This window comes from Budorcas taxicolor, chromosome 11, assembly GCF_023091745.1.
Source record: "Budorcas taxicolor isolate Tak-1 chromosome 11, Takin1.1, whole genome shotgun sequence".
NCBI classification, from domain to species: domain Eukaryota; kingdom Metazoa; phylum Chordata; class Mammalia; order Artiodactyla; family Bovidae; genus Budorcas; species Budorcas taxicolor.
In genome coordinates, this window is record NC_068920.1 from 102,916,723 (window position 1) to 102,988,811 (window position 72,089).

Consider the following 72,089-nt stretch of genomic DNA (forward strand, 5'->3'; position numbering starts at 1 on the left):
TCTCAACATTACGAACAATGGAATAACCCCAGAGCTTCATTATGTGACTCCTAGTTATATCATTATGTGATACAGTGTTCAACCAGAATTTAACTAAGCCTTTAGATTCAACTTCCAATAACAGAAAATTATTGGGGTTATTTTTAAATGATAATAAGAAAAATCCAGAAATTAGGACATTCTAGGGAAGAAGCACAAGCTGGAATCAAGATTGCCAGGAGAAATATCAATCACCTCAGATAAGCAGACGACACCACCCTTATGGCAGAAAGTGAAGAGGAGCTAAAAAGCCTCTTGATAAAGAGGAGAGTGAAAAAGTTGACTTAAAGCTCAAAATTCAGAAAATGAAGATCATGGCATCTGGTCCCATCACTTCATGGGAAATAGATGGGAAAACAGTAGAAACAGTGTCAGACTTTATTTTGGTGGGCTCCAAAATCACTGCAGATGGTGACTGCAGCCATGAAATTAAAAGACGCTTACTCCTTGGAAGGAAAGTTATGACCAAACTAGATAGTATATTCAAAAGCAGAGACATTACTTTGCCGACTAAGGTCCATCTAGTCAAGGCTATGATTTTTCCAGTAGTCACGTATGGATGTGAGAGTTGGACTGTAAAGAAAGCTGAGCACCGAAGAATTGATGCTTTTGAACTGTGGTGTTGGAAAAGACTCTTGAGAGTCCCTTGGACTGCAAGGAGATCCAATCAGTCCATTCTAAAGGAGATCAGTCCTGAGTGTTCTTTGGAAGGACTGATGCTAAAGCTGAAACTCCAATACTTGGGCCACCTCATGTGAAGACTTGACTCATTGGAAAAGACTCTGATGCTGGCAGGGCTTGGGGGCAGGAGAAGGGGACGACAGAGGATGAGATGGCTGGATGGCATCCCCGACTCGATGGACGTGAGTTTGAGTGAACTGCAGGAGTTGGTGAGGGACAGGGAGGCCTGGTGTGCTGAGATTCACGGGGTCGCAAGAGTTGGACACGACTGAGTGACTGAACTGAACTGAGGGAACAACTGCGGAGAAGGCAAAGGCAACACACTCCAGCTGTCCATGGGGTCGCTAAGAGCCAGACACGACTGAATGACTTCACTTTCACTTTTCACTTTCATGCATTGGAGAAGGAAATGGCAATCAACTCCAGTATTCTTGCCTGGAGGATCTCAGGGACAGGGGAGCCTGGTGGGCTGCCGTCTATTGGGGTCACACAGAATCGGACACAACTGAAGTGACTTAGCAGCAGCGGCAGCAGGGAGCAACTGACCTGGTCTTTCCAAGTGGTGTCATAGGAAAATTAAAAGCTGGAGGGAAGACTTCCTAGTGGTCTAGCGGTTAAGAGTTCATGTGCTAATGCAGAGGAAGTGGGTTCAATCCCTGGACAGGGAACCAAGATCCCACATGCCTGACACGGTCAAATGAATATGTGTGTGTGTGTGTGTGTGTGTGTGTGTGTTTTAATTGGGGGTATGAGAAAGATAAAGAGGGACAGGAAAAGGAGTGTCTGTTTTAGATTAAAGTACACTTCAGAAGCCCAACAACCAAATGCAATCAGAGTTCCTGATTGGATTCTAATATGAACAAAGTTTCTGCAAAGACATTTTGGGGCCAAGTTTGGGAATCTTAGGTGTGTTGATATTAACTGTGGTTCTGTAGGGAAGAATTCTTATATAGATACACATATCGAAAAAAAAGATCTTCACGACCCAGATAATCATGATGATGTGATCACTAATCTAGAGCCAGACATCTTGGAATGTGAAGTCAAGTGGGCCTTAGAAAGCATCACTACGAACAAAGCTAGTGGAGGTGATGGAATTCCAGTGGAGCTATTTCAAATCCTGAAAGATGATGCTGTGAAAGTGCATCACTCAATATGCCAGCAAGTTTGGACAACTCAGCAGTGGCCACAGGACTGGAAAAGGTCAGTTTTCATTCCAACTCCAAAGAAAGGCAATGCAAAAGAATGCCCAAACTACCGCACAATTGCACTCATCTCACATGCTAGTAAAGTAATGCTCAAAATTCTCCAAGGCAGGCTTCAGCAATATGTGAACCGTGAACTCCCTGATGTTGAAGCTGGTTTTAGAAAAGGCAGAGGAACCAGAGATCAAATTGCCAACATCTGCTGGATCATCAAAAAAGCAAGAGAGTTCCAGAAAAACATCTATTTCTGCTTTATTGACTATGCCAAACCCTTTGACTGTGTGGATCACAATAAACTGTGGAAAATTCTTCAAAAGATGGGAATACCAGACCACCTGACCTGCCTCTTGAGAAATCTATATGCAGGTCAGGAAGCAACAGTTAGAACTGGACATGGAATAACAGACTGGTTCCAAATAGGAAAAGGAGTGCGTCAAGGCTGTATATTGTCACCCAGCTTATTTAACTTATATGCAGAGTACATCATGAGAAATGCTGGACTGGAGGAAACACAAGCTGGAATCAAGATTGCCGGGAGAAATATCAATCACCTCAGATATGCAGATGACATCACCCTTATGGCAGAAAGTGAATAGGAGCTAAAAAACCTCTTGATAAAAGTGTAAAAGGAGAGCGAAAAAGTTGGCTTAAAGCTCAACATTCAGAAAACGAAGATCATGGCATCTGGTCCCATCACTTCATGGGAAATAGATGGGGAAACAATGGAAACAGTGTCAGACTTTATTTTTGGGGGCTCCAGAATCACTGCAGATTGTGATTGCAGCCATGAAATTAAAAGACGCTTACTCCTTGGAAGAAAAATTATGACCAACCTAGATAGTATATTCAAAAGCAGAGACATTACTTTGCCGACTAAGGTCCATCTAGTCCAGGCTATGGTTTTTCCTGTGGTCATGTATGGATGTGAGAGTTGGACTGTGAAGAAGGCTGAGCGCCAAAGAATTGAACTGTGGTGTTGGAGAAGACTCTTGAGAGTCCCTTGGACTGCAAGGAGATCCAACCAGTCCATTCTGAAGGAGATCAACCCTGGGATTTCTTTGGCAGGAATGATGCTAAAGCTGAAGCTCCAGTACTTTGGCCGCCTCAAGCAAAGAGTTGACTCATTGGAAAAGACTCTTATGCTGGCAGGGATTGGGGGCAGGAGGAGAAGGGGATGACAGAGGATGAGATGGCTGGATGGCATCACCGACTCCATGGACGTGAGTCTGAGTGAACTCCAGGAGATGGTGATGAACAGGGAGGCCTGGCGTGCTGCGATTCATGGGGTCGCAAAGAGTCGGACACGACTGAGCAACTGAACTGAACTGATATCCAAACATTTAGGAATGAGGTGGGGATGGAGGAAAGGGAATTGGAGGAAGGCAGTCAAAAGTTACAAACTTCCAGATACAAGATAACAAAGTACTAGAGAAGTAATGTACAACATGATAACTACAATTAATACTGCTACATGTTATACATGAAAGTTGTTAAGAAAGTAAATCCTGAGTTCTCACCAAAAGAAAATTTATTTTCTATTTTTTAAAATTTGTTTAAATCTGAGATAATTGATGGTTAATAATATTCTAATAATCACTTCATAATGTATGTAAATCAAATCATGCTGTACATCTTAAACTTACAGTGCTATTTATCAATTGTATTTCAACAAAACTGGAAGAAAAAATAATAGGAGTGAGATATTTAGGAGTCTATATTTATTTTAAAAAACGTCTACTTAAAAAAAGTGAAACATGACAAATGTTAAAATAATTATTAAATCTAAGTGGTAAGTTTATGGCATCTGCTACTCTATTCTCTCTACTTTCCTGCACATTTATAATTTTCATAATAAGGATAAAAAGTATTTGCAATATCTAGCATTTGTGAGAGTTTAACGAAATAGACCATCCCATACACATTATTTGGAGAAGGCAATGACAACCCACCCCAGTGTTCTTGCCTGGAGAATCCCAGGGATGGGGGAGTCTGATGGGCTGCCATCTATGGGGCTGCACAGAGTCGGACACGGCTAAAGTGACTTAGCAGCAGCAGCAGCATACACATTATTGGTTAGAGTGTAAACTGGTATAACATTCTTAGGGGACAACTTGGAACACATAAATTTATTTATTTGTTACTGAAGTATAGATGTTTTCAGTTCAGTCGCTCAGTTCAGTTCAGTCGCTCAGTTCAGTTCAGTCGCTCAGTCGTGTCCAGCTCTTTGCGACCCCATGAATCGCAGCTTTCTCAAGAGGCAGGTCAGGTGATCTGTTATTCCCATCTCTTTCAGAATTTTCCACAGTTTATTGTGATCCACACAGTCAAAGGCTTTGGCATAGTCAGTAAAGCAGAAATAGATGTTTTTCTGGAACTCTCTTGCTTTTTCTATGATTCAGCAAATATTGGCAATTTGATCTCTGGTTCCTCTGCCTTTTCTAAAACCAGCTTGAACATCAGGGAGTTCACGGTTCATGCATTGCTGAAGCCTGGCTTGGAGAATTTTGAGCATTACTTTACTAGCATGTGAGATGAGTGCAACTGTGTGGTGTTTGAGCATTCTTTTGCATTGCCTTTCTTTGGGATTGGAATGAAAACTGACCTTTTCCAGTCCTGTGGCCACTGCTGAGTTGTCCAAACTTGCTGGCATATTGAGTGATGCACTTTCACAGCATCATCTTTCAGGATTTGAAATAGCTCCACTGGAATTCCATCACCTCCACTAGCTTTATTCATAGTGATGCTTTCTAAGGCCCACTTGACTTCACATTCCAAGATGTCTGGCTCTAGGTGAGTGATCACACCATCGTGATTATCTGGGTCGTGAAGATCTTTTTTGTTCAGTTTTTCTGTGTATTCTTGCCACCTCTTCTTAATATCTTTGGCTTCTGTTAGGTCCAGACCATTTCTGTCCTTTATTGAGCCCATTTTTGCGTGAAATGTTCCCTTGGTATCTCTAATTTTCTTGAAGAGATCTCTAGTCTTTCCCATTCTGTTCTTTTCCTCTATTGCTTTGCATTGATCACTGAGGAAGACTTTCTTCTCTCTCCTTGCTCTTCTTTGGAACTCTGCATTCAGATGCTTATATCTTTCCTTTTCTCCTTTGCTTTTTGCTTCTCTTCTTTCACAGCTATTTGTAAGGCCTCCTCAGACAGCCATTTTGCTTTTTTGCATTTCTTTTCCATGGGGATGGTCTTGATCCCTGTCTCCTGCACAATGTCAAGAACCTCCGTCCATAGTTCTTCAGGCACTCAGTCTATCAGATCTAGTCCCTTAAATCTATTTCTCACTTCCACTGTATAATCATAAAGGATTTGATTTAGGTCATACCTGAATGATCTATCGGTTTTCCCTACTGTATTCAATTTAAATCTGAATTTGGCAATAAGGAGTTCATGATCTGAGCCACAGTCAGCTCCTGGTCTTGTTTTTGTTGACTGTATAGAGCTTCTCCATCTTTGGCTGCAAAGAATATAATCAATCTGATTTTGGTGTTGACCATCTGGTGATGTCCATGTGTAGAGTCTTCTCTTGTGTTGTTGGAAGAGGGTGTTTGCTATGACCAGTGTGTTCTCTTGGCAAAACTCTATTAGCCTTTGCCCTGCTTCATTCCTTACTCCAAGGCCAAATTTGCCTGTTACTCCAGGTGTTTCTTGACTTCCTATATTTGCATTCCAGTCCCCTATAATGAAAAGGCCATCTTTTTGTGTGTTAGTTCTAACAGTGTTGTATTAATTTCATGTGTACAACAAAGTGATTCAGTTATACATATATGTATAGGTTAGATTATTTTTCTAGATTTTTTTCCATTATAGGTTATTAGAAGATATTGAGTATAGTTCCCTGTGTTATACAATAGGTTATTGTTGGCTATCTATTTCATCTATAGTAGTTTGTATCTGCTAATCCCAAACTCCTAATTTATCTCTTCCCCCTTTCCTCTTTGGTAACCATAAGTGTGTTTTCAATGTCTGTGAGTCTACTTCTGTTTTGTAAACAAGTTCATTTGTCTAATTTTTTTTAGATTCCACATATAAGTGATATCATATTTGTCTTTATCTGATAAATTTTACTTTTAAATATACATACCTTTTGACATAGTAATCCCATCTTTAAGAATTTATTAATAACTAGTGATACAAGTATAGAGGATATAGGTATAAGGATATTTATTATAAGCATTATTTATAATATAAACATATTTGTGATAACAGTGAAGTGGTTAAATATATTCTGACAAATATTACATACTATTTATGATAAAGAATGCCACATTACTGTTAAAAAGAACAAAGTAGGTGCATATTTACTATATTGGTTTGCTAGGGCTGCCTTAAATAAGTAACAGATTAGGTGGGAGGCTTAAAGAATAGAGGTTTATTTTCTTGCAGTTCTGGAGGCTAGAAACCTGAAACAGTGTGTCAACAAGGCCTCTCTCCTTGGCTTGTAAATGGCTGTCTTTTCATGTGCCTTCATGTGGTCTTTCCTCTGTATCATCTGTGTCCAAATTTTCTCTTCTTATAAGGACATCAGTCATATTGGAGTAGGGACCACACTAACAACTTTATTCGCACTTAGCTTTGTCTTTAAACTCTATTTCCTGGACTTTCCTGGTGGTACAGTGGATAAGAATTTGCCTGCCAATGCAAGAAACAAGGGTTCAATCCCTGGTCTAGGAAGATTCCACATGCTATGGGGCAACTAAGTCCCTGTGCCACAACTACTGAGCCTGCTCTTTAGGACCTGCGAGCTGCAGCTGCTGAGTCCATATGCTGCCCATGCAACTCGAGCCTGTGCCCCCACAGCCAAAAAAGCCATTGCAATGAGAAGCCCGTGCACCACAAGGAAGAGAAGCCCCCACTCGCCGCAACTAGAGAAAAGCCGTGCACAACAACAAAGACTCAGTGCAACCAAAAATAAAAACAAACAAACAAATAAAAACAGCCTATCTCCCAACACAGTCACATTCTTAGGTGCTGGAAACTAGAACTTCAACATATAAAATCTGGGAGACACAATTCAGTCCATAACATTAGTAAGATAGAAAGATGTTCATGATTTTTTAGGTTAAAAAAAAATTTGAGCAGAACAGCACATGCAGTACAATCCCCATTTTTTCAAACTTAAACACTAAAAACAAACCTCTGGTACATGCTAATATGCAGTTTGGGGTACATTGCAAACATTCTGGAAGGATGGATACCCAGCTGTTAAAAATGGTCCCTAGGGAATACAACTTGAGTTAGGAATGGGCAGGAGGGACAGATTTTCACTCTCTCTCTCTCTCTCTTTTTTTTTTTTTTTTTTACAAACATGGGTTACATTTGTAATTGGAAAATTTGAGTTTAAAAAATAGAGATACAGGGTAGACCCCTGATCAAAGGAAAACATATGTTTCCTTGAAAGAAAGTGTCCTTATTGAAATGAGGGTTGGGGACGGGCATTCGATCCAAGGTAGATTGACAAAGACAGGAAAATGGGAAGAAAAACAACTAAAACTGAGGTGAATTTAAAATAACAACATAAAAGAGAATTGAAAAGTATTTTTCTGATATTGACTTTGATAATTACATAAAGGTTTAAAGCTGTGTTTGAAACACTGTAGGATTTCATTGAACTAGTAGAATTAAAAGCAGAGTTTTCCTTTCTTCCGAAGTACTGCAGTAGATAAGAGCAAACAAAGCATTCTATAAGAGGAAAAAAAAAGGAAAGAAGGAAAATAAGTACTTGAAAATTAAATACATAAACAAAGAGGAAAATTAAGAGATAAGAGTTTTGGTAATCGATGTGAATAAGAGTTAAATTTATTGACTCCTATGCGCCTGGCTCTGAGCTAAGGACTTTGCCCTGTGAAGATGACAGAATCTGCCTGCAATTCTTTTCTGGCTTTTTTATTTGAAACAAAGCTGAGCCTTGAAGAGAATTCTATGCAGCCAGCAACAAATATCTTGGTTAGAAAACTTGAGGAAAGGAGATTTTCTGTATCCCAGCCTGGCAAGATTCCCTAAACTGTTGAGAAGATGTAGGAAGAGGTAGGAAGAATGAGCTCCGTGGTGCTTCTGGGATGAGACCACCAGCCCGTCCAATGAGCCTGAGATGAGAACTGGAGGTAGGAGAAACCCGTGAGGCGCAGGTGCCAAAAGGACAGGAAGGTGTATTTACCACAGCCCAGGGCCAGATGTATATAGTCTGCCATAACTCCCTGAATCCTTAAGTCTCAAGAAGTGGGAAGAGAGAGACTCAGGATGCCCAAGATTGACTTTACTTGCCAGCTCAGAGGAATGAGGGGCTCAGGGTCAGAAATTCTGTCTTAGAAAATAAAGTGACATTTCTTGCATATCTGAACTTTTGGACAGAGATTCATACTGGCTATACATGCTCTTCTCATTTAATTCTCTTACAATTCTATTAGCTTCATTTTACAGATGAGGAAAGGACTTTTTAAGGTTAATTTCTCTCTGGTCACAAAACTAGTAAGTAGCAAAACTAGAATTCAAATTTGGGTTTCCCTCACACTGAAACCAATGCTCGCTATTACTGTATGCTGCTTTGGATACGTTTTGCCTTCTCTCTCCCACCTGCACCCAATGCCTACTTCCAAATCTTGCTCATTTAATTAAGGGCATACTCTATTCCAAGAAGTCACTTTTGAGCATTCCTGCCCTCAAGTTTAGGCAGCCTGCTGTAGGCCTCCCTAAATCCCCTGACCCCATCTTATCACAGACCATACCACATTTGATCTTGTGTAAGTGTGTTCTCCTTCAGGAGACTGTGAACTCTCCAGAGAGGAATGAAATAGTTCCTGTGCCTGACACATAGTAGACTCTTTAGTTCTATAACACGAGAATATCACTTCTTCTTGATTGTTTCCTCACTAAACTTTGAAATTCATAAAATTAAAGAATACATCTGGTTTTATGCATGATTAAATCACTGGAGTCTGACACAGAGTTTGGCACAGAGTCAGTTCAGTTCAGTTCATCAGCTATGTCCAACTCTTTGCGACCCCATGGACTGCAGTATGCCAGGCTTCCCTGTTCATCACCAACTCCCAGAGCCTGCTCAAACTCATGTCTATTGAGTTGGTGATGCCATCCAACCATCTCATCCTCTGTGGTCCCCTTCACCTCCCACCTTCAATCTTTCCCAGCATCAGGGTCTTTTCAAATGTGTCAGTTCTTTGCATTAGGTGGCTGAAGTATTGGAGTTTCAGCATCAGTCATTCCAATGAATATTCAGGACTGATTTCCTTTACGATGGACAGGTTGGATCTCCTCACTGTCCAAGGGACTCTCAAGAGTCTTCTCCAACACCACAGTTCAAAAACATCGATTCTTCAGTGCTCAGCTTTCTTTATAGTCCAACTCTGACATCCATACATCACTACTGGAAAAACAATAGCTTTGACTAGACGGACCTTTGTTGACAAAGTAATGTCTCTGTTTTTTAATATACTGTCTGGGCTGGCCATAACTTTTCTTCCAAGGAGTAAGCATCTTTTAATCTCATGGCTGCAGTCACCATCTGCAGTGATTTTGGAGCCCCCCCAAATAACGTCTGTCACTGTTTCCATTGTTTCCCCATCTATTTCCCATGAAGTGATGAGACTAGATGCCATGATCTTAGTTTTCTGAATGTTGAGCTTTAAGCCAGCATTTTCACTCTCCTCTTTCATTTTCATCAAGACGCTCTTTAGTTCTTCTTCACGTTCTGCCATAAGGGTGGTGTCATCTGCATATCTGAGGTTATTGATATTTCCCCTGGCAATCTTGATTCTAGCTGTGCTTCATCCAGACCAGCATTTCCTTTTTTTAAAAGAGGGAAATAAAGTTTATTAGAGTGGAGATGCTGTTAGAACATTGGGCCAGCTCAAGGGAGAACCAACCTCGAATAGGGGTCCTTAGTTCACTTTTATACTCAGGGTACAAGGAGTGGGATAGGGGTCTTGTGGGTCATTTGCTGATTGGATGAGGCATGTATACCAGGTGGAGGGAAGAGTAAAGTACCTTCTCCCTATGAGGTAGGAGGGGAGACAGGTTATACTGCTCAGGAAGACCTGAAATCCGTTAATAGTTAGAACATGGGGGAGAGAAGGACAGTGAGAGTCTGGTTTATCTGTTCCTGCATTCCAAGACCCTCCTTGGTTTCATCTGCTCTTTTGTCCTTGGGTCACCACATTCTGTCCTCTCTTTATTTTTAGGGCCAACTCTTTGGCCCCTGTTGATACCCTGCTCATGTCTAACTATCTACCTATTTACCTTCTCAGACATTTGAGAACCCAGTCTCAAAGAAAAAGGGACGATGACCACTCTGTCAGTCCAGCATTTCTCATGATGTACTCTGCATATAAGTTAAATAAGAAGGATGACAATATACAGCCTTGACATACTCCTTTACCTCTTTGGAACCAGTCTGTTGTTCCATGTCCAGTTCTGTTGCTTCCTGACCTGCATACAGATTTCCCAGGAGGCAGGTCAGGTGGTCTGCTATTCCCATCTCTTGAAGAATTTTCAACAGTTTGTGGTGATCCACACAGTCAAAGGCTTGGCATAGTCAATAAATCAGATGTAGATGTTTTTCTCAAACTCTCTTGCTTTTTCGATGATCCAGCAAATGTTGGCAGTTTGATCTCTGGTTCCTCTGCCTTTTCTAAATCCAGCTTGAACATCTGGAGGTTCACATACTGTTGAAGCCTGGCTTGGAGAATTTTGAGCATTACTTTACTAGCGTGTGAGATGAGTGCAATTGTGCGGCAGTTTGAGCATTCTTTGGCATTACCTTTCTTTGGGATTGGGATGAAAACTGACCTTCTCTAGTCCTGTGGCCACTGCTGAGTTTTCCAAATTTGCTGGCATATTGAGTGAAACACTTTCACAGCATCATCTTTTAGGATTTGAAATAGCTCAACTGGAATTCCATCACCTCCACAGGCTTTGTTCACAGTGATGCTTCCTAAGGCCCACTTGACTCTGCATTCCAGGATGTCTAGCTCTAGGTAAGTGATCACACCATTGTGGTTATCTGGGTCATGAAAATTTTTTTGTATAGTTCTTCTGTGTATTCTTGCCACCTCTTCTTAATATCTTCTGCTTCTGTTAGGTCCATACCATTTCTGTCCTTTTTTGTGCCCATTTTTGCATGAAATGTTCCCTTGGTATCTCTAATTTTCTTGAAGAGATCTCTAGTCTTTCCCATTCTATTGTTTTCCTTTATTTCTTTGCATTGATCATGGAGGAAGGCTTTCTTCTCTCTCCTTGATATTCTTTGGAACTCTGCATTCAATGGGTATATCTTTCCTTTTCTCCTTTGCCTTTCACTTCTCTTCTTTTCACAGCTATTTGTAAGGCCTCCTCAGACAACCGTTTTGCCTTTTGCATTTCTTTCTCTTGGGGATGGTCTTGATCACTGCCTCCTGTACAATGTCACAAACCTCCGTCCATAGTTCTTCAGGCACTCTGTCTATCAGATCCTTTGAATCTATTTGTCACTTCCACTGTATAGTCATAAGGGATTTGATTTAGGTCATACCTGAATGGTCTAGTGGTTTTCCCTACTTTCCTCAATTTCAGTCTGAATTTGGCAATAAGGAGTTCATGATCTGAGCCACAGTCAGCTCCTGGACTTGTTTTTGCTGATTGTATAGAGCTTCTCCATCTTTGGGCGCAAAGAATATAATCAATCTGATTTCGGTGTTGACCATCTGGTGATGTCCATGTGTAGTGTCTTCTCTTGTGTTGTTGGAAGAGGATGTTTGCTATGACCAGTGCATTCTCTTGGTGAAACTCTATTAGCCTTTGCCCTGCTTCATTTTGTACTCCAAGGCCAAATGTGCCTGTTACTCCAGGTATTTCTTGACTCCTACTTTTGCATTCCAGTCCCTTATAATGAAAAGGACATCTTTTTGGGGTGTTAGTTCTAGAAGGTCTTATGGGTCTTCATAGAACCATTCAACTTCAGCTTCTCCAGCATTACTGGTTGGGTGACAGACTTGGATTACTCTGATATTGAATGGTTTGACTGAGATCATTCTGTCATTTTTGAGATTGCATCCAAGTAGTGCATTTTGGACTCTTTTGTTGACTATGAGGGCTACTCATTTCTTCTGAGGGATTCTTGCCCACAGTAGTAGAGATAATGGTCATGTGAGTTAAATTCACCCATTCCAGTCCATTTTAGTTCACTGATTCCTACAATGTTGATGTTCACTCTTGCCATCCCCTGTCTGATCACTTCCAATTTGGCTTGATTCATGGCCCTAACGTTCTAGCTTCCTATGTAATGTTCTTTACAGCATCGGACTTTACTTCTATCACCAGTCACATCCACAACTGGTGTTTTTGTTTTGGCTCTGTCTCTTCATTCTTTCTGGAGTGATTTCTCCACTGATCTCCAGTAGTATATTAGGCACCTACCAACCTGGGGAGTTCATCTTTCAGTGTCCTATCTTTTTGCCTTTTCATACTGTTCAAGGCAGGAATACTGAAGTGGTTTGCCATTCCCTTCTCCAGTGGACCACGTTTTGTCAGAACTCTCCACCATGACCTATCTAACTTGGGGTGGCACGGATTAGGTTTTCAATAAATATTTTTTAATAAATGAGTCTATCTTCTCTATGTATTGTTACATTACAAGAAAAAGCAGCTTCTTAACATTCTTTTCCTTGTAACCAATTTAGTGTTTTAAATTAACTTTTTAAAATTTGTCATCATTTTCCCATTTTCATCCTCATTCGCATGAAACATGATCTCCACTGTTTGAACACATGTGATTTTGATTCAGCCGTGTATTTATCCCCATATTGCAGGCTACCAGCCTACCAATTCCCCATACCTGACTGCTGTGCTGTGCTGTGTTTAGTCGCTCAGCCGTACCTCTTTGTGACCCCACGGACTGTAGCCCACCAGGCTCCTCTGTTCATGGGATTCTCCAGGCAAGAATACTGGAGCAGGTTGCCATGCCCTCCTCTACAGAATCTTCCCAACCCAAAGATTGAACCCAGGTCTCCCTCGTTGCAGAAGGATTCTTTACCATCTGAGCCACCAGGGAAGCCCTACCTGATTGCTAGAAGGTCATAAATCAGGGGGAGGTACTTCGAGGTGAACAGTTAGTCTCCAATTACAAGCTCGCTTCACTCCCAGGTAATTATAAAGTCACACTTTCCTAGGTGTGACCTTCTCACAGCATAATCGCCTCAAGGAATAGATTGATTACATATAAGTGATTAAAATAAAGGTGTGGTATAATGGAAGAGTTAAAATAATATTTGCTAGACAAGGTTGTGTAGTTTTTTAAAATATATGACATAGGCTTTCACAAGATAAACAAGGAATACATGTTCCAAGTTACCTTCCAAGCAGTTAGCCTGGATAGCAGTTAGCCTGGATAGACAGTCCCACGGACAATGAAGGGAACCAAGCACTATTCCAGACCGGCGTTTGCAGCCCAAGCCTGCGCCTCTGTGGGCGGGGCCACTGAGCCTGCTGCAGCTGCTAAGTCGCCTCAGTCGTGTCCGACTCTGTGCGACCCCATAGACGGCAGCCCAACAGGCTCCTCCGTCCCTGGGATTCTCCAGGCAAGAATACTGGAGTGGGTTGCCATTTCCTTCTCCAATGCATGAAAATGAAAAGTGAAAGTGAAGTCGCTCAGTCGTATCCGACTCTTAGCGACCCCATGGACTGCAGCCTACCAGGCTCCTCCGTCCACGGGATTCTCTAGGCTAGAGTACTGGAGTGGGATGCCATTGCCTCTTACCGGGACCTAAAGCAGGAGGGGGCGGGGTCGAGGGCGGGCCCAGGCCCCCCATGGGCGGGGCCGCAGCTGCCGAGGGGCAGGCTGGGAAGCGGCGCCATATTGGCGTCGGCCGCGCTGTATTGTCATAAATAGGGCCGGTTTTGTGGTGTTTTCACTACTCGGTTGGATGCCTCGGCTGTAGTAAGTGAGAGAGTGAGCGTGCAAGCGAGTTACAAGCAAGCGGAGGAAACTGGACAGGAGGAGAAGGGAAGAGCAAGAACAGGACTCCAGAGCGAAAGACAACTCGCCGGTGAGGGAGACGCAGGAAGCGATGAAAGAGATGTCTGCGTAAGTGGTGGGGGGCGGCGGTTGGGGGTGAGGCAGAACTGGGTGGGCTGCGGTGGCCTGCACGGACCCCGTTTCCGTTCCCTGCCTCTCGCGTCCTGCCTAGAGCTCTCGTGTAGTCTCCTTTCTCCCTCCCGACCGGTCGGCAAGGGCACCTCCCCTACACCCGGCGGCTCACCTGGCCAGACTCGGGGACTCTAGAAGTCCCCATCTGTTCCCTGGCTGCTCTGTCTCCGAGGACGCCCCCAGACTAGGTTGCGGCGTGAGAAAGGCCCGTGTGTCTGTGGGGAAAAATTGTCGGTCACTCTCCTGCCCCCAGCGCTGTCTGAGCCGGTCTCAGCTCCTGTCTGCATTGGCGCAAATACCATCCCCCTACCTCCCCCGCCTCCCTTCCTGACCGGCTGTCTCCAGGTCTTCTGGAGTGCATTCACCCCTATCCCAGCCCATGGGTTTCTCTTTTCAGTCAAGCTTTGGTTTTTTCACCCTTCCCTCATCTCCCCACCTATCCACAGTACATCTGCCAGTCTGTACCTCCTGGTCATACTTTGATAAGTCAGAAACAGTGTCGGTGCTTGGCAAGATTTTGTTGTAACTTCTTACATTTTGGTTTATTAGGAAATAATTTAAACATACAGAAAAATGCTGAAAATAACGTAACAGCATCATTTACGTAGCCATCACCCATCTCCCAAAGCATAACGTTCCGTGTGTGTGTGTGTGTGTGTGTACACATATCTTTAGTTAAAAGAAACCGAACATACTGAATACATCTGAAGGAATTCTGTATCTCCTCCTCTAGGCCCATTCACCTCCCTGCCTGGAGTTCCCCACAGTTCTGAATTTGATGCTTATGCGGCATATTTTTTTTTAATGCTATTACTGCATATGTATATGTCCATAATCTGCATTGTTTTACTTGTTTTTAAACTTTATATGACTAGTACCACACTTGTTATTCAACAACTTCTTTAGCACAACATGTCTTTTGAGATTTGTCCATGATAGTATTTTTCAGCTCTAATTAATTCACACTAATACTGTATTGTTTTCTTTTGTAGAGATACATTCTGATTTAGTCCATTTCCTGTTAGTGAGTGTTTTAGGTTTTTTTCTAAGTTTTCTTTTTTTTTTTAATGTCACAATGTGGTAGTGAACATTTTTGTACATGTCTCCTTGTGCACTTATCCTAGAATTTTTCCAGAGTGTTTACTTCTCCAGGGATTGTGTCACTTGCTTTTGTTTTCCTGTCTAGATGAGAGAGGTTCAGAACCGTGGATTTGGAATTTTAATGCTAGTAGGGACCTTGATAGCCAGCATTTTCAGCACAGAGATAAGAAAGTGGGACTCAAGATCATAGTTGGTATCATAGACTTCACTTAGTCAGTGAAGAGAACAATTAACTAGAGTCACAGAATGTTAGAACTATAAACTCTGATGGAAACAACGGATGTTAATAGGTTTCTCTGGGACACATCTAGTGATTTCTTTTTAAAAGCTAGAGTATTTCATAAGGACCTTCTAATGAAATAATTTGTTTTTTAATGAGGTTGGGGGCATTGTTTTTTTACGTAGAGCTTTCTTTCAAGTGGCTGACTGCTTTTCAAAGGTGGTACTTGACTTAAGTCTGCAGGGTGTAGTCAAGGTGGCCCTGGCCCAGCTCCCATTCAGGCTCTTTGCATTTGAGCTGAGTGGTGTTGGCACAGTTGTCCTGATGCCAACACAGGCTGCTTTTGACTTGAAAACGCATCCTAACCATGAAAGCTTGAAGTAGAATGAATCTCCATAAGCACAAAATATCCTTTTTTTCCTTAAAAAAGGGGTGGGGGGCAACCAGTAGTACTGAGTAAACTTTTAAAGTAGCTAAATTAATGAGTGGATTGAGAGATTTAATGTATCAGTAAATGAAACGTTAAATTTTTTCTGCTCTTTCATTTTTCTTGAACAGAAACACTGTGCTGGACAGCCAGCGTCAACAAAAGCATTATGGAATCACCTCTCCAATTAGCTTGGCATGTCCTAAAGAAATTGATCATATTTACACACAGAAATTAATTGATGCCATGAAACCATTTGGAGTGTTTGAAGATGAGGAAGAATTGAACCACAGGTATGTCATTTAAAAATGCAAAGTATTTTACAGTACATTCTTTAATCATTACTTCTATAAACATATATTCATGTACCAGTGATGTCCCTGTGTAGGGATATAAAAATGACAAAATGAAGAGAAAACTTGGCCTTCCTAGAGCTTAGAGGAGGAAACTTAACAATTAGCCAAGTAAGTAAAATAAACACAGTGTTATATATGACAGTTGCCGGCTGAGAAAAATGAAGCTGGGAGTGGAGGTTGTCAAGAAAGTCTTCATTGACATTTGAGGGAAATTTTGAAAGTGAGGAAAGAGCTATGTGGATTTGATGGAAGAGCAGTCTAGGCAGAGGCTTGCGTCAGGACTGTACCTGGTATATTTTAAAAAGATAGCAAGATAACCTAGGTATATGACACAGAGTGAATAAGAAGGGGAATGTGGGCTTAAAGAAAATGAGATAGGAAGGAGCTTGGAGGGAAAGGTCATTTAGGACCTGAAAACCATTATAAAGGTTTTGGCTTTTACTCTGAGATGGAAAGCTGTTAGGGTTTTGAGCAGCAGATTGACATGATTGATTCATGTTTAACACAGTCACTCTGGCTGCTTTACTGAGAATAGTCTGCAGAGGGGTCAAAGTCAGAAACAGGGAAACTAGTTAGGAGACTGTTCTAATAACCCAAGGAAGAAATGGTGACCGGAACTAGGGGGATGGCAGTGGAGGTGATAAGAGATAGTAGAATTCTGGATGTCTTGTTTAATAACTGGAATGGGGGTTGGTGGGGGGCATCAAGGATGATGCCAAGATTTTTGGTCTCAGCATCTGGAAGGATGGGGTTCCATTACTTGAGAAAGGCTGAGGGAGAAGCAAGTTTGGACAGATCGGGAATTCAGTTTCTCATGTGTTATCTTTGAGATGCCTAAACTTTTTTTTTTTAATTTGGATTTGGCTATTACGTTGGTTGCAAGTTTGTTTTAATATCAAATTGCTTTTATTAAGTTAAATTTTATAAAAAATTAGCCAATAAATAATTTGCCTGTTTTTATTATCCAAAAACTTGTAACTGTCAATGAGAGTGCTGACTTCTACTGTTACCACACTGAATTGATTTTATTCCATAGTAAGGCCAAGAAAGTTGACAGTTCAGTTGGCCTCTGCAGCCTTATTGAAGGTAATTTTGATTTTTTTTTTAACTAGGCTTTTTGAATTTTGAAAAAATAGCTCAAAAACCAAAATACTATCGTCACATTTATCGTCTCTTTGGAACTCTTAGGAACCTAAGAATGCCAAAGAGATGTGCCTTGTGTCAACAGATGTGATAGCATTAGCACGTGTATAATATGCTTTTACTCTAGCACCAACATAAAGGTACTGCCTATAAGTTTAATTACTTTTAAATATACTGTTTGTTTTTGGTGGGGGTTTTTTGTTTGTTTTCATCTAAAGCATTTTATGTTTTGTTATAGGCTGGTTGTTCTTGGTAAACTGAACAATCTAGTAAAAGAATGGATTTCTGAGGTCAGTGAGAGTAAGGTAAGACTCTAAATTGAATTCATAGTTTCATTGTGTCCTGGTAACAAAATGCAGAGTTGAGAATAATCAAAAATAGATTAAACGTTTTTAGTATACTTGGAGATGAATTGTTCTAGACAGTTGAAGTGCAGAGAAAGTCACTCAGTCATGTCCAGCTCTTTTTCACCCCGTGTACTATATAGTCCATGGAATTCTCCAGGCCAGAATACTGGAGTGGGTAGCCGTTACCTTCTCCAGGGGATCTTCCCAACCCAGAGATCGAACCCAGGTCTCCTGCATTGCACGTGGATTCTTTACTAGCTGAGCCATTGGGGAAGCCCTCTAGACAGTTGAGTCCTAAATAAATGAGGATTTACCCCAGAGGTAGCCAGTGTCTGACTACATTTCCACATAAATGTCTTCCTTGACTCACATGTAGTAAACCAAACTTTAAATACTGAAATTTTAAAAGCCAGATTTCAGAAATCTGGTGAAATAACAGGTGTGGCAGCACTGGGCCTTTCTTTGGGCAAGGCCAGAAGAGGCTTGAATGGAATTGGGCTACTCCCCTCTGGTGCCTCATGGTCCCCGTTACTCCCTGCTCTCTCAGACATAGCAACTGTCAATTATTAGTTTCTGTGTTTCTTATGTGTATACTTTCCTCATTTGCCTACCTGCCTGGCCTGTGAGACGTTGGAGTTTGCAAACCCTAATTTATAATTATACTGCTTTCTTCCCCTCTAGTAGCTTAACTTTTTTCCTTCTAAAATCAATTACATATCTCTTTGCTTTCTTAGAATCTTTTGAATTCATTTGTTTGGGAATCTTCATTGGCTGTAGTAAAATGAGATAGGGCATGTTCAGCTGGATAATACTGTTTGTTCCTTTACTAAGTGGCTCAAACTGTTGTATTTTAAATTTTTAGTTTTAGTTGTGTGTGTTTTTTTTAATAGTTTTCCCATCTCTTAACAGCTATCAGCTGAAAGTTAATGGCTCACAGCAGTAGTGTCTCTGTAAAATCCCTTTCTGCCCATTAATTTTCATCAGTTTAGAAATTACACACCTGTTAGAATTCTTTTACAACTTTTATTTCCTTTTGTAACCTTTGATATGTGTATAAAATTGGTTCTTTCAAGCAGTGGGCTCTGAATAAGGTTATGAGGGACTGTGCTAAGTCTACAGTCATTGAGTTTATATAAATGGTCTTTACACTATTGACTTTTTCTGCCAAATGACTATCTGGCTCATGTTTGAGCTCACAGCAAGGTTATCAATAGTTGAAGTTTTCTGTTAGGTTGAATTCTGAGCAGGTGAAATGCTAGTCATGAGTAATTAAAAAAAAAAATCATGCTTGTTTCTCTGCTACTAGCTGATCAACTTTAATAATCTTGTCTTATTCACTTGCACAACCTCAGGACAGAGCTCAGGCATTGAATGAATGTTGGGGAACCTGTTGTCTCTGTCTATAATCAGCCCATAATTGCTGTGGGTATGCAAACCAGATACACAACTTGCTAGAACTGATTTAAAATCAGAGTAACAAGCTTTTTGACTTCTTGTGTTGTCTTTATGTCATGTAATGTGGTTATACTGAGGTCTTTGCTCTCATACATATTCCAGGATACATCAAGGGAAGTCAAGTGTTAACTATTCACAAAAAAGGGCTAGATACTTTATTCAGAGGTGCACCTAACTAATTTTCTTACTGGGTGGATTTTTTGCACCTAAAAGAAAAATTAGTAGCATCTGTTTCAAGGTCAAAGGTTTTTTTAAATTTTTAAAAATTGCTTTCCCCTCATTTTATTTACATCAGTACTTTAATTTACAAATTTCACTAGCTGGTTTCCATTTAATTCCTAGGCATAAAACCGTTGTTAAAAATTTGAGGCATTACCACTATTTGATCTTTTTTTTTAAGCAAATAAAACAGTTTTTTTTTTAATTTAATTGGTTTTAGCATCTTCCTTTGCATAGACACAGTGATTAGTCATTTTCAATATCATAATTCTCTGTCATTTATACCTATTTTATATGGGAAATATCCAAAGGATTTGAGTTAGATCAAATATCATTTTAATATTCTGTGCACAGTTGCAATATTTACACAATCTAGAACTCCAGATCATTTTAGTTAAATACTGTGGTTTGTGGTGAAAATGTTTTGCTCTGTTTATCACTTTCTCATAAATCATGAAAGAATCATGCTTTTCAAAGTGGGAAGGTAAACTCAACAGGGCTTCTCTAACCTTTTGTTTCATGTTAGTCATTAATCATTTTATTAACTCCTTTCTAGCTATAAAATTTGTGGTACTCTTGAAACATACCTGTTAAACAGAGAAAGTAACAAACATAATATCCTGTTATACAGATATTTTTAATCAAACTAATTAGCGTATACTAACTACTCTTTGGAACTTGGACTAGGCATTTTGGGGAAATGCCTAGAAATAGTAGATATAGTTCTCACCTTCAAGGAATGTAAATATAGTTGAAGTGATGGAACTAACATACAGGGAAGAAGAAAAGTAAATGTAGTATGAAAGAGCACATGGGAAAAGAGCTTCTTATAAAGAGGTGGATAATCAAAGAATGCTTCATGAGGAACGTGGGACTTGAAGTGAACTTTGAAAAATAGGTGGAATTGAGATAGCAGAAAGGAGAGCAATCATTTGAGGCAAAAGTGAAAGTGTTAGTCACTCAATCATGTCTGACTCTTTGCAACCCCGTGGACTGTATGTAGCCCGCCAGGTTCCTCTGTCCATAGGATTTTCCAGGCAAGAATACTGGAGTGGGTTGCCATTCCCTTCTCCAGGGGATTATCCCAACCCAGGGATCAAACCTGGGTCTCCTGCATTACAGGCAAATTCTTTACCAGCTGAGCCACCAAACGGTTGGCCCATTTGAGGCAAGGAAAATGGCAAATGCAATGGGAAGGAGACTAGCTTATGTAACATGTTGGCAGTTGGAGCTTCAGAAGGGAAGATCAAGAAACAAGGCAAGAAAGATCCTACTTTTCTCTTCTCCGCCATCCTATGTGCAGTTGAGTTCTCTCCTCACCATGTCTTCTCACAAGACTTTCAGGATCAAGCAATTCCTGGCCAAGAAACAAAAGCAGAATTGTCCCATTCCTCAGTGGATTCGAATGAAAACTGGCAATAAAATCAGGTACAACTCCAAGAGAAGACATTGGAGAAGAACCAAGCTGGGTCTGTAAGAAGCAAGCTGGGTCTGTAAGAAGTGGTCTTAACGTGTGGCACACATGTTAAGACCACTTTTTTAAGCAGCCAAATCACAGTGAGAACATCACTACTGTAATGCTTGGCTCCTGATGTTTCTTATTTCCTCACTATCAGTCTGAGACTCAGTAATAAATATGAAATATTGGAAAAAAAATGAAAGATCCTTAAGAGCATACCATCGAAGTCCTTAGGATCCAAGGATCAGTATCCAGAAAAGAATGCATTGGCAAGTTTTGAGCAAAAGAGTTATGTGATAGAGTTAAAACTATCAGCCAATGAATTTTTTATAAAATGGGATTTAGAAATACAGACTAATGGCAAGAGAGTAACTTATGATACTGTTAAATAGCACAGAATGGAGGTGGGTGGGGAGGAAGTGACATGTAAGGGATATAATTTAAGACTTAGTAATCCAGGAAAAACAATAATGGCTTATAGGTATGGTCAGTAAGGAAAATGAGGAACAGCAAAAGTGAACTCAGAAGGAGGGATACCTGGTTTATGATAGGATGTTTTTTGTTAGGTATCAGTCATGGTTACTGAAGTGAATCAGAAAGTGTGAGTGAAAATATCTGATGGGCAGTTAGAATTGGCTCTACAGAGAGATGAGAAGTAGCATTGTAATTCTGACATACCCCAAAATATGTAAAGTTGTTAGATTACCTCTCATGAGGAGATCATTTTAAGAATGACCCCACTTTCTTGCAGAAATATTATGGAGCTAATCATATCTGTCACAAAAACTAAAGGGAAGATGGAATTAGTCAACTATGGTAACTAGAGAGCTGAAAGTGCATTAATTTAGTAGTTGAGGGTTCTACTGTTGAGAGTCACCAAGGAGTCAAAGACAGGCAGTTGAAGGGGACAAGTAAGGTCAAATGATAGAAAACATTTTTCTTAAGATACGGATATATACATCTGTGTGTGTGTGATATATGCATCTGTGTGTGTCCCCTCAGTTGTGTCTGACTCTGACTCCATGGACTGTAGCATGTCAGACTCTTCTGTACATGGGATTTACCCAGCAAGAATACTGCAATGGGTTACCACTTCCTCCTCCAGGGGATCTTCTTGACCCAGGGATCTTGTGTCTCCTGCATTGGCAGGCAGATTCTTTACCACTGTGCCACCAAAGAAGCCCATGTATGCGTGTATACTAGAGACAAATCTGTTTTGTCTGTCCTCTGAGCATACCTTCACTACTTCAAGCTACAATCAAAAAACTATAAATCTCAGCTCACTAAATTTGACAGATGTAGTTTGTATCAGTAGCATTTAGGCAGTTTTTAAAAAAAAATTGAGGTATAGTTTATTTACAATATATAAATGTTAGGTGTACAACATAGTGGTTTGCAATTTTTAAAGGTATACTCCACTTAAAATTGTTTTGCAACATGGCTGTGTTCCCTGTGCTGTACAGTATGTCCCTGTACTTTATTTTATACATAGTAGTTTGTACCTCTTAGTCCTCTACCCCTGTTGTGCCCCTCTCCCCACTGGTAACCACTCTTAGTTCTCTGTATCTACAAGTCTGTTTCTTGCTGTTATATTCACTTGTTTTTTACATTCACATGTAAGGAATAACATACAATATTTGTCTTTCTCTGTCTGACTTACATAAGCATAGTACCCTTGAAATCCATCCATGTTGTTGCAAATGGCAAAATTTTATTTTTTATGGCTGAGTAGTATTCCATTATACACACATTACATCTTTATCTATTCCTCTGTTGATGGACATTTAGGTTGCTTCCATGTCTTGGCTACTGTAAATAATGCTGCTCTGATCATGAGGGTAGTCAGTCTTGTTTGACTCTGCAACCCTATGGGCTGTAGCACGCCAGGCTTCCCTGTTCATCACCAGCTCCCACAGCTTGCTCAAACTCATGTCCATCAAGTCAGTTATGCCATCCAACCATCTCATCCTCTGCTGTCCCCTTCTCCTCCCCCCTTCAGTCTTTCCCAGCATCAGCGTCTTTTCAAATGAGTCAGTTCTTCGCATTAGGTGGCTGAAGTATTGGAGTTTCAGCATCAGTCTTTCCAATGACTATTCAGGACTGATTTCCTTTACTATGGACAGGTTGGATCTCCTTGCTGTCCAAGGGAGTCTGAAGAGTCTTCTCCATCACCACAGTTCAAAAGTATCAATTCTTTGGCGCTCAGCATTCTTTATAGTCCCACTCTCACATCCATACATGACCACTGGAAAAACCACAGCCTTGACTGTACAGACCTTTGTCAGCAAAGTGACGGCTCTACTTTTTAATATGCTGTCTAGGTTGGTCATAGCTTTTCTTCCAAGGAGCAAGCGTCTTTTGATTTCATGGCTGCAGTCACCATTTGCAGTGATTCTGGAGCCCAAGAAAATACGGTCTATCACTGTTTCCATTGTTTCCCCATCAACTTGCCATGAAGTGATGGGACCAGATGCCATGATCTTCATTTTTTGAATGTTGAGTTTTAGGCCAGCATTTTCACTCCCCTCTTTCACTTTCATCAAGAGGCTCTTAGTTCCGCTTCGCTTTCTGCCATTAGGGTGGTATCATCTGCATATCTGAGATTGTTGATATTTCTCACAGCAATCTTGATTCCAGCTTGTGATTCATCCAGCCCCACACTTATGATATATTCTGCAGAGGAGCTAAATAAGCAGGTGACAATATATAGCCTTGACATACTCTTTCCCAATTTATATATGTTACAATTTAGATATGTACCCAACATGAGGGTATATATCTTTTTGAATTAATGTTTTTATTTGCTTCCGATATATTCCCAGGAGTGTGATCCAGTAATTGCTGGATCATATGGTTGCTCTAATTTAGTTTTTTTAAGGAACCTTCCAATTATTTTCTACAGTGATTGCGCCAATATATTGATAGATTCCCATAAATAGTTTATAAGGATTACTTTTTCTTCACATCCTCACCAGTGTTTATTAGAGCACTTTTAATGCTAAATAATTTGAATGATTGAATGCCTTTTATATTTTTTATTTTATTTTAGAATCTTCCACCTTCTGTTGTGGCTACTGTTGGTGGAAAGATTTTTACTTTTGGCTCCTATAGACTTGGAGTACACACCAAAGGTAATTCCTTTTCTGTGTTTTACTGGTAAGAACTTTGAATAACAAACTTATTTATTGTTTATAATTAGAAAATACAGGGGGGGAAATTCCCATTATCTCATCACTCAGAGTTCATCAGTGTTAACATTTCCCTATACGCATCTTACATAGTTTCTTCTGTATGTTTTTGTTTATAAAAATGTAACACCTACTCAATATACTGTTTTTAATAATACTTTGATTTGCAGGAGCTGACATTGATGCACTTTGTGTAGCCCCAAGACATGTGGAGAGATCTGATTTTTTTCAGTCTTTTTTTGAAAAGTTGAAACATCAAGATGGCATTAGAAACTTAAGAGTAAGTATCCTCTGTTATTTAACATTTTGAATCTATTAACAACAGCAAAAGCTGGGGCTTGTGATGACTGATATATTTAAGAAATTGCTATATCTTAAAACATGGGCTTTTTTTTTTAAATTGGAGGATAATTGCTTAAAATGTTGTATTGATCTCTGTCATACAATGTGAATTGGCCATAAGTATAGATATGTATCCTCTCCCTCTTCAACCTCCCTCCCTCCCCATCCCCACCCCATTCCTCTGGGTTGCATAGAACGCCAGAGTGAAGTCCCTGTGTTACACAGCAGCTTCCTACTAGCTGTCTGTTTTGCTCGTGTAGTGTATATATGCCAGGGTTACTGTCTTGGTTTCTCCCCCACCTCTTCCCCACTCTCTGTCCACCACAAGTCCGTTCTCTGTGTCTGCCCTGCAGATAGGTTCACCAGTACCGTTTTTCTAGGTTCCATATTTGAGTTAACATAGGATATTTGTTTCTGTTTTTCTGACTGACTTCACTCTTCACTCACTTAACGGGCTCTAGGTTCATCCACCTTAGTTCAGCTGACTCAGATTTGTTCCTTTTTAAGATTAATATTCCATTATATATAAAAACATGAGCTTTTTAGTTCTATAGATCTTGATTGAGTCTAAAATCTGCTGCTGCTGCTGCTGAGTCGCTTCAGTCATGTCCGACTCTGTGCGAACCCATAGACGGAAGCCCACCAGGCTCCCCCGTCCCTGGGATTCTCCAGGCAAGAACACTGGAGTGGGTTGCCATTTCCTGCTCCAATACATGAACGTGAAAAGGGAAAGTGTAGTCGCTCAGTCGTCTCCAACTCTTCTCGACCACATGGACTGCAGCCTACCAGGCTCCTCCGTCCATGGGATTCTCCAGGCAAGAGCACTGGAGTGGGGTGCCATTGCCTTCTCCAGTCTAAAATCTACCACATATTAAATAGTGGAATTTGGTCAAGTTACCTATTCTCTCTGAGTCTGTTTCCTTAGCTATAAAATGACAATCTAGTGATAACTTTCTTATAAAGTTTTTTGGAGGATTGATGAGATAATTTACATAAATCAGTTACTGTAATATCTGGTAAATGGTTGCTGCCTATAAAATTGTGGCTCCTATTATGTGTAAGGTTCTATTAGTAACTCTTTAGTGTGTATATCTAGCTATTCATTCAGCAAATAAAATTTCAGCAGTGATTCATCCAATATGGCCTTAGTCCCACAAATACAAGAGTAAACAAGACATAGTTTATGGGATGGAGGGATTGGGGGAACTAAACATTTTATTTAGTTATTTATTTATTTTTTTTGCCGTGCTGGGTTTTCATTGCTGCTCATGGGCTTTCTCCGTTGTGGCGAGCTGAGGGGCTACTCCTTATTGCAGCCCTCGGCTTCTCACTGCAGTGGCTTGTCTTGTTGCAGAGCACAGGCTCTAGGCACCTGGGCCCAGTAGTTGTGGGGCACAGGCTTTGTTGCTCCAAAGCATGTGGAATCTTCTCCAGCCAGGGGTCGAATGTGTGTCCCTTGCATTGACAGGCAGATTCTTAACTACTGGACCACCAGGCAAGTCCAACAAACGGTTTTGCTGTAATTTCAAGTGCTTGGATAAGGTGAAGCTCAGAGGATCTTGTTATTTGGGTTTCTGGGAATGGAGGAGGAGGTTAAGAATTCATTAGGTGGAGAAATTAGAGAATTAGAGAAATTAGGCTTAGAGAAACATTCCTACTAAATCCAAACTGTATAGATTTTTTTGCTAAATTAGTGATGAGATCTGATACTTTAATTTTTTACACTAGTGCTCTTGGTAAATAATCAGTTTTCAATTTAAGTTCCAACAAATAGTAAATACCCAAATGATAGCATTTTTCCCTGCCAGATTCTGATGAGTATTTTTAGAAGGATAATAACTTAGATAACTACTCTGATGGAGATCTTGCCTTTCTTAGATAACACAGTCACAATGTAGAAGTGCTTGCTTACCTAGAATGAGAAACGAAGAAAATTTTCATATTTTCTACTGAGTTAGAAATTGGGAGAAAAAGTATTCACATTATTGGCATTTGGAAAGAACAGAGAAAAGATTACACCTTATTTGTTGTAATTGTTTTCTTCTTTTGCAGGCTGTAGAAGATGCCTTTGTTCCTGTTATAAAATTTGAATTTGATGGAATTGAAGTAAGTGTTATCTATTTTTCTGACTTTACAGTTGAACTATTTAACTTGTATGGAGTGTTTTTTTGGTACTCTTTTGTATTTTTTAAAAATCAGATTTACATAGGCCCATATTTTAAGGAATCAAATAGTCTAGTCATGGTGAATCCTTCCTCACCATGGAAGATGAACCAACTTCTATCCCTGCCCCCGTTATTTTTATACACATCCATCTCATTCCGATAATCTCCTAAAATAATTATATTATTATAGTTTTAGTTAGAGCAGTATTGATTGTTTTTGTTATTATCATCTTATAATACTGTTCAAAACTAAACACAAAATGTACTAGGTTACCATTCGTTGCTATGTGACTTGTTTTCTCAGCAGTTAATGTTCTGTGTTTTGTTTCCTTGATTTTTATACTTTTACTAATTCAAACTTAGTCTCTCCTGGTTGTCTAAATCTCCATTAAATAGGTTTGGATTTCTCAGGTGTTCTGTCATTAATATCTTGGGAAAATGTCTCACTGATTGTTCTCATCTATTCAGATGTACTCTGGTCTCCATTAGTGGTACACAGCTGTCACTCTGACTTCTCTCTTCACTGATCCTGGGATTTCCTTTTGCTTCTCTAGTTTTCTTTTCTCTTGACTTGCTCTCATTTTAGAGGCACTCTTCCACCAGCTTCCCTAAAAAGAGCACATATTTTTGAGATCTTGCATGTTTAAAAACGTCTTTGTTCTATTCTCACACCAAATTGATATGTTGGCTAAGTATAGAGTTCTAGGTGGGAAATAATTTTACTTAGGATTTTGAAGGCATTGTTTGCTTCCTTGTCATCTAGTTCCCATACTCTGTTGAGGAATGTGAAACCAATTTGATTCCTCATCCTTTTTATGTGACCTGTTCTGTCTTTTTGGCCACTGTGTGGTTTTCTTTTTGCCACCTGGTCTTCATCATTATAAAATTCATGGTAATACACTTTGTTTTGCCATGTGTCTTTACAAACAAATGTGCTAAGGCACTCAGTTCCTTTGATTTGGAAATACCTGTCCTTCAGCTCTTGGAAATTGTATTGAATTCTGTTGTGTTTCCTGCCTTTGTTTTCTTTCCTCCTGGAACTCCTAACATTTTTGCACCCCCAGGATTGCCTTTTTTTTAAAAAAACAAACAAACAAACAAACTTCTTCCTTCCTACTTATAACTGTGTCTTCATATTTTGTTCTCCTTTTTGGGCTTGTCTCATCTTTTAAACTTTTCTTTTGTTCATTTCTGCCATCATACTTTATTTTCTAAGAATGCTTTTTTATTCTTTCAGTGTTCCTTTTTATTTATGAGTTTTTTTACAGCTTCTTGTCCTTATTTCCTAGATACGTTTTTTGTGCTTTCTTAGATCTGCTCAGTCTGTTACATTTGTCCAACAACATTTGTTTTCCAGCTTTCATAGTTTTTGCTGTTGTCTCCTACTGTGTGCTTTGACCTAGTAGGTTATGCCTTTAAAAACGATAACACTAGAACACAACAAAACAAAATTTTGCCAGTATTTTAGTGGGCTTTCAAGAGGGAATGAAAGTAAATGTGTTGAATCTGCCATCTTTATCTAGAAATTTCACTCATATGGTTTTGATTTTTTGTTTTTTAAATGCTTGGCAAAATTAAAATGCTTTCCCTTCATTTGAAAACTGTTCTCCCAAAACGTTGCAGTGATTTTCCAATGTGGTGTTGCCTGCATAGGCCTTTGGAAATTTTGGTAGAACTTACCAAACTAGTAATTAGAACTTTTTACATTTTTGAGATGGGAAAGACAGGAAGAATGGACTAGGAGAAAAAGTAATATTTCTCTTTTTCATTTTTCCAAAGATTGATTTAGTCTTTGCAAGATTGGCAATACAGACCATATCAGAAAATTTAGATCTAAGAGATGACTCTCGACTGAGAAGCCTTGATATAAGGTGTATTCGCAGCCTAAATGGTAAGCTTCTAAAAAGAAATTTCAGAAACCTGCTTGAAAACAGTTGGACAAATAGAGATCTTTTTGCAAAACTATTACAAGAATTAGCCTTAGTTTAAAATGATGTACTTTTCTTTATACAAGTAATCTGATCACATTTAACCATCATAAAACACAGATTTGAAATGTTTATAGCAGTGGTTCTCAGGCTTATTCGTGTCAGGACCCCTTTACACTCTAAACATTTTTTGAGGACCTACCCCAAGATTTTCCATTTACGTGAATTATATTTATCAATATATCATGTTAGAAATAAAAAATGAGAAATTTTTAAGGTATTTACTTAGTCCATTTAAAAATAGCTGTAATAAATTTATAAGTGAATATAGATATATTTTTGTGACTAATATTTTCTCATGTCTGCTTTTACTGTCAGAATCATAAAATTTTACTTTGACTGAAGCATAGGGAGAAATTCTGACTTCTTAAAGATATGTAATTGGAAAAGGGAGTATTTTAATAGCCTTTCACATAATTGTGGATATTTAATACTACACCAAAACTTGACCAGTGACAGGTTTTTTTCTTTTTAACAGCTTTATTCACGTATAATTATATACTATAAAATCTATCTTTTTTAGGTGTATAATTTAGTAGTCTTAGTATATTCACAGTTGTACACTGCAGTAGAATTTTAGAACATTTCTTATCATTCTCAAATGATCCCTCTTACCTATTTGCAGTTATTCCCCTTTTCAACCTCCAGTTGCCGGCAACCACTTCTATCTCTGTAGATTTGCCTTTTCTGAATATTTCATATGAATGGGATCATATAATACGTGGTCTTTTGTGTCTGGCTTCTTTTACTTTGCGTAGTGTTTTTGAGGTTTATCCATGTCTGTAGCATACATCAGTAATTTGTTCCCTTTTCTGATGAATTAAAAGTGATCTTTTTTACGTGTTGATTAGAATATAGAACCTGAAACTGTTATCAGTTAACTTTTGTACACTGTTATAAAAGGTCTGCTTGTTACATTAAAATATATTGGTGTGTCTGATTCTTTGAATGGATCTTTTACCCATGCATGATTCTGTCTTATCATGCCTTAGGTATGTGGAAAATACTGGCTCACAAAGTTAATTTCTAAATATTCTAAATATTCTAAATATTTCTAAATATTCTAAATTCTTAATATTAACACACATTTTACTATAAAATAATTTTTTAAAAATCACATTGATCACTATCACCACCAATCTCATCAGAAAAGCCTAGGTCTTAGAAAGCTGTCACGCTAATAGTAGCAAATACTAGTTGTCCAAAATTCTGATTTTTACTTGAAAGCTCAAGTTTTATTTCAATAAATTTCATCATTTGTGAAGGGCTCATTTTTTTCATTTTTCTAAAAGTGAGGGGCGCATTTTGTTCATTTTTTTATGAAATGTCTGCTAAATGCCCAAAAATGAATAACCACAGTTGTCTGTCAATCATTCTTCCTACTAAAACTGATGTTCCCTGAATAAAAGAACATAGTTAGCTTACCTTGAACACGTTCAGACATCACCACACAAGTTCCTCTCCTGTTTTCTAACTGCAAACTTGTGGTGAAGATAATATTGTCTACTAGTACACTTTGTTGGCACAGCTTTGATTCACTGCTTAGATCCCAGAAGTTTTACCCAACACTGGTTTCACACCATGAGTGCAAATTTAACATGGTGAAACAGTCAAAGGACACATTAATATTACAAAAATAGATTTGACCTAATAGTCCCCAGAGTCCACTGACCACACCTTGAGAACTACTGGTTTATAGTATCTTCTTTAACTTAATCATTGTGTTTTGCTATATTTCCAGAGAGCAGCAATAGATTACAGTATTTGTGGACAAGGTTTGCATTAAAGCAATAATAGTTTTCTAACTTAGAGGCATTTGACTAACAGTAAAGCCAGATGTGGAAAAAAATAAAAATACATTTCAGATTCATCTCTTATTTTAATATTAGATTGCATTACCCATGTGCTGTGTGATTCTTTATAAGCAAAGTGATTTCTGTTATATAAGGGCTAAATTTACATGGAGAAATTAAACTTCATATTTTATTATCTTTGATATTTTTAGCATTTGAGAGTTGAAGTTAAAAGGCTGTTTGAATTAACTGGAATTTGTTGCATAATGAAAAATGAATGCTTTATGTTTTTCAGGATGTAGAGTTACTGATGAAATTTTGCATTTAGTGCCAAATAAAGAAACTTTCAGACTCACCCTAAGAGCAGTTAAACTATGGGCAAAACGTAAGTATCCAGAGTCTTTAATTTTACCTTGAGTTATAAAATTATAATTTTCAGTTGTTCATGGTAGACAGACATAGGAAACTACTCTGGGGGATTGAGGTACAGTAAGTTTTGGAGGGGCTGTTTCTTTTTCAGATGTGACTCTTCTTTTCTTTCATAGGTGAAAACTAAAAGCCCCTGACTCTACATCTTAGGTTTCAACTAGGGAGTTAGAATGAGTTAGAACTTGAAGAGTAAAATCCTTACTTATCTTCAAGTTCTCTGTAGGCAGAACCATCTTAATCATCTTTATCGCCATCGTCAGCAGTCTAGTATATAATAGGTGTGCAGTAAATTTTTTAAAGCAAGAACCTACAGTGATAGTTTTAACATTTTGTTTTTACCTTACAGCACTCTGTATTGGAGGGCAAAGTAGGAGATAAGATGAGTGACTTAGGGTTACTAACAAGAATGAGCCTGTCATGAAGGTCTGCTTGTTGATTTTAATGTTTCTATGATGGAAAAGAGTTCCAAGCAAATCTTAGGAGAGCAGTTAAACTTTAAACTGTTCCTTAGATGTGAATGTCATGGATAGTAGGTCCTAACAATAATTAACAACTATATTAATTTTCTAGGACGTGGTATTTATTCCAACATGCTCGGATTCCTTGGTGGTGTCTCCTGGGCAATGCTGGTTGCAAGAACTTGCCAATTATATCCAAATGCAGCAGCTTCTACTTTAGTTCATAAGTTCTTCTTAGTTTTTTCCAAATGGTAAGTAGTCATGTGCATATTTTCTCTGCTTACTAACTTCTGCCTATGTGTATACTCATTTGGAAATTAAGAGTTATGCATATACTTTTTCTGTTGTCTTACATTTCTTTTTAAAAGTTAAATTTTAAACATCAAATTTGAGGAAATGATGGGATACCAGATGGTGCTTTCTTCTTGGGGGTCTGTAAATGTGGGCCTGTAGCTAGTGAGAGTGGTCTTTGCTCTGCCAGTTACTAGCTCTATATAGGTTAAAATCTCCTCCTCTGTAAAATAGAGATGATAACCATAGCTGCTCCATGTATTTGTTAGGAGTATTCTCAATAAATGTTAGCTGTTGCTGTTACTAAATTCTCAGAGTTAAGTCCATGAAAGCAAATGAGAAGGAAAGAAAAAATTCAGGTTTAAATTAGTTAAAGTTAATGGGCAAAGCAGTGTTTGCCCTTTCAGAGATCACTGCTTTAAAATAAGCAGCTTTTAACATTTCATGTAGTTCCTGAAATGAGGTCTTACATGAGTTTATTTTCCTGTTTCATGTAGGGAATGGCCAAATCCTGTGCTGCTAAAGCAACCGGAAGAAAGCAATTTGAATTTGCCAGTTTGGGATCCTCGGGTATGTAACTTATTAAAGCTTTCTAGGAAAAGGACACTTCTGTAAAGTGAAATCTAGTTAAGGATAATTCCCCTTGTTCCTGTTCATCTTCCTTCTATGTGACTATAGTCCTTTCCCTCCCTCTGCTGTGTTTTTTGGTGCAGATAATTTGTGTCTCCAATGCTGATCCAAATGTTACAGCATTAAAAATCACCCGTATAAGTCTTGATGAGTGGTTGTATCAACCAGGATGTCATCATCTGTTGTTTAAAGCTGTCTTACAAGTAATTAGGTACTAATAATAAAATACTGACATATATAAAACATGTACTTTGCAGTACAGTTTAAAGCAGATTCATGGTCTCACAATAGCAGAACTCTACCCTTGCATTTTAATTTGCTTTTAGAGTACTCATTCCTGGGTAACCAAGGGGAAGGTGTGGAAAGAGGATAGAGGACCATTGGACCAGATAATCCTCTTTGCACTTACTATTATATTTCCTTGGTTCTAAAAGACCATTGTTTATAAAGTGTACCATCAATTTAAGTTTGACTATCATACACATCTGACTTCAGAAATTAATGTAGTTGGGGAGGGGAAATGTTTTTCTTAGAATTGAGGAAATGTAGTATTAAAATATATTTCATATTCTTCAGACTTGTGGGGAAATGAAGTGAGGACAACTGAAATAGGAGACTAGATCAGTTATTCTGCTTCTAATTTCACAGGTAAATCCATCAGATAGGTATCATCTCATGCCCATAATCACCCCTGCCTACCCACAACAGAATTCTACGTATAATGTGTCCACATCAACTCGAACAGTAATGGTAGAAGAATTTAAACAAGGTAAACCTGTTAGCCCTGTTGCCCTATACATATTTCCACAAGTTTTGGTTGACAACAATTTTATTCTATTGCAGTTATGCCTTTTATTTCTAAAAATTCTTTCAAATGTGTATTTTTTCAGTAATTGGTTTTGCAGAGTATGTGATAATATTAAAAGGCCAAAAATGGAGCCACTCCAGTCTGGTTGAAATTGACTTTTGTGTTCTAAGAAAGAATATAATAAATTTATACTTTTTTTTTTAACTTAGTGATTTGGTGGGGTTAGAGCTTTGAGGGAAGGGTAATACAGGATCTATGATGCTGAGTTTTCAGAATCTGTGTTTCTTTCTCTATTTAGGTCTTGCAGTCACAGATGAAATTCTTCAGGGGAAATCAGATTGGTCCAAACTACTTGAGCCACCAAATTTTTTCCAAAAGTATAGGTATTTGAAATTTTGCATTTTGTGTGTGTGTGTGTGTAAGAAAGAATATTAAACTTACAAAGTTAATGCATAATAGGTGACAGTTGTCACTTAAATAGTTCAAGTGAGTAGAGAATAGGTTAGCAGAAACTCTGGGTGATAAAGTCTATACTCCAGTAGTATCAACCCAGTATTTGTGGGGTTTTGGTTTTAGTGAATTGTTTTTAATTAGAGGGTCTAGAATTAATTTTGTGAAAATCAGAGCATGTTTTAATTTTCATAAATGTGTGCCTGTGTTAGCTTTTTTTGTTCATTGGGAGGGAGAAAGAAAAAGTAATGATGGAAAGGCAGACTCTAACAGTAATTTCTGGCTTTTCCCCCCCGATTGTCGCTGAAAATTCTTCACAGACATTATATAGTATTGACTGCCAGTGCATCAACAGAAGAAAATCATCTAGAGTGGTAAGGCGTTTCAAGTTCTCTGCCTACTATGTAATGATAACATATTTATATGATGCTTTATCATTTCTAAAACACTTTCTTACTTTTCAATTATTAAATATTATAGTGACTGTTGTACTTGACCATGGAGTATCAGTGTTTAAGAAATGCTATCAAATTAATGTTTCAGAATTGAAAATGACCTAAGGATATATGCACAGACTTCTGCTATTTGTCACTTCTCAGAGTCAGATTTAAGCAAAATTGTGAGGCATTTGAATGATTCTGATACCTAGCATATAACCATAATGTCTATACAGACACATATATATACACACATGCTCCAGTCATGACTATTTTATGGCCCTAAAAGGCAGTATTTTAGATCAAGAATGCATTAAATAGATCTGTCCTTCTTGAAAAAGAAAGGGGAGGAAACAGAATTCACAAAGTAACTTTTCATTTACTTGAATGGTATTCTCAACAGGGTCTCTTAATACATTGGACTGAATTTTTTTAATGAACGTGTAAAGCTAGATTTAGAAAATGCAGAGGAACCAGTGATCCAGTTGCCAAAAATCATTTGGATCATAGAAAAAGCAAGGGAATTCCACAAGAATATCTACTTCTGCTTCATTGACCATGCTAAAGCCTTTGACTGTTGTGTGGATCACAACAAACTGGAAAATTCTGAAAGAGATGGAAATACCAGACCACTTTACCTGCCTCCTGAGAAACCTGTATACAGGTCAAGAAGCAACAGTTAGTACTGGACATGGAACAACAGACTGGTTCAAAATTGGGAAAGAGAGTATTCAAGGCTGTATATTGTCACCCTGCTTATTTAATTTATATGCAGAATACACCATAAGTGCTTGCCTGGATGAATCACAAGCTGGAATCAAGATTGCTGTGAGAAATAGCAACAACCTCAGATATGCAGATGATACCACCCTAATGGCAGAAAGCAAAGAGAAACTAAAGAGCCTCTTGATGAAAGTGAAAAAGGAGAGTGAAAAAGCTGGTTGAAAACTCATCATTCAAAAAATGAAGATCATGGCATCCGGTCCCATCACTTCATGGCAAATAGATGGGGAAACAATGGAAACAGTGATAGACTGTGTTTTCTTGGGCTCCAGAATCACTGCAGATGATGACTGCAGCCATGAAATCAAAAGACGCTTGCTCCTTGGAAGAAAAGCTAGACAGCATATTAAAAAGTAGAAACGTCACTTTGCTGACAAAGGCCTGTATAGTCAAGGCTGTGGTTTTTCCAGTGGTCGTGTACGGATGTGAAGTTGGACCATAAAGAAGGCTGAGCACCAAATAATTGATGGTTTCAAACCGTGGTGCTGGAGATGACTCTTGAGAATCCCTTGGATAGCAGGGAGATCCAAGCAGTCAGTCCCAAAGGAAATCAGTCCTGAATATTTACTGGAAGGACTGAAGCTGAAACTCCAATACTTTGGCCACCTGATGCGAAGAGCCAACTCATTGGAAAAGACACAGATGATGGGGAAGATTGAAGGCAGGAGGAGAAGGGGACAGCAGAGGATAAGATGGTTAGATGGCATACTGACTCAATGGACATGAGTTTGCTCAAACTCTGGTAGATAGTAAAGGACAGGGAAGCCTAGTGTGCTGCAGTCCATGGAGTCACAGAGTCAGACACGACTTAGCAACTGAACAACAAAATCATCATAGCTAATATGCTATTTGGTTTACTTGGATATAGCTTCCACATTTAACATTGAAAATTCTTGTCTGTGTTTTTATTTTAGGGTTGGCTTAGTAGAATCTAAAATACGTGTACTTGTGGGAAATTTGGAACGGAATGAATTTATTACTCTTGCCCATGTAAATCCCCAGTCATTCCCAGGAAATAAGGAACATCATAAAGAGTAAGTTAATTATTTTTTAGTATTTTATTTCTTAAATAATGTTACCTGACATATGTATATTTAAGATCACCTATAAGATTCCCATGTTACATAGCAGTTATTGCTAGGTAACAGGCACTGATGGAGCATGATAAATTGTGTACTTGAGCATAAGTGATCATGCATTAAAACTAAGTACATGTTGGGAATTCCATGGTGGTTCAGTGGTTAGGACTCTGACTCTCACTGCCCAGGGCCCAGGTTCAATCCCTGGTCAGGGAACTAAAATCTCACAAGCCACATGATGAAGCCAAAAAAAACCCCAACCAAGTACATGCTATGTTGGTAGCCCACAGACTTCAACAAAATCTCCATCACAGTCAGTATTTGGAGCATCCTTAAATACATATTTAGTTAGTCATTTTCAAAGCATTTAATCTGCTTTATAATAACACAGGATAACTTAACATTTTTTTTAAAGAATTTGGCCAAACCATTGAAATTTGTATTTGTGCTTCCATAGAGACCAAGTTTTAATTATCAAAAAGCATCTGTAAAATTATTAAAAATTAATGGAAATTCTTAAATTTTATTTTATAGCAACAATTATGTATCAATGTGGTTCCTTGGAATAATTTTTCGGAGAGTAGAAAATGCAGAAAGTGTTAATATAGACTTGACATACGATATACAGTCATTTACTGATACAGGTAAGACTTTGTCATCATAGAGCTGTGGCACTCAACCTTGGCTGTAATACAGTATCCTCTGTCTCGGATCTGGCTAGCTATATTTTTATAAAGTTCCACAATTGGTTAAATGAACATGAAACATCTATATTATGAAACTATGCGCTGCCCTTAAAAAAGTAAAGCCATGATGAGACAATTTACCTGACCTCTTGTGGGAGGTGGGAGGTGCAGACTGGTAGGTACGGTATAGTATCATTTATATAAATCAGTAAAGAAATGCATGCATTTTTGCTTAAAAATCATAGACTATCTCTGGAAGGATATGTAGTTTTTAATAAAAGAAACTGGTAGAATTGCTTTTAGGTCAAGGAACTAACTGGGTGTGTCTAACAGAGGCAACTTCACTGTATACTCATGAACCCTTTGAGTTTTGTACCATGTGAATATATTAACTTTTAAAACAAAAAGACTAAAGAAACTCTATAGGTGATTTTTAGTGTGTACAGCCAGTATTTATAACCAAAGTCATAAAGATTACTTGTTTTTTGAGTTTTGTTTTACATGAAATAAGTATCAGTCAATACAGGCTTACTGAATATGTTTCAAAATCAGTGAAAAGAATCTTTCACATCTTCTAAGACTATCTCTGTGGAATATCTTAATATATTTGTTATAAATGTGAGGTTGTCTTAATAATGTGGAAACTACATTTATACTATTAATATTCTTGGTTAGCTCATCTGAGTTTTTCTTTTGAACTAGCACTCATATTTATCATGAAAATGCAGGTTTCTCTGCATCACCTTACAACTACTGAATCATAGGCTCTGGGAGTGGAGCCAGAAGTCTGCACATTGAACATGCACTCCTGAGGGTTTTATAAGCAATCTGGAATGAAAACATAGATATAAATTTTTCCATTCTAATTTGGACTCATTTTTTTCCAAAAGGAAGGGGCTGGGAATCTCTGTTTATTACAGATATATAAAATGTTCTCCAGATAGAGATATTGAGGCCCTAAGAGATTATATAATTTGCATTTCACAGTAGATACTGTGCAGAAGAAACCCCTATCTTCAGTTAGCTTATCATACGAGTATTCACAGTTAACATACACTAAATAATTTATATAATAGTTAATAAAACTGACTTTTTTACAAGGGGTGAGAAGCACTAGAGTGGGAATCTGGGGCTATGTGTATTTCAGTATTGGCAGGGCATTCAAGGCTGTTGAGTCTTGTTTACCTACCTGGATGATAAAGATGTACTTGTAGATGGTTTCCCATGTCTGACAGTCTGTGACTCGTACAGTAAAAGAAGCTTCATGGAGGAGGAGAGAGCTTAAATTGCATCTTGTGTATATGGCATTAGGATTAGCTCAGATTTGGGCAGGTAGTAATGAGAAGAGATTGCCCTTAGGAAAAATAGCAGAAAACAAGATTTAGGAAAACTTTTTTCCATACATTAATTTTGTTAGTGAGATTTGATTTGATTATGGGAAAGTCTTAGAAGTTGGACATGAGGAAACTAGTCAGTACTTGAAAAGGATTGTGATGTTGTGAAAATGTTTTGGAAGTATTTGTTCTGTAAGAAGAATGTGTTTTTGTGTAGTAATGTGGAGTTACTGAAGGTTTGTATTTTAGAAAAAGAAAATAGCACTTTTTCTTTAGAAAGGAGTTTCCCATTTTAACATACTGACTTTTGTTACAGTGTACAGACAGGCAAACAATATAAACATGCTAAAGGAGGGAATGAAAATTGAAGCAACTCATGTTAAAAAAAAACAACTTCATCACTACCTTCCTGCAGAAATTCTTCAGAAGAAGAAAAAGGTGAGTTTGTACTCACCTCTCCAGTCTGAACCCAGACACATGATCCTGGGCCCAAATCTGCATTTTTACAGCATCCAGCCCTATTGAGAAGGTTTGGGAAAGTACAGGCAATTCAATCTAGGGCTAAAATCTTAACCTTCATTAATCACAAAATATCTTGTGTTTTATATGTACTTCAGAATTGAAACTATTTTTTTTTTCATTTACATTTTGAAATCCTAAAAGCTTTTCCCCTGTTTCAGCAAAGTCTGTCTGATGTCACCCGAAGTTCAAGTGGACCTCAATCCAAAAGATCATCTCTGGATAGCAATTGTTTGGACAGCTCCAGAGACACTGATAATGAAACACCTTTTAATTCCCCAGTGTCTGCAAACAAGCCTTCCAAGCCTGATATTCCTCCTTCAGGGGAGACAGAGAGGTTTGCATTTCAAAATTTTCCTTTCAGTCTTCAGTTTATTTGAGGATAATGTAAACTTGTGTACTTTTGCTAAATATCTTTAACTGTAAAAAAAAAATTATTTTGTGAGTTACTAGTCAGTTTCTTATTTAGAATTACTTGACAGTTTGTGGTAATCCTGTGGGAAGTGGTCTAGGTTTATGAATATATGGGAATATTAATAGGTAAGTAAACAGAAATGTCCAGGTTTTCTCTTTAATTTTTGCTGTTAATTCTCACTGGGTCCTCTTCCTTTCCCCACTGTTTTTTCTTCCTTTGTGAAATGTGAAAGTAGGAGTACTTGAAAGAAGTAATTTAAACATTTAGTTAAGGTTTTAAATACATATTATTTAAATAATTTAATATTGATAATTTAACACTTTTTATAGGAATAATGCTGAGCCTGCTGCTGTAATCGTGGAAAAGCCACTGAGTGTCCCGCCAGCTCAAGGGCTATCTATTCCTGTCATTGGTGCAAGTAGGTATCTACACTTTCTTAGTTAACGATTCTATTACATCTGTATTTAATTACTAAAACCTTTCTTTTTTCCTTTTCAGAAGTAGACACCGCATTAAAAGCTGTATCACCCCCAGCTGTGTGTACCATTCCTACGGTAGTAGGACGAAATGTCATTCCTAGGGTCACACCTCACAACCCTGTCCAGGGGCAGCCACATCTAAATGGGATCTCAAATGTAACTAAGAATGTTACGCCTAAAAGACCCCACTCCCCATCCGTAGATGGGTCCTCTAAGAGGTTGAAAGACATAGAAAAGGTAGGATTACAGAGTCAGTGGTGATTCTGTGGTGAATTTTTTTTTTCGAAGTAAACTTAAAATAGTGCTAAAGAAGCTCACAGTTCTTCATAGTTACCTTAGTATTCCATTAGGATTTGACCGTTTAAAAAGAATATTTACCTAACCCTAATAGGATAATACTAATTGTTAATTCTGAATTCGAATTAATAATGTGTCTAAAAATTTGAATGATTAGTCTGAGTTTCTCCTTGGCTTACGTAAAAGTCATTATTGGTAACTAAATATTTATTGAGTTATAATGGTGATCTCCTCTGCCTCCAGTAGGTGGTGGTATAAGTATTTTATTATCATCTCGGTAGATCAAACTGTAGAAATTAAGAGTGTCAATTAAATTCAATCTGATTTAAATTATCTTTGCTCACCAAACCTGTTTGTAAAAGTTTTGACATTAGCCTGGTCACTAATTAGTTTCTCATTTTATATAGACTTATATGGTTTTATAGGTAATAAATACCACCTATAAATAAATAGTACCTATTTAATAGGTAATAATAGCACCTCATTTTAATGTTTATATTTTAGTTTATTCGACTTGAATCAACGTTTAAGGAATCACGTGCTGCTGAAGACAGAAAAAGAAAATCAGTGGTAAGTATATTAATACTGTGCTTAAAAATGCTTAAAGAGCCATGTATCAGGAAAAGTACTATATTCAAAAGTAGATCAGATTTATCTTTTAACTTTTAGTTATGGCTTATATCATGTAGAAATAAATATTTGCATATAGGAACATTTTCACTTGTATGTAATTCTGTTTTTAGGATGCCATTGGAGGAGAATGTATGCCTATTCCAACTATTGATACGTCACGCAAAAAGGTAACAGTCTAATTTGTAAGTAAAATACACAAGTACGAGTTCATAGGTAATCTACAGGTACAAAAAGCTCATTAAGAAGAGCCTAGCACTAGGTGAAGGAAAGCATTAGTAAGATTTTGTCTGTGTCCTCCACATCAGCAGTGTAGTTGGAAGTTGGGGATGGAAATAGCAGAGTATATGAGCCTAAATGTGTATGTATCTCAAAAGTCTAGAAAAGAGGGAGTTGTTCAACATTTCATGATTTATTCAAGGTATGTTCAACTTTTGTTTTTATTTTTAAAGAAGCAGTTTAGTGCTCAGCACAGTAATTCCTACCAACACTTGATAGTCTTTTGTTGAACTCCATTGCTTACTGATAAAAATCAGGCTTGATAGTTGGAGACCATACTTACTAATATTTTGGAGGAACCAAATATACTGGTGTATAGAGTGAGTATCTTTGAAACATGACCTAAAGAGCCCCTAAATCTTAATTTAAACATTTTAGCTAATAATGTAGGTTCTCGTGTTTCTCATTGTAGTCAGCTGTCACCCTGCCAGATTCTTCAGGATGTATTGACAATTCTAAAGCAAAACAGAAAATGTCCTCATACTTTCTATTAGTTGTAGAATTTGTACAGTTTAACATAAGAGCGAGTTACAAAAAATAGAGGTGTATAATTATATAATGTATGGTAATGGAAGAAAAAATTTGAGGTGGATATTAAAGTGTGAAATGAAATGTCTCTGAGTTTTACTTTAAAAGATTTCAAGCATAAAGGGCAAGGGGTATAACCCAAAGAACTATGGCAAAATTTTAATAATGTCTGAGTCTTCATTGTGGCATCTTCATCATCCTTTTTATTCTTTTATGCATGTCTGAAATTTTTTGTGTTTTTTTAATGGATGCCCGTATGATGTAATGGTTTAGCCGAGGTAACGTGAAAGGAGAATTACTTCTTACAGTCTTCTCGTAATGACTTGAAGCTAACATACTGTTTCCATCACACAACTATCTGTATTTTAGGTTTCTATCTTTGTTTCTCAGTTTCATAGACTTGCCTTCATTATGTAATCATCTTCAGTGTCTTCAAAAGCCTTCATAGAGATGTTGCTGAATTGTACCATCACTAAAGTTACCTACCCTGACTGCAAAGTCAGTTTTCCTAAAAACTTAATTACCTCACAAGTTGGGTTATTCTCCATGAATGTTGTACAAAAACTAATTGAGGGATATAACTCGATATCAAGTTTCCCTCTGTATCACACACTCATTTCTCACCTTGCGCCCTGAGAATTTCGTGTTTAGTGACTGTAGTCTTCCTGTTTCTCTTTACCATTGGCTCTGAGGAGGATTTTGTTCTTTGTGCATTTCTCAATGTAGAAGTGTCGATTGATTTTACACAGCCCTCTTTTTTATTCATACAGCCCTTTCCCTGTCCCTATTTTTAATTCCCCCAAACAAGAAGTACCTATGAACGTTGGGTAAAAGTATTCAACGCATACTTGAGTGTATAGGAACTTAGAGCTCTTGGCAAAAAACTCAGACTTTTGTTACTGTTCACTCAGTGGACCTTTATAACATGTATTTGTTTTTCCTTCTTTGTTTCTATTTCTTTCTAACAGAGACTGCCCAGCAAAGAACTACCAGATTCATCATCTCCAGTTCCAGCAAATAACATCCGTGTCATCAAAAATTCCATTCGGCTGACCCTAAATCGGTAAAAGCAGTGCCTCCTTACTAAAGTGAATATGCAGTCATTTAGTGGCATAGATGCAGCCACTCTTAAAAATAGAGTGAGCTGTCACACATAAGATAAGGTGAAAGTTACAGTCATCCGCCTAACGACCTTGAAGTGTTTTTTTGAACTCTCACACTTTGACCTGCAGATGCTGTAGCATTCTCTCATTGATTGCTACATACACTTCTCTGAGGATCACCTGCTATCAAATTGTCATCTGCAGTCTTATGGCTTTGCGTTGGAGGTTTTACTGCCTTAACTTTCGATGCTTGTTTCTCTGTTATGGGAACCAGTTCTTGGCTCTTTGGACACTCATAAAACAAGTCCTGAAATATCCACCGCCCCCCCCTTTTTTTAAGTCTTATGTTGTAATCATTGTATAGAACTGAAAAAATTGAAGAAAAAAAAAAGTCTTGTAATTTTCCAAATGTTAACACATTTACTTTAGCATTGAAGCCACTTTGTGAAACCTGAGATAAATGAATGTGAGGTATCTTTTCTGCTTTCCTCATTTGTGTAGATGTACTTTTTGTCTGTTCTGTTGATTTAAATTATTTTTTCTCAGATTGGCACATGAAATATTTAAATTTTATTTTTTTGTGCCTTTCTGTCCAAATGTTGCATAGTTACCAGGGAGGATTAGTCCAGTGATTACATAAGAGTTGGGCACCATAAATTCTCTATATTTTGCCTCCTGTGGAGGCCTTTGAAATGCATCTTTATTAAGAATCAAAATATAACCAGAATACTGAAAGTCAGTATATGAACGGTGAAATTGTTACATAACCTATCTCATGCCATTCTTGTTAGTTGACTGGTATTTTTTACTGAGGAGCAACTCAATCCGGCATCAACAATAAAGATACTTTAAGTATGGCAAATTTGTATTTTTGACGTGTACAGTTTAACTTGGCATGATAATTCCTAACCATTACGTACCCCCACAACTTCAGTTTCTTCACGGACTAGGCATGCAGAAATAAGCAGTGGATTTTATTGAGACCTAAAGGCATTTTTGATGACATTGTTACCAACCATTAATTGGCTCAGGACCTTTGTAATTTTTATTTAAATATGAGTTGTCTTTTTTTACACTGCTTTTTTCAGTCCTTTTCTTAATATTTTTTAAGTTTCATGAATGCATGCTCCATTTATTGAAATCCATAACCATGTAATTCTTGTAATATGTTGATTCAGTGTTTTGTAAATGAAGTCGTATGTATTTTCAGAGTATTTTTGTATGTACTGTAAGATACCATCTTTTCAAAGAGAAAACTTTAAAACCTTTACTGTCTCTCTTTAGTCTAATTTTTTAAATATGGATTATGCTTGAATTAAAATGAAAATGTATAGATTACACAGCCAGGAATGCTGGTATATATTACCTTCCTCAGCTTGCACTCACCATTTAGCAGGTCTAGTAGGAAAAACAAAATGGTACATTTGAATAGTGCAGGGAGAAGCCCTTAGTTGTATAGTTTACAGGACACACGGGATGCCATTTAGCCATTGGAGTCATAGTCCATTTTTTCTTGCAAGCCCTTTACCGTTGAGCTGAAATAACTTGAATTCTGATTGTCAGAAAGCAGTATCCTTCTCCCCTCCTGTTCCTGACCCCTGCCTACATCTCTGAAATGGAAATTCTAGTGTTTACTTCCAAGTTTTCCTTTGTGAAAGTTAAAGAATAGCAAGGAGAAAACAATGGTTGTTCCTTTATTTATTTTTTACGTAGGAAAAGACAAGAATGAAATCCCATGACCAAATAGTAGCTTCCTTGGCAAAACTTTTTTTAGCTGACCCTTTTCCTTTATTCAGGTATTTTGAGCTTTGTTTTATAAATATTCTGTTTGAGCAAAAGTACATGATTAGGAAAAGACTGAATAATTGTCATGTGACTCAAAACATTAAAAACTTCTTTAAGGGCTTTAAGAATTCTTCATACATACATCCAAGTTTCACCTACTATGTAACCAATTCTTTGGAGTAACTAGTGGAGTTTCTCTTTAATAAGAAAGCAACAGGCCTAACCTTTGTACTGTAGTATAGTCATATCTCTTGTTTTAAGTGTCCATTCGACATGGGGTTAAAGACATAGCCGAGTGTTTAACTCCTCAGAGACAGCATTCTTCAACCTGTTTGCTGACTGGTTCGGGGAATTGATGAGATGCTTTTGAGATGGTGGGTTTGGTCAGAAATGAAGTGTTTTCTATCCCAAACAGTGTGTAGAACAATCAGTACAGTTGACCCTTGAACAACACAGATTTGAACTACACAGGTCCTATATGTATGAACTACACAGGTCCTATATGCTACCTATACATATTTTTTTCAATAAATATAGTACTTGTATTTTTATCTTACAGATCTTTAAGTAGGTGGAGATCACAATATGTAGAATCAAATGAACTAGGGTTTGAGTCCTGATTCTATCCAAACTCTTTCATCTTCCTGCCCTTGGGTGAGTCATGTATCAGTTCCTATGTTTTTGAGACGGAGTTAGCAGTACAGGTGTTTTCAACTGGGATGAGGGGTTCAGCACCCCTACCTCCTGCATTGTGCAAGGGTCAGCTGTACATTTTGTTATCATGGTAGGAGATGGGGTCCCAAGTAAGTTAAGAGGTGGGGAAGGAATGGTCTGTGATTATGTGCTGTGTTCAGAGGCACTAGGTGAATGTGTTTGATTCTAAGATGTGTTTTATTTCAAGTATAACTAGAAATATATTTTATGAAGTCAAATAACCTGTTCTGTATGTGGACAACACATTCATTTTCATGACGGTATTAAATTTTAATCTTACTTTTCAGTGACTGGCTCTAAAGAATAATATATATCAAAGAAACGATTATCTGCTAGTTTAAACCTTAGGGATTTAACTAATTTGAGAGACAGGATACATGGCTTAAAACCTTGTAAAATTAGGGGAAGAGGATTTTACAAGACTGTGTTTACAATAAGAGTTTTTGTCTTAAGACAGCAATTTGGTAACATTAAAATGCTTACTGTCCTATATAGGCACAGAGAAGTGAAGACGAACAGTGTCAAAATGGGCTAAACTTATTTTCCACGGTGTCCACCACTTCAAAATAGGAACTCCCAACTGGCAAGATCATGGACTGTAGGGAATCCCTTGCAAATATATAGAAGAAGTTTTTGTTCATATGCATATTTTTGAGGGGAAGTTCATACTTTCATCAGTTCTCAAAATGGTTCATGACACCAAGAAAAAAAAAGTTAGGGACCACAGCTTTACAGGATTGAATAATCCCAAACTTTGGAATTTTCTTAAGATTTTCTGTGGTATATTTCTGAAAATGTACTGTGGCTCTTAACTAGTAAAGTGGGCTAATGAAAGACTCTGAAATACTGAATTTCTCTTTTCAAGTTTTCTTTATATATCTCAGATGAAACTTTATCAGTATTTAGAAAAAGCCTTATGATTGGATGTATAAATGTCTTCACGTTAACTTCAATTCATTAACAGGGTCAAACCAACAAATTTCAATGTAGGAATGATCAGAGTAGAATAGCTTAGAATAATCATTAGAAATGGTAAAAAGCAGAATTAATAATTAAAGATCCTAAAATAATAATTAAAGATGCTAATCCTTTGATTTGGTAGCCTTAAATTTCTTATTCCTCCATTGGTTCAGACTGAACAGACCAAGAAATAGAACTTTAGTGTAAAAAATTTTTTTAATAAATTATATGAATGCATAAATAAGTACCTATTAAACCTTCCAAAGCTTGGAATTTAAGTCATGATAATAGTGATGAATATAGTGCAAGCAATAGAAAAAAGCCAGTCTCAAAAATGGTAACTATTTCCTTAGGATTTTTTTAAAAGAATTGTACAAGGTCAGAGCCTTCCCAGATTTCCTATTTTTTTCTGGAGTTTTATATTTGAAGTTAGTTGAACATAAGATTATCATCAGGCTTGCTCTAATTTTTTAATGTATTGCTGCATTTTTTAGCAAGGACCCAAGTAATTACCTTAAAAAGTACTTAGGATATATTTGAGGTAAATGGTGCTACATCACTTCACAGTATTAATGTAAAATGAATGCAGCTGCTGCTCCTTTCTAGTTAGCTGTTGTGTAATTCATATTAATTTTCCTGCCTTTTATTTGGATTGTCTTAATTTCTTAGTTGTACACACAAGCCTCATTATCTGTCTGGAATAAGTAATATAATAAACTTGCTTTGATAAATAGGTATTGGTGATTGACTGATATTATTTGGAAGTAAGTTAAAAGTACCAGACGTCTTTACTTATATTTCAGACTGACAGCCAGTTACTTGGTCATTTACCTCTCAGACTCTTTGCAGATAATGGGATCCACTACTTGCTTAATACAAAAACAAAGCTCATACTCAGTTTGCCTTACACGGAATATCTGATTAAACATTAGCAAGCAGTAGCGTCTGCCTCAAACGTTGGGGGCAAAATTCTATCACCCTTCTGGTCAGCATCAGGCAAGCAGACTTCTCTGCTAATAGCTGAACAGCAGTGCATTTAGCAGTCAGATCTTGGGTACTGTCCACAGAAGTACAAGCTACAGATCTTGTCACCTTCTTGTTAATGAACTGTGACTTGTTTGTAGTCAGCACACCTATCTTGAATCTAGTACTGAACAAATAAGAATCTGTGTCTGCATCAAGATATTAGCAAGCCACGGCACCAGTGGAAACACACTTGACATTTATTAAGCTAATTAGCAAAGCCTTTTGTATGGATTGAGCCATGGATAACAGAAGGACTTCTAATAGTCGCTTGTAAAGTACACTGATTGGAGTGCCACCTAACCATACCCAGAGTGGGAGTTGCTGATGAGGGCAGCTCATTGCTCCTAGGATCTAACACAGTTATCATACTATGCTTCATGTGTTACATTAACATTATAACAGGTTCTTTGTGGATCTGACTGCATGCATTAAGCTATTATGGGCAAGATAGAATCTGATGCTTTTAAAAGCACATGTCCTAAAAACTATCTTTCAAACCATATGAGCCAGCCAAACTATTACTTATTAGTCCTTAAAAACCCTTCCTTTCCAATCTCTGATTACTAACATTTTGAGCCTAATGGCCACATAAAACCTTCCATGATAACCTGACCACAGTCTATCATCCTACCTCTGTATCGTGTTACTTTTCAACATTTCAGTTATTTAACTTACATAATTTTTCTGTTTACCTACTTGCTTTCCCCTGAGAGGTTGCAAGTTGGGAGTAGGGGCCTCTATCCAAGAATCTTTGTGTAGTGAGTGCCCAGAAAATTCCTGAAGAAGAAACTGAGTGAGTCCTGTTCAGTTGGTTGGTTTTTGATAATTTTCTTCTTAAATTGAAGAGGCTTATCTAGAATAGAGAGGCCTGATGAAGAAACTAAGAAACAAAACTTTGTGAAAATCATTAAAGTATGTTTCTCAACTTTTTTTTACTGTGAAGATCGTTAAGATACATTTTTCAAGCTCTTTCAACTGTAATGCTTGGTTTTAAACATTTTATATTGTAAGCCAGCACATGTATACATATATGAATATGTGTAATTTATATATGTATATACACATACATAATTGAAGCAAGTTTCACAAAATGCTTTCCTTACTGTGACAAGATGCAGGTGGCTATTTTAAGCACTAGCTATGATTTGACTAAGGTGCTTTCACTACCTCTCCTGAGTTGTGACCTGTTAATACAATTTGGAATACACTACATTGGAAGTTTTCTTCCCCAAAGTTCATGTCAAATTTGGATCATCTTCATACAGTCTGTTCTAGAATGCAGACTATTAAAGGAAATAGTACCAGAAAGACCAATAGTATAAACTGTGAAAGAGAAGTAGGTGAAATATAGCTATGCCTTTCTCGTAAGGAAAAAGGTTAACCAAAAACATATTTGCATCAACTGATAGCAAAAGGGGGGAAAAATATGAAAGGCGAAAAATCAGCAAAGGGCAAAAATTGGAACATTCAAATGATCTTTATTTTAGTATTGGTCAGTTGACTTTAGCTGGCCAAGGGGTGTCATCAACCCCTGGATGGTGGACTAGGGGATAAACTAAGGAATGACAGGTATATCTTGTTAACCAAAAGTCACTCTGGTGAGATGTATCAATTACTCATTGAGAAAATTCTGTTGTACACACAGAGCTTTCATACAACATCCCAACATAGTTGGCTTCCAACAGTGAAAGTGTCAACATTCCCATCTCCTGTGAAATTCTAGAACATAATTTTAGATGTTTAACATTTCCTAAGCACTTGGGATGTGCCTTGTAAAACATTATGGCGCTTAATCTTTACAGTGATCTTAATGAGGCAGCTCTGTTGTCCTTATTTTAGAAATGAGGAAATTGAGGCTTAGAGGGTTTATGTGATCAGCTCCTAATTGCGTAACTGTTACCCGGCAGACTAGCACTCAATTGTATCTCCCATTTATGAGAGAACTTAGATGAAGGTGTGGATCAAATTCCTGCCACACAGCATTCTCCTGTGGAGTCTGGAACTTTTGAGGGATGCCTGGTCAACAGCAGTGATTTGTGCCAGGCTGCAGGGGACACTGTGGCCTCCTCCAGGGAGCCTGGGGCTAAGACTCAGGAAAACCCATCTCTGCCCAGGCTCAGCCATTTATATCTGTGTACCTTCCACAGACACTCGACCCCCTTGTGCTTTGTTTTCTCCCACTTGAAACACTTGCCTTTCAAACCTCATTGGGAAACTGTGATATGAAACTATTCCCAAAGATTGGCAGGTTCTACAAATAGGATGGACACACAGACCATTAATCTCCCAGAATAAGAGTTCTAGGATTCCTTAGCCATCAGTCTAAGAGCAGGAAGAAAACGGATCCAGGAGGAATTTAGCAAAGAAAAGTGAAAATGAAGTTTTGCTTGATACGTTTTATCATAGAGGATATTAACACTTCTCTCAGGGTTTGAGAACAAATAATGTTTTTAATGACATAATTTCAGAGCAATCAAACAGGAAATGTATCTACAATCTATCACATGGATGAGCTATAAATATTGACAGTCGTAATAAGTAGAGAACATTGAACAAGCCACAAGTTGTAACTATATGAGAAGGGGTGGAGGAGGGAGGGGGGAGGATAAGGGTGTAAGAGAATGAAATCTTCAGTGGTAGTAAGTAGAAAATATCTAAAACCATAAAGTCCAGAATAGGGTAAGCATGTTACTTAGAAATAACAGAAACATAAATAGTAACTAGGAATAAATAGTAGGAGAAAAGTCTTCAAAGACAAATGGCTCTAGGGAGCAGAAATCAAGCCTGAAGAATAGGAAAGGAAGTGATGTTTTGTTGTTTTTTAAGACTTGTAGAATGTGTTGCCTTTTAAACTAGTGTATCCACTACCTGAAGAGTACGCAGTCAGAAAATGTGCTAGACTTTGGGACAGAGAGCTGTGCGTTCCACCTCTACTACCTGTGGGACCTTGGGTTCCAGGTCCTAATGTGTAAAGTGAGACTGTCAATACCTGTGTCACCAGAGCAGCATCAAAAAATGACTTAGAGCAGCAATCCCCAACCTCATGCATCAGGGACCAGTTTCGTGGAAGACCATTTTTCCACAGCACAGGCGAGGGGTGGTGGTCCAGGTGGTAATGCGAGTGATGGGGAACGATGGGGAGCCTCAGGTGAAGCTTCACTCACCCACCACTCACCTCTTGCTGTGCGGCCCAGGTCCTAACAGGCAGCAGACCCAGGGGTTGGGACCACTGGTTTAGGGACTCTGCAGTCGGACTACCTAGACTCAGACTGCAGCTCCACTTAACCAGTAGAAGTTGTGGAAATTATTTCCCTGTGCCTCAGTTTTCTCTTCTGAAAATGATGGTTATGATAACAGAACCTACCTCAAGGAGCTGCTCAGAGGATTAAAAGATTCAGAAGCTCCTGGGACATAGCGAGGTTCAAGAAGTAACGGAGGTGTGAAAAGGTTACACACGAGAGCGCATCATGCACTGTGCATGGTGCTTCCCCCTGAATGGGCATCGGCTTCTCCTAAACCACATCCGAAGAATCAGGGAAGAAGCCACCTCTGTCTCCCCAGCAAGACCGAAGGAGTAGGCTGCTACCTCCCCTGCAGTGATGAAAAGATAAGTGGTCCTTGCCCTGCCACCAAGCCCCTCGAAACATACTTTCTGGGATAGGTATTTGGAGAAGGTAACTGTTTGGGGCTTCCCTGGTGGCTCAGACAGTATAAAGAATCTGCCTGCAACGTGAAAGACCCAGTTTGGATCCCTGGGTCGGGAGGATCCCCTGGAGAAGGGAATGGCAGCCCACTCCAGTATTCTTGCCTGAAGAATCCCCATGAACGGAGGAGCCTGGCAGGCTAGAGTTCATGGGGCTGCAGAGTTGGACACAACTGAGTGACTAACACTTTCATAGAAGACTAATTCTTAAAGCATTTCACTGGCTTGTTCTTCGGTCTGCTTAAAGGTTGCAAAAGGTTAGGCTAAGAGGAGAATGTCTATTGATCCCTATTGGGATCCTCCCGACCCAGGGATCCAACCTGGGTCTTTCACGTTGCAGGCAGATTCTTTATACTGTCTGAGCCACCAGGGAAGCCCCAAACAGTTACCTTCTCCAAATACCTCTCCCAGAAAGTATGTTTCGAGGGGCTTGGTGGCAGGGCAAGGACCACTTATCTCTCCATCACTGCAGGGGAGGTAGCAACCTACTCCTTCGGTCTTGCTGGGGAAACAGAGGTCTCTGCCCTCCAGGACTCATGGAGCACCTAGCAGGGCAGCTACACCACCAATGTGCAGTAGACATGCTCCAGCTTAAACAAGCATCCTCTGATTTCAGGTAAGACTACAGCTGGGAAACCTGCCACGCATGGAGAGGTGGCCACAGGAACGATCCAAGGCCACAGCCACCCCCAGACATACCGCTTTACACCTGCCTCTCCCAGGACTGAGACAAGACTTTCTAACCCAGATCCCAAGTCACTTCCTGCCTAGGCTTCAGGGCAATTCAAAGAACTGCTAAGTGCAGGTTCTTTCCAAATAGATTGGTTTCTTGAAACTCAACAAGAAGTCAAACACCAGAAAGGAGGGGATTTCTGAAAGCCACCCACTAGGATGGCAACTGGTGTTCTGTAGTTTCAAATATTAAGAAAAGAAAACATCGGCGTTGATTAGGCAGTATCTAATCTCCCTGAGCACAGGAAGTGAAGGCGATTGAGCCTGATCCGCAGGAGGCCCTGAGGATGTACAAAGCAGCCACTCCTCTAGCAGGGCCCACTCACCGCCTGCAGGCACGCCTGCTTTTCCTGCCTCCAGCTGAGAACCCCAGAGGGAAAGCACCATTAAATTCCCTGTGTGCTGGAGCCCATTAGCTGCACCAGGGTCACCAGGTGAAGGGGTAGGGAAGGAGGGAAGAAAGGATGGGGTCAGCTTGTCAGGCTAAGTTGATGGTCTCAGTGGGAGACAAGAGCCACAAGACATTCATTCCACGAAAGTTTATGGAGCCCCCAACATTCCCCCCAGCACTAACTTAGGCACCCAGGTCACAAACAAAGATGAAACGTGTCTGCACAGAAGGACCCCCTCAGACTGGCAGGAGGTTGTCTGATATCTTGGTTCCACTGCCGTGTGGGAACACAACAGAGGGACCCCTTCCTTCTGCATTGGTCAGGGATGGTGCTGGGAAGAATAACCTTAGGGTTAAAGTTGTAGGACAAGTTGAAGCTTTTCAGGCAGACAGACAGCTGGGGGAGTTGGGAGGGTGAAAAGCAAGGCAGAGGAAGAAACCGTATGTGTGAAGGATGGAGGCTCTGGACATTAGATGGTGGAGTAGGGCTGTGGGGAAGGAGTGCTAGAGGAATTTGGGGAAAGGTGTGAGAAGAGGTCAGAAAGGTTGGCAGTCCTACTACCTGTGGATGAGAGTGGGGTGGCGGGGTGGGCAGGCAGATGGCGAGGTTCTTGCTGTTGGTCTAGCTAAGAAATGGGGAGAGCAGGAACCCACAGCCACAGAGAGGGGACAGGTTTCAAGAGGGTTTTGGGGTAGAATGGATGGACTCTGCTGACAAACCAGATCAGGGACAGAGTAGAGGATAGTTTCTACTTCCCCTTGGGTTGGAAGATACTGTTCTGTCATTAATCAATTCTGAGAATGGTGAGAGGGTCATGAATTCAGACCTGGCAGTGTCGAATCCGCGCTGCCTCAAGCCCGTCCCCATGGAGATGTGCAGTAGACAGTGGGAAATACAGACATAGCTCATTTTATCATACTTTGCAGATATTATTTTTAAAAAACGAAACAAATTGAAGGTTTGTGACAACACTGCTTTGAGCAAGTTGATCAGCACCGTTTTTCCAACAGCATTTGCTCACATCCTGTCTCTGTTATATTTTGGTCATTTTCACAATATTTCAAACCCTCCACCGGCATAAAAATTACAACTCATTGAAGGTACAGATGATGGTCAGCAGTTTTTAGCAGTAAAGTATTTTTTAATCGAAGTATGTCCTTTTTTAAAGACATAATACTATTGCACATTTAACAGGCTAGAGTATAAACGTGCCTTTTATATGCATGGGGAAATTTTAAAAAAAAAAAAAAAAAAACTTGTTTGGACTTACTTTATTGCAGTGGTCTGGAACAGAAACCCCCAAATCTCCCAGGTGTTCCCATCCTGGTCTGGAGCCCAGGAGAGAGGCCTTGCCTGCAGGTTCAGACAGCACAGCTGGTAGGGTTAACTCTACAGACATTTTGTTAGTGGGGAATTCTAGTAGGGACACGGGGAGAGGACAACTTCTCTGATTGGTCAGTTGGGAAAGGAACAAAGCCAGTGCAGCCCTCGGGGCTCCACACTCTAGATCTACCCCATGCGTACTGATTGGTTCTCTGGGGACTGTAGTGGGGTGGTTTGTAGAGCAGGCCACTTGGGGCAGACCCAGAGCAATGGTCTCCATCACCGTTATCAGTAATAAGTGAATGTCTTTGATCTCCATCTCTCTCCTACAAACTCATGAGGGAAAGGGTATTATTTTTTGAAACCACTTCCGAACTTTCAACACGACTAGTGCATGTTCTGTTTGTTGTACTTTTCTCTCCTCTGCATTTCAAGCAGGTGGTCAGACCTGTTAGGGTTTCCTTTCCTGAGATGTTTTTGCAGGGTGAGAGAGCAATCATTGGTAACCTGTGCATACCAATGCACAGAAGGACCCCTCAGACTGCAGCCTGGACTTGAAGAGCTATAGGGAAGAGAGGAGATTGGACACTGGACTGGCACCATTGACTTGATGCACATGAGTTTGAGCAAGCTCTTGGAGTTGGCGATGGACAGGGAAGCCTGGCGTGCTGCAGTCCATGGGGTCACAAAGAGTCGGACATGACTGAGCAACTGAACTGACTGACTGGGAAGAGAGGGAAATGTCAGCAGGTCCACAGGACTGGGGTCTGGATGCTGCTCTGAGTCAACTTGCCAGAGAGGTGACAAGTCCTCAGTGAAGGCAGTTAATCAGTGTAGTTGAAAAGGCTGGACCCCAGGCCCAGCAGCACTCCCTTGCTCCAAGCAGCCAGGTCACTGGCTTTGAGGAACCACAGGCCCAGACCAGGGAACATCTCAACAATTATCAGCCAGAACCAAAGACCAATGAATGGCTTTGCCTAGAGGGGCCCCTCCAGGAGGAGCCAACACTGACATACTCCTGGATGGAAGGGGGGACATTTACGGAGACTTAATTTCCTGTCAACACAGTAGAATGGGGACTCTCTGTGAGACTGAAGTTGATTTAAACAAAGTCAAGAAGTGTGTTAATTACTTCACCTCAGAGTTGGAAGACTAAGATTCACAGGTCTGACCACAGTTATCAGAACACAGAGGTGCTGGGAGTACTGAACATGGGATTCAGAGGGAGTAAAACCAAGGAGTGTGGGCAAAAGCCTGGACAATCTCAGAGCTTGGAGTAAGGGAAGAAAGAAGGGCTTCCCAGGTGGCATGGTGGTAAAGAATCCGCTTGCCAAGGGAGGAGAGACAAGAGATGTGGGTTCAATCCCTGGGTCGGGAAGACCCCCTGGAGAATGAAATGGCAACCCGTTCCAGTATTCCTGTCTGGAAAATCACATGGACAGAGGAGCCTGGAGGGCTACAGTCCAGGGGGTCGCGAAGTCATGACTGAGCACCCACAACAAAAGAGGGAGCTGAAAAAGTGCAATCAGCAAGGCAAGATACGCTACAGTGCGGAGCTAATAGCATTAAATCCTGCACAAGTCCACCAAGACGGGGATCGAAATGTAGCCACATGATCTGGCATTTAGGATGACCTTAGTAGACAGTGCTGTGGAGGTGGACCTGAATGCAAGGAATAAATGTCACATTCTCAAGAATAGCAACAGAGGAAGGAGGGAGAAATCCGGGGTCATACATAGATGGAAGTGGAGGGAAGGTTTCTTTTTAATTTAAGAGACTTCTGGAACTTCCCTGGTGGTCCAGAGGTGAGGAATCCACCTGTCAATTCAGGAGACATGGGTTCAATGGTCCAAGAAGATCCCACATGCCTCGGAACAACCAAGCACATGCACCACGCTACTGAACCAGTGAGCCTACAGTCTATGCTCTGCAACAGGAGAAGCCGCTGTGACGAGAAGCCCTCGCCCCGCAACAAAGAGTAGCCCCCACTCACTGCAACTGGAGGAAGCCCACATGCGGCCAAAAATAAATATGAATTAAAAGAAGAGGGATTCCTGAAAGTGCCTCAAGTTAGAGGAGACGGAGGCAATGGGACAACTGTGGAAACTTGATACAGCTGGATCCAGAGGTCAGGAACATCGGCACATGTTGAGGAACTAGCCCAGGTAGGGAGCAGGAATATGGAAAGGGGGGCAGAAGGGAATAGATGGTGCCTGGGGATCTCTGCCTCCTGGTACTCACGCCCTTGTGTAATCCCCTCCCTTTAAGTGCGGCCCAGACTTACTGGCTCAGTTCTGACAGAATGCAGTAGAAGTGATGGTAAGCCACTTAGGGTGTTCAGTTTTATAAACAGACTGTGGCTTCTATCTTGGGCACTCTTAAACTGCTGTCTCTTGGATTGTTCCCCCTTAGTGGGTATCAGCTGCCATGTGTAGGCAGCCCTATGTAAAGGCCCACATTAGGGACCCCAGAAGAGGGTCCTTCAGCACCAGCTAATAGTGTGATTGCCCTCTTATGAGAGACCTTGAAGGAGAGGCACCCAACTAAACCACAGCCAGAGTGCACAAACTGTATGATAATAAATGTTTGTTATTATTTAAGCCACCAAGTTTTGAATGCGGCAGTGAATATCAAGAAGTAGATATGTTTGCATGCAGTGAAGGCAAACGTTTGAAGGAGCACGTGCCTGAAACCCTCCCATCTTCTGTGCTGAGAGCAAGTTGAAAAAAAGAACGAAATTTTGGGGTGGGTACAGTGGAAGATGGGAAATTTAGCTGCCTAAGCACGCATTAAAGAGTGGACCCCTATTTTTAAGAGCCCAGCGGAGATGAGTGATTAAAAAAAAAAAAAAAAAGTTAAAGCTACTGCAAAATGCAGTTAAGGAATTATTGTCCAGAATAATAGGATTTACATTTGACCTGTAATAGGACATACATTTACTATGTCCCTGACACCCTGAAATAGAAGAGAAAGAGGTTATTGAAATGACCAGGATTGGGAGTTTATAGGAGAAGGCAATGGCAATCCACTCCAGTACACTTGCCTAGAAAATCCCATGGATGGAGGAGCCTGGTAAGCTGCAGTCCATGGGGTCGCAAGGAGTCAGACGCAACTGAGTGACTTCACTTTCAATTTTCACTTTCGTGCACCGGAGAAGGAAATGGCAACCCACTCCAGTGTTCTTGCCTGGAGAATCCCAGGGACGGGGGAGCCTGGTGGGCTGCCGTCTATGGGGTCGCACAGAGTCGGACACGACTGAAGCAACTTAGCAGCAGCAGCAGCAGCAGGGAGTTTATAAGATGATGGAGTAGAAAGCCAAAGAACCCAATCAGTTGAAGATGCCAGCAAGAGATGGGCTACAGTGACGGAGCAGAGGAGGAAAACAGGTGGTGGTCAGAAGGTCACAACTGGCTGAGTAGAAAATGGAAGGTAGCCTCAATGAAGCTGATGAGCTGGTTAATGGGTTTAAGATTGAGCAGAGTCCAACGCCCTAGGTCTATGCTCAGAGGTGAGCAGTTCTGGGCAACCAAATGATTCAAGGTGTGCCCTTGGGTGCAGGTTTATTAAATGAGTGCCTTCTGCCAACACCTCCAGTTTGGCTCAAGCCAGAGTGAGCTTCCTCCATCCTATCACCATGAACACAGTGCTTCGGCCACAAAAGACTCCTGTGGGGACTTCCCTGGTGGTCCAGTGGTTGAGAATCTGCCTTGCAATGCAGAGGACGTGGGTTCCATCCCTGGTCTGGGAACTAAGATCCCACATGCCGTGGAACAACTAAGTGCATGCACAGCAACTACTGAGACTGCACGCTGAACCCATAGGCCACAACTAGAGAGCCCATGCACCGCAAAGAAAGAGTCTGCACGGCACACAAAGATCCGGTGTGCCACAATTAGGACTGATGCAGCCGAACAAACACATCGTTTTGCTTTGTTTTGTTTAAAAAGACCCCTGTGGTTCAACCTGGGTTGCCCTCCCTTCTACCCCCATCTCTCTCCCATAGATTCCTTTTTAACTTTTAAGCTCCAGCTCATGTTCTGCATCCTTAGTGAGACCCTCACAAATGTCTCCCATCTGAATTAATGCCTCCCACCTCCAGCCTAAAGGAAAACAGTCCTGAATATTCATTGGAAAGACTGATAATGAAGCTGAAACCTCAATACTTTGGCCACCTGATGGGAAGAACTGACTGATGGGAAAAGACCCTCAAACTGGGAAAGATTGAAGGCAGGAGGAGAAGGGGATAACAGAGGATGAGATGGTTGGATGGCATCACCAACTCGATGGACATGAGTTTGACCAAACTCTGGGAGTTGGTGATGGACAGGGAGGCCATCCAACCACCGCAGGGAAGCTGCAGTCCAAGGGGTCGCAAAGTCGGACATGACTGAATGACTGAACTGAAGCTCCAGTCTGGCGGTGCATCTGTTACCGCCCGCCTTGAGTTTGCCATACATAATCATGTTGATGGGGTTTTCTGTTTTCTCCACTGGAAGGTACATCCTTGGAGGGTAGGCAGTGCAAGGATCTTTAGGCAGCTGGTGTTCCCAGCAGGGAGGCTGAGTCAGTGCTCAGGACTGAACTGGATAAAGTAATAAAATAAGGCTGAAGACACTAAGCAGACGGAAGTGTATCTGAGGAACTCTGAGATCAAAGAGGTTGCGGGAGAGAGCACTGTACTCATTGTGCTCCTGCCAACACTCACAACAGCTGTGCCAGGGAGATTGTCCAAGTTTGGAAAACTAAAGCTCAAAGGTTCAGTCTTGGCCATCACTTGTGTTTTTACTCCTCCCTAAGGTCTCAACCAGCATCAAGACTAAAATCCATCGGTATGCTGGTAACTCCCAGAATCCCTCTCCAGCCCAGAGGCACCCATGCTGGACTCTAGACACGACTCACACCACCTCTAGCATCTCTCACGGGTCTCTGAAACTCACATAGTCACAGACTCGTGATTCCACCCAAAATGTATTTTTCCCACAGCCGCCTTCATCCTAGTAAATGGCCACTCGACTCTACCAGTTAGGACTAAAAAAAGTGACTCTGCTCTTTCACAACCTTCTCCCAGCAGTTCTATGGACACCATCCATAGGTGTCTAAATTCGACCACCCACTCCCCTGCCATGCCACTTCTAGTACCTGCCACCTGGATTATTGCCTTTCCTAGCCACCTCTCAGCTTCCCTCCCTGCCCCCTTCAGCCTGTTCTCAGTGCAGCAGCAGAGCAGAGAGGTTCTCTTCAAGTGTAAATCCTATTATTCTGCCCTCCCGCTTAAAGCCTTCCAGGGGCGCCCCATCTCAGACCCTCAGATGGCACGTCAGGTCATACCTGATCCGCTGCTTCTATTTTTAAAATAGCTCTTTCAGATATAATTCACATACCATACAGTTTGCCTATTTACAGTGCACAACAGTGTGGCTTTTAGCACATTCTCAGAGTTGTGCAGTTACCATCTCAATGGATATTAGACCATTTCCATCCTTTCATACAGAAACTGCATGCCCCTGGGCATCACTCCCCAATCTTCCCCCCTCTTCCAGCCCCAGGCAACCTGCTTTCTGTCTCTACATTTCCCTTTTGTGGATATTGCCTAGAAACCTTTCTGAGTTTCTCTCCTCCTGAAACCCCTCCCTTCCCCTCTTCCATTTTCCTCCTCCTACTCCACCCAACACCTTGGCCTCCTGGTGCTCCCTGATCACTCCCTTCAAAGGGCCTTTGCACAGCTGTTCCTTTCACCTGAACTCTGTACAGCCACACCTCCTGTCTCAGCTCAAATGTCACCTCCTCAGGGAAGGAAGCCTTCCTGACCTCTGCACAAACCAAGCCTCCCACATTCCCTCACCCCCACACCCTTCTCACATTCTCCATGTCACTGATCATTATATATAATGCATAGAGTTTATACAATGTATATCAAATATATATTTGATATTAAGTGTACATGTGTGTATGTGTATTCCTTTTTTAAATTGCCTGTGTCTCCCTGCCACACATGGAATATAAGCTCCAGAGAGAAGGGGTTACTACTTTTGTACCCATAGTGCATTGAACAGCACCTGAAATATACACTATAAATATTGCCAAATGAATAGTAGAAACAGGACTTGAACTTGAGTCCCCTGAAGTCTATACCTTCAGTCATTGTACTCTGTAGCTCTTAGAAAATGAGAAGGATTTGGACAGCGGCAAGAGGTAGGCTTCCCTGGTGGTTCAGATGGTAAAGAATCTGCCTGCAATGGGTAAGGAAGATCACCTGGAGAAAGAAATGTCAACCCACTCTGGTTTTCTGGCCTGGAGAATTCCATGGACTGCATAGAATTCCATGGGATCGCAAAGAGCTGGACACAATTGAGCGACTAACTTACACACAAGAGGTAGAAAGGTCTACCACCCATGCTTAGTGTGCTGGACACTGAGGTGCATTGCCCAGGTCTCACCCCGGGTTGAGGGGTTCTTTAACCCAGCTTCAGGAAGTGTTGGTAGGATCCTTAGAGCTGGCCCTGGTCTACAGCGAGCCGCCTACCCCAAGGCCTCTCTACACCTTCCTAGAGAAGCCTGTATCCAGCGGTCAGTGGGGGTATAAAGCCTGCCCTGGGTTCCAACTGTAAAGGGCCATCCTAGCTCCAGAGCTCCTCATGACATCAGCTGAAGCCTCTGTTGGGACAGCATCAAAGTTCAGCTTTTCCTTCCATCCATCCTACTCCTTCGCCTCCCGCTACAGGTGTTGGTTCACTCCCCAGGAAACTTTGTGCAGGCAAACCTCTGTTGCAGAGCCTACTTCCTGGAGACCTCAGCCTGTGATACACAGAACAAATCATTGAACAACCTTCCAGAAAAGTCAGAGGATCTTTTGGAAACTGGACACAGAACAAAGAAGCTGGGCCTCTGAAAGCTATGCCAACAACCAGATGAACCCATCCAACCTGCATTTATACCAGCCAGGCTCATCATTCCATGTGATGAGCGTGGAAAGGAAGAGGACGTGGTGCACAGGGCCCACAACCACCACCTCGGCAGGGAGCAGCCCTCACGTGAAAGCAGCTCTACTTCTTAGACCAGCAGACCTCGGCTTGAGTCCCTGTCTGTGCCATGACCTCAACCCAGTGGGCCAAATCCACAGCAAGTCATGAGTCATCAGGCTCCATCATAATTTCCTCTTAGCTACGTACCCCGCCCCCACCCCAAGGACAGTGGTTATCCCCACCTCCTCTTCTGGAGCCTGGCTGTTGAGTGGGAGAAAAGAGGGGAGGGAAAAAGGAGTCGATCAAGAAATGACAGCCCCAAGGGGGCAGCAATACCCCTGCCTGAAGTCTAGAGAGGAGTTGGGAAAATTATTAAAATAACACTTGCCTCTCAGTCTTGCAGTTGAATAAGAAATTAGAAGGTGGTCTCCTCCCTAGTGTGGATGCAGCTTGGGGACAGGCATCTGTTATCATAAGTAACAGTGCAGCCATTCATAGGACTGCGAGTTATCCTCAGGCCACTGCTCATAGAGGAAACTGTGCCGAGCTCTATTCTGAGCTCCTGACACATGTTCACTAGTCTCGCCCTCATAACGATGAGGGAGGGGCCAGTACTGCCACCCTCATCCTGCAGACGAGGAGACAGAGGCCCAGAGAGCTTAAGAAAGGGAAAGAAACTCACTAAGGCCGCACAGGTTACAAGTGGGTTTGGCCACTGTACCTATCACACTGCCACTGTGTGTAATTCGGGGCTGAAGTCAGTCCTGGGGTTTAGTGGGATTGGGATTAGGAGTTACACTGCCCCCAGGGGTACTCCTCACAGCTACTCACATACCCCTCAGAAGCAAGTCGGGGTGAGTGGCACCCCCCGCCCCGAGAAACCTGGGCAAAAGAGAACATGGGTTAAGGAGAAGCACAGGGGCTTCCTTCCCTCCAAGCCCCCTTTCTTCCTGTCTACCGTAGGGGCTAACATCGCAGCTTGATGCATGGTGTCCGCTTGCTCTCTGATGCGCTCATTCTTTCCAGATTTTTTATTTTCTTTCCATTTGCTCACCAGGGAAGGCCTGCTGGGGCGGAAACATCACGCATGAGCTAAAGGAGAACAATGGGTGCCGGCTGCCGAGGAAGCCTCGACTGTGGTGGCTATATTGTGGTTCCAGAGCTTCCTCCAGGCAAGATCTGATCTTACAAGACACCCAGGGGCTGGTGGAGACATTCATCACTTCCTTCCTCAGCAGAGGTGCTAATAAAATAAACTTTTCCTCTCACGGGCCAGTTGGCTGCTGTGTTGATTACAGCAAGATCTTCATGGACTCTGGTTCTTCACTTGTCCTTTCAGAGTGTTATCTTCCTTATACCTACAAGTCCCAGGCCCTCCCAACACACACACAAAGAATTTAGCTGTGTTTCTCCGTGAACATCTGTAGGTACTGCTACTTATTCCCAAATTCCCCTCCTGGACCAAAAAGAGTGATAATCTCCTTAGAATCCAGATGTTGGAGCCAGGAGAATGTATTCATTCAGCTAGACTAGTGTTTCCCAAGCTGTTTTCATTACCTCCTCTTAAAGAACCCTGTCAGGCAATTTTTTTCCTAATTGCCCTTCTTCCCATGATATGACTGTATATCAACATATATCAGGGCATGAACCATTGCAATATATACGATTTTTTTTTCACATACCTTTGCCCCTCGCCCCCCTCCACCTAAGAAACACCTTGGGAGCAGTATTGCCTATTAAGAATACATGAGCTGCAGGGGACTTCCCTGGCAGTCCAGTGGTTAAGAATCCACCTTCCAATGCAGGGGGTGCAGGTTCAAACCCTGATTGGGGAGCTAAGATCCCACATGCCTCATGGTCAAGAAACCAAAACATAAAACAGAAGCAATACATTGTAACAAATTCAATAAAGACTTTAAAAAATGGTCCACATTAAAAAAAAAAAGTCTTAAAAAAGGAAAAAAGAATATATGAGCTAGAATCAGCAACCGAGATCCCACCCTGGCACTTTGTTCCTTTTTGATGGTGATTGCCAACGTCGTGCCCAGTGCTGCACTTCTTCCTCCTAGTTATAAATCAACTCCCATCTACCTCTCACAGTCAAACCTTAAGCCTGAAGTAGTTTCAATCCTATGCAGTTACCTAAAAAGAGAAATGAGTGACTGCGTTCATCAAAAGACTAAGTACAAGAATGCTCCTAATCCTTCTACATTGTTGGTGGGAATGCAAATTGGTACAACCATTCTGGAGAACAGCATGGAGGTGCCTTAAAAAACTAAAATAGAGCTACCACATGACCCTGCAATCTGCTCCTGGGCATATATCCACAGAAAAATATGTTATGAAAAGATACATGCACCTCAATGTTCACTGTAGCAGTTTTAAAAATAGCCAAGACATGGAAGCAACCTAATTACCCTCAGCAGAGGGATGGATATAAAGAAGATATGGTACAAATATACAATGGAATATTACTCAGCCATTAAAAAGAACAAAATAATGCTATTTGTAGCAACATGGGTAGACTTAGAGATTGTCATCCTGAGTGAAGTAAGTCAGACAGAAGGAGAAATATCATATGACATCCCTTATATGTGGAATCCAAAAAGGAATGATACAAATGAACTTACAAAACAGAAATAGACTCACAGACTTACTGAGAACGAACTGATGTTTGGCAGGGGGATTGAGGTGGAGGATGGGGGGAAGGGACAGTTAGGGAGTTTGGGATGGACACCTATACACTGCTATATTTAAAATGGATAACCAACAAGGAGCTACTGTAGAGCACAGGGAACTCTGCTCAATGTTATGTGGCAGCCTGGATGGGAGAGGAGTTTGGGGGGGAATGAATACATGTGTATGTATGGCTGAGTCCCATCACTGTTCACCCGAAACTATCAAAACACTGTTTGTTAATTGGCTATATCCTGATATAAAAAGTTAAAAAAATGAAACACCTAAAAAAAAAAAGAATGCTCCTAGCAACTTTAATCATAACAGCCCTAAACTGGAAACAATGTAAGTGATCTTTAATAAGAGAAAAGATAAATAAATTAGGATATACTCATACAATAGAATATTACCAACAATAAAAACTGGCACATATAGCAACATGGATAAATTGCAAAAACAATGTAAATGAAAGAAAACAGGCACAACAGCGGAACAGTATGATCCCACATCTGTGAGGTTCAAAACCAGGCAGAACTAGTCCATGGTAATATTCAGAATAGCAGTTACCTCTGGGATGATGTAGAGGGAAACTTCCTCCTCCTCTATCTTGATCTGACTGCTTGCTACATAGGTTTACTCAGGTTAAAATGCGCGTACTTTAGAATAATTCTAGCTCTACACTCGAGATTTGTGGGCTTATCTCTGCCAATTATAAGGTAAAGTTTTAAACAGGTCCTTGAAAGTTCCTAAACAAAATTAACCAGAGGTGCCTGGTTAAGAGGTCGATTTCCCACACAGAGACCTACTATAGAGCATAGTTGAGAAACTGACCCTTATCCAACCCCCCAGGTATTTCTGGTGCATGTTGTCCTGGCATTCCAGTCTAAGACACAATGGTCAAGGGTTTTAGCAGAAGGAATTTACTGGCTCCAACAGCATCTTGTTGCATGTTCCTTCTCCATAAACCTAAAGGACTTGGAGTGAATGGAATAAATGTAACAAAAGGTTCCCTGAAAAAAAAGAAAAAAAAACTGTGAGAAATGCAACAGGAATAGATCTTGTGTCCCATAAGCTTAAATTGAATCAATCTGTAGGCAAACTGGCCCTTAGGAATGAAGGCCCAGATGTTGGAGGCAAGGAAAAAAGGCAAAGAAACACACACTTGAGACTAAACAGTTTTTCATTGCTGCAGTTGAGTACTCTGGTTCCATCCCACCATACATCACTGTGTGTGGGAGGCAGAGAATCATATCTGTACTTGAGTACTAGCTCCTGTGGAGTTGTGTGACTTTGGGTAAATTACTTAACACCTCTGATCTTCAGTTCCTTCTCTGTAAAATGGGAATAACAGAATTTACTTCATGGGGTTGCTGCAAGGATTACGAGAGAGAAAGAATATAAGGAATATATGATACTCTGTGTGTTAGTCACTCAGTCGTGTCCGACTCTTTGCAACCCCATGGACTGTAGCCCACCAGGCCTCTCTGTCCATGGGATTCTACAGGCAAGAATACTGGAGTGGGTTGCTATTCCCTTCTTCAGGGGATCTTCCGGACGCAGGGATTGAACCTGGGTCGGGAAGATCTCCTGCATTCCAGGCAGATTCTTTACCATCTGAGCAACCAGGGAAGTGTATGATATTAGGGAAGGAAAAAAGTCTTTTTCCCTCTACTCTCTTAGGTTCTTTACCTGGAGCCTGTAAATCAGGCTGTCAAAAGACAGATTAACGGGAAAGGAAGAAACAGTTTACTAATATGTGCAGTGGACCAGTGATGGGTAACTCAAAGGGGTGATTACAGCTGGGCTCTGTGACATCTTAACAAAACAACAATATGCTTTTAGAAGTGACAAGAAAAGGAAAAGGAATTTAAATTTCTATGGCAGCAAATTGTGGGAAGGCAAACACAGAGCAGGAACCAAGGAAAGGCAAAGTCTTGTTAGTAGAGTTCGTTAGGCAGAGTCTTCTGGTGCCATCTCCGAGCTGGTAAGGGTCTAGAGGTATTTCCAGCGATAAACTTCAGTCCCTTCTGGGAGACAGGGGGAAAGGGACACCTTACTGAACTTCGGTCCTACTTTTAGGTAATTATGGAGCAAACGAGAGCTTTTCTTATATCCGCTTCTCAACTGCCTGCAGTTCAAAATAGTCCTAATGCCAAAGTGGCACATTTTGGGGTAGCATATTCTGCTGCCCTCCATATACTCGGCGTGCAGAAGGAACGTGTAGAGTGCAGCACTCTCCCATCTTTCCTGAAATTTAAGTTGTTTGCAGTAGCTTCAGCCCCTCCTATTTACTGGGCACCGATTTTGTGCCTAACTTTGGGCTTCCCTGATAGCTCAGTTGGTAAAGAATCCACCTTCAATGCAGGAGAGTCCAGTTCAATTCCTGGGTCTGGAAGATCCACTGGAGAAAGGATAGTCTACCCACTCCAGTATTCTGGGACTTGGCTCAGCTGGTAAAGAGTCTGCCCGCAATGCAGGAGACCTGGGTTTGATCCCTGGGTTGGGAAGATCTCCTGGAGAAGGGAAAGGCTAGCCACTCCAATATTCTGGCCTGGAGAACTCCATGAACTGTATATAGTCCATGGGGCCACAAGACTCAGACACGACTGAGTGACTTTCACTTTCACTTTGTGCCTAACACTATGCTGGGGCCATGAGATGCAGACACTCACAGTAGAGGGGGCGTGATGGAACGACCTAGGAGGACAGGAACTGGGGACAACGCTGCATGGTGCAGGCAGCTCACCAGTCTCGGGGGATGAGGGACAGTGTCTCAGAGTTCCCCCAAACTGAGTTCAGCAGGCTAAAGGGAAGTTGCCAGAAAGGCAAGCATAAAGACCAGTGAAGGCCTAGGGCGAACAGGGGATCTAGCTGTGTAGACTTTCTGGGTTCTCTTTCATGGGGATATTGATTCAAAAGCCAGCATCTAGGGAGACCACTGAGTACCAGACACGGGGTCAGAAGTGTGAAGAACATGAGGCTAAGTCAGTCGCTGCTCTCAGGAGACTCGTGATCTGAATCAAGCCCTCCCCACACCACTGCAGGGACAGAAAGCAGGGGGTTGAATTACACACATAATTTGTGTCTGGCCTATGTCGTGAACCATCTGCTAGTCCTAAGAGGGGAGGGCGGAGGTCTGGGGTGCTCTAACTATTTGGCTACTGGACCCGGTAACAGTCTCTGACCCTGGAGGGAGTCAGCAGGCATGTGACTCTCCCAATCTGACTACCTCCATCACCCTCAGGTAACAGAGCTTCTGAGGTTCTGTGTCTTGAAAGCCAATTGCCAGGAAACCTTCATGAGTGGCAGAAATCATACCTCTGGTGGGTCGGCAGTGTCTCTCCCCAGCTATCTCTGGCAGAATCCAAAGGCCACCATGTCACATTGTCATAAATTCAACTTTTTCAAGAAGACTTATGCTGCAATATGAATTGGGTAACCTCTCCAGGGCTGTGAGAAGTGCTTCATGCTCAGTACCCTACTAGTAACTGTTTAACATGGGCTCTGCAAGAAAAAAAAGCCTGAATTTGTTCACCAATTTCTTTGGTGTAAATACTCCCACCATGACCAATTTCAAGCTACCAAGGCTATGCCACTGAATGTGAAATTGGGAAGAGAGATGTATAGTCAGCTCTGGCGAGCAGAAGGGAGCTGCTTCAGCACACCACTGAGTCACACTCTCGATGGTCCCTGAAAGATGACTTACCAGAATGATCTGTAAATGGAACTTCAGTGATGAATAGTGTCATATTCTTAAAATCCCAGAAGCATTGTTGGAAATATCTTTGGGCACTAGAGTGACCTGCTTTCAGAGTTGGGCCCATGGTTCTTGTCTCCTCTGGACCAGGTTATCTTCCATATCAGGTCTCATCCTTTGTCTGCCCAGTCACCTCCTACCCATCCATCCTTCCATTTGGAGCTTGAGTCACTTCCTCAGGGAAGTCTTCCCAACATCCCAGCCTCCACCTAGTTCCCCCTACCATGAGCTCTCAAAGTCCCACCTTTATCTCCTTCCTGGGCTCATCACAGCTTTTAATAGTAAATGTTGTTGATGTGGGGCTTGCCTGGCAGTCCAGTTTTTTTAAGAACCCACCTACCAGTGCAGGGGACATGGATTCAACCCCGAGTCTGGGAAGATTCCACATGCCTCGGGACAACCAGGCCCCAAAACTACTGAGCACATGCTCTGGAGCCCTTGAGTTGCACCTACTGAGACCAAGTGCTGCAACTACTGAGCCCACACACTCTAGAGCCTGTGCTCTGCAACAAGAGAAGCCACAGCAAGCCTGCACATTTCGCTGAAGAGTAGACCCCACTTGCCACAAGGAGAGAAAGCCTGCATGCAGCAATGAAGACCCAGTGAAGTCAAAAATAAAAATAAATAAAATTTAAAAAATTATCCTTAAAAAAATGTTGTCAGTGTGATTATCTGATTTGTATCTCTTTCCCTCTAAATTCCCAAAGAGCAGAGCCTGGTCACCATGGATCCCTCCTCCTGACATGTGATGAGGGCTCAGAATATACTTGTGAGACAAAAACGTACAAGATGTGAAGAGAAGTCTAAACCAAGAGCACCAACGCAAGGGACAGGCAGAGCTAGAGCTCCCTTCAGGATCACCTCACAGAGCTCTCTCCACCTCCAGTCACTTGCAAGATTTTCAGCTTCAGTGTCAATTCAGCCCCAGAGTCACCCTCATCCAATAGAGGAGAAGAATTTCCAGCTCTGATGAGGAAGTGCTGGGCTACCACCAGCTTTATTTGCTTGTGTTCAGTTCAGTCGCTCAGTTGTGTCCACCTCTTTGCAACCCCATGGGCTACAGCATGCCAGGCTTCCCTGTCTGTCACCAACTCCTGGAGCTTGCTCAAACTCATGTCCATCAAGTCGGTGATGCCATCCAACCATTGTATCCTCTGTCATCCCCTTTTCCTCCTGCCTTCAATCTTTCCCAGTATCAGGGTCTTTTTCAATGAGTTGGCTCCTTGCATCAGGTGGCCAAAATATTGGAGTTTCAGCTTCAGCATCAGTCCTTCCAATGAATATTCAGGACTGATTTCCTTTAAGATTGACGGGTTTGATCTCCTTGCAGTCCAAGCGACTTTCAAGAGTCTTCTCCAACACCACAGTTCAAAAGCATCAATTCTTCAGCTCTCAGCCTTCTTTATGGTCCCATCTTTCTTTATGGTCCCACTTGTGTACAAGTGAACACAGATCTCCCTCTGGCCAGATTCAGCCCAAGGACCCTGGACTTGCTACAGGAGTCTCTTTGGCAAGGAGAAACGCTCCTCTTTCTTGGGGCACACAGCTTGGTGGCAGCACTAGAACTGAATTTCTGCCCTTAGTCCAGCACCTTTGTGCATCGTACAATCTGCAGAAGTCTGCACAGCAGCCCTGCTGGCTCCACCTCCCTCAGAGCCAACCTCACCAGGATCTAAGAACAGAGGGCTGCAGGTAGAGGGAAGAGCAGTGCTCGAGGCAGGGCTGAACTCCGGCATCGAGAAACAGGAGGGAGTCAGAGAGGGCAGCAGGGGCCAGAAGGGGAAGGGCTTCAAGTTAAGTGAAGAGCTTATATTTTCAGGGCTGGTTGAATTGATCAGAAGTCATAAAATGGATAAAACAAGAATTTTCATTCTTATGATCTATTAACCATGAATGGGAATAGTCCCTGAGGGAGTATACCGAGGTGGTCCCCGTATTATATACAGTAGTCTGGGGACCAGGTTCCCTCCCAGGGCATGCAAGACCTAAGCTAGGTTATACTGTGAACTCTCCTCCCTCCACCTTCCCCTCCAGGTAAAAGTAGGTTACCATAAGCACAAAAAATGTCCCCAAAGGGGTGGACATGTACCTATCCCCTTTCCCTTTTTTTAGCACTGTTTCTTTCCCTAATCCAAAGATGTGATTTGACTGAGGGCAGCCATGTTCTTATAGAGTCTGCTCTTGGTCTGAGGTGGAAACTTGGCCCTAACTAAACCAGCAGAATTCTTCCCTGGGAGTCTTTAAAATATGAACCATCTCTGGTTCATATTTTAAATATCTGGTTCATATTTTAAATTTCTGGTTCATATTTCTGAGGACTTCCCTGGTAGCTCAGATGATAAAGGGTCTGCCTGTGGTGCTGGAGACCAGGGTTCAATCCCTGGGTCCAGAAGATCCCCTGGAGAAGGAAATGGCAACCCACTCCAGTATTCTTGCCTGGAAAATCCCATGTGTGGAGGAGCCTGGCAGGCTACAGTCCATGGAGTCGCAAAGAGTCAGACACAACTGAGCGATTTTACTTTCAGAGAGACCTGAGTAATTCCTTTCTGGTACATTCATTTTCCTTTTTGGGGGGAGGGAGGGGTGAGCACTTATTGCTAAAGTATGCTTAGAAATAAAGGATGCAATGGTAATAGAAGGGAAAAACATGGTCTTGCCCCCACGGAGGTTACAATTTAGTGTGAGGGACTAGTCTGGCCCCTCCCCTAGCTTGTGAAATTACAACGGGGACAGTTACTACAAAAAAGAGGCTGGTGGTATTCTGAGATCTATGACAGGAGGATTGACCTAGGAAAGTTGATGACTGAGCTGAGAAATAGGCATTGCAAATGGCATGTGAGAAGCCTAAGCGGCAGGAGAGAGGGTGGGGAGCATAGGGAGAGAGGACAGCCATCACTTAAGAAGAGGGAGAGGGTGGAGCAAATCCTGGTGCCAGATGAGAGTTGAGGTATAGGAAGAGCCTACACCGCAGGCTCTAATTAGGAATTGTGTTTGGTTCTAATTATAGAGACCCACAATAGTAGTGGCTTCAGTAAGACAGACATTTATCATTTCTTACCTAAAAGCCACCTGTAGATAGAAAGTAGGCATCTTTATCCCAGGCTCCTTCCACTGTTTTCTCTGCCACCCGTTAGTGCTCTTTTCCATCCTCAAGTTCTCCTCATACTCTCAAGATGAGTGCCCTAGCACTAGCTATCACATCCACATTTCAGGCAGGAGGAGAAGGATGGCATCAGGGCAAAACTGGCAAAACTTCCAGCTGAGTCAGCCTTCTGTAAAGGACTTTCCCTAGAAACTTGATTACTTCTGCTTCCATCTCATTGTCGATCCCCAACGGCAAAGAGAAACTGGAAAATGTGGTCTCTTTGGCGAGATACATCTCCACTTCCAACAAGAGGAGAATTTTGTTACCAAGAAAGAAGAGGAAAGCTTCAGATGTCTTTGAGATGCCCAAGAGCAGACAGCTGTTAGGTAAGTGGATACAAACTCTTAAAGCTTGGAGGAAGGTCTGTTTTAGAAAATAAATAAGGGACCCCTCTAAGTAGAGATGGTGATTGAATAAAATTTCTGTGGGCATGAATAAGATCTCTGTCAGAGGAAGTAAGAGGACATAGGATACAGCCTCGAGGAATTTCAACATTGGATGGCCAGGTAGGAGGCTAAGCCTCTTGAGAAAACAGAGAAAGACAGGGACAAGAAGCTGGTAGATGTGAGGCTATGGCACCCCATAGTGGGGACGATCCCTTCTGCAGGGAGAGAGAAGAAAGGATCCTTGTAGAGAGCTAACCAGAGAGAAGGGTTGTGGGAGGAAGGGGCAGAATGAGGGAGGGAGAGTTTCGCTGGTTTCCTTCCATCTGATGCCCTGCCCTCTCTGTCACTGAGCTGTTGAGCCATCCTCTGTTACACAAGCCTTCCAATAAATCCCCTCTTGTCAAAGTCATTTTGAGTCTGTCCTTTTACAGTTTATTAATACACTGAGGCCAATTGAGGCCTCAGGAAAATAACTCTATCTACTGTACCACATGATACATGATGCTTGGGGCTGGTGCACTGGGATAACCCAGAGGGATGGTATGGGGAGGGACGTGGGTGGGGGGTTCAGGAGTGGGAACTTATGTACACCCGTGGCGGATTCATGTTGATGTAAGGCAAAATCAATACAGTATTGTAAATAATAATAATAATAAAGAAAAGACAAAGCAGCTGCCAATTGCAGGTGAGCCTCAGGTCTTTGTGGCGTCTTTGCAGCACATTTGCACTCACCCACTTTGGGGTGAGTCCTAAATCTGAGTTCTCAAGGTCACGCACATTCATTGTTCAAGTACTTTCAGAGCCATTGGCTTGCTCAGAGTTGGGTTCATTTAGTCGTTCACTTGGTCAGAGATGGATTTGTTAGGTTGTTCACTTTCCGTCTTTTCCTCCTCACTCTCTCAATGACCACAAAGTCGAAGCACCATGTCATACATTTTCTAGCTGCTGTGACAAGGAGACCCAATGGTAAAAGACAAACCAAGATAAAGGCTTATTGCTGATGGTTGTGTTTCTGACCACAATATGTTTCTAAAAGACAGTGAGCCTATGCCCCAATGGGAAAAAAAAAAAGTGTTATTTTCAAAGTGATGAAACAGTAAATTATCTATACAATAACTCAATAAACAGAATTTTGTAACCAAACTCTCTATCCATGTACCTGACAGAAACAGCCAAATCAAATCTGGCCAAGTGGAAGAAGGAGTTTTAAGCAGTAGGGAAAGGGCCAATAGAACTCTTGTTGGACCTCCCTGGTGGTTCAGTGACTGAGACTCCACACTCCCAATGCAGGGGCCCTGGGTTTGATCCCTGGTCAGGAAACTGGATCCCACATGCCACAACTAGAGACTGCACTGCTGCTGCTGCTGCCAAGTCGCTTCAGTAGTGTCTGACTCTGTGCAGTGCCACCAAAAAAAAAAATCCCGCATGCTACAGCTGAAGGTCCCACTTGCCACACAAAGATCCCCAGTGCCGAAACTAAGATGCAACACAGCCAAAGACAGAAATATTGAAAAAAAAAAAAACAACTATTGTCCATTTTTTGATGAGGGGAATGGTTTGAGCAGAGAGGACTAACTGATAAACCATATCCCTTTTCCACGTAACTTTGAGTTCCCTCAGTTCAGTTCAGTTTCTCAGTCGTGTCTGACTCTTTGCAACCCCATGAATTGCAGCAAGCCAGGCCTCCCTGTCCATCACCAACGCCAGGAGTTCACCCAAACTCATGTGCATCAAGTCGGTGATGCCATCCAGCCATCTCATCCTCTGTTGTATTCTCCTCCTCCTGCCCCCAATCCCTCCCAGCATCAAGGTCTTTTCTAATGAGTCAAGTCTTCACATGAGGTAGCCAAAGTATTGGAGTTTCAGCTTCAGCATTAGTCCTTCCAATGAACACCCAGGACTGATTTCCTTTAGAATGGACTGGTTGGATTTCCTTGCAGTCCAAGGGACTCACAAGAGCCTTCTCCAGCACCACAGTTCAAAAGCATCAATTCTTCGGCACTCAGCTTTCTTCACAGTCCAACTCTCACATCCATACATGACTACTGGAAAAACCATAGCCTTGACTAGATGGACCTTTGTTGACAAAGTAATGTGTCTGTTCTTCATCATGCTATCTAGGTTGGTCATAACTTTTCTTCCAAGGAGCAAGCATCTTTTAATTTCATGGCTGCAGTCACCATCTGCAGTGATTTTGGAGCCCAGAAAAATAAAGTCTGACACTGTTTCTACTGTTTCCCCATCTATTTCCCATGAAGTGATGGGACCAGATGCCATGATCTTACTTTTCTGAATGTTGAGCTTTAAGCCAACTTTTTCACTCTCCTCTTTCACTTTCATCAAGAGGCTTTTTAGTTCCTCTTCACTTTCTGCCATAAGGGTGGTGTCATCTGCATATCTGAGGTGATTGATATTTCTCCTGGCAATCTTGTTTCCAGCCTGTGCTTCTTCCAGCCCAGCGTTTCTCATGATGTACTCTGCATAGAAGTTAAATAAGCAGGGTGACAATATACAGCCTTGACGTACTCCTTTTCCTATTTGGAACCAGTCTGTTGTTCCGTGTCCAGTTCTAACTGTTGCTTCCTGACCTGCATATAGCTTTCTCAAGAGGCAGGTCAGGTGGT

General features: G+C 40.9%; 1 protein-coding gene across 1 annotated transcript; it reads left to right on the forward strand.

Moving 5' to 3' along the window:
• The first annotated feature begins 13,868 nt into the window (after positions 1-13,868).
• On the forward strand, positions 13,869-42,899 carry PAPOLG (poly(A) polymerase gamma). The gene is made up of 23 exons (XM_052648017.1): positions 13,869-14,003; positions 15,946-16,107; positions 17,552-17,618; positions 23,843-23,924; positions 24,152-24,261; positions 26,376-26,429; positions 28,268-28,379; positions 30,565-30,654; positions 31,269-31,407; positions 31,945-32,017; positions 32,726-32,846; positions 33,184-33,268; positions 33,656-33,709; positions 35,470-35,589; positions 36,169-36,278; positions 37,971-38,092; positions 38,335-38,510; positions 38,918-39,006; positions 39,087-39,304; positions 39,869-39,934; positions 40,108-40,164; positions 41,770-41,864; positions 42,034-42,899. Exons 1-23 carry the CDS (start codon positions 13,987-13,989, stop codon positions 42,266-42,268), a joined length of 2,454 nt encoding a protein of 817 aa, XP_052503977.1. The 5' UTR covers positions 13,869-13,986; the 3' UTR covers positions 42,269-42,899.
• The last annotated feature ends 29,190 nt before the right edge of the window (positions 42,900-72,089 follow it).

Coding starts and splice junctions, on each gene's coding strand:
- PAPOLG (XM_052648017.1), top strand. Junction 23,925..24,151: donor ACTTGGAGTACACACCAAAG/GTAATTCCTTTT, acceptor TTTGATTTGCAG/GAGCTGACATTGATGCACTT. Junction 30,655..31,268: donor AGTTAAACTATGGGCAAAAC/GTAAGTATCCAG, acceptor TTAATTTTCTAG/GACGTGGTATTTATTCCAAC.